The sequence below is a fragment of the Gordionus sp. m RMFG-2023 genome, chromosome 1, assembly GCF_954871325.1.
Source record: "Gordionus sp. m RMFG-2023 chromosome 1, tfGorSpeb1-WG-v2, whole genome shotgun sequence".
NCBI classification, from domain to species: Eukaryota; Metazoa; Nematomorpha; class Gordioida; order Chordodea; family Parachordodidae; genus Gordionus; species Gordionus sp. m RMFG-2023.
Window position 1 is genome coordinate 84,476,690 of NC_088775.1, and position 62,105 is coordinate 84,538,794.

Below are 62,105 nucleotides of genomic sequence, written 5' to 3' on the forward strand. Positions count from 1 at the left end.
TAAATTTAAATATATTTAAAAAAAAATTTCTAAGGCCCGACCCGGTGTAACGTGTGAAAGTGATCTGTGAGATTTCGAAATCTCACGCAATCACTTTCACACGGATGGGTTGTGAGATTTTGATGATAATGGCCCCCAATGTTTTTGAAGCGATAAATGCAAAAATTTTCATGACATGAATTTAAATGATAATATACTATAGAGACAATAATGGTATAAAACCTAACTGTTAAATTATAATCTATGTTTTAGAATAATATTTTAATAATGCTTTGCAAGATATATATATCGTTTCATTTTAAGAACTCATCTTTATTTTTTTAAGATCATTAAGTCGAATAATGAGAGCTGTAAAATCAAGGAACATCATTAAAGTTAAGGATATAAAATATAATATAGAGACAATAATGGTATCACACCTAAATATTTAATTATAATCTATGTTTTAAAATAATATTTTAGTAATGCTTTGTAAAATATATTGTTTCATTTCAAGAGCTCATCTTTATTTTAACATCATTAAAGTTAACAATATAATAAAATTTCTCTTTTTGATATATATAAATTTAATTTAAAAGTAGATTATATATAACAAATAAAATTAAGTATTACAAGGTGTGGTGGGTAGTCTAGTTAGTAAGACTTACATTACCTATCCTCAAAATGCGTGTTCAAATCCATGTAGAGTACATTTTTTATTTAAATTGTTTTTTTTTATCTATCTTATCTAAATAGTCGCCGCCTCTCTATAGTTTTAAATTTATATTTTTAGTCTGCATATCATACCAAATAGTGTGTGATAAGATATGCAGATTAGAGGTCTGTAATGGGCGGGTTTTTAGCGAAAAGATTTATTTAACCTGCCCTCGCTCTCACTTATAATTTTTTTTATATATATTTTGTTTTAAAATTATTTTATGGCTGGTTTGGCTCTTTATTTATTTTAATGTATTTTTAATTAAACATATAATATGGAATATTATGAAAAACTATTTACTGTTCTGATCATTTTGCCTGAAAAATATCAAATTCTCCCAAATTTTTTAACCCTCTCGCCCAATGTTGAAAATATTTTTTTTAAAGTACGGGCGAAAAAACCACCCAATCCAGACCTCTAGTTCAATTATTGATAGGAGGCTCCAATCAATATCATAATTAAAGTTTAGCAATATTTAGGTAGGAAAGAGATCCTTACTAACATGCTAATTTACACAACATGAAATTTATAAAATAACCAAATACTCCGATCACATGATATTTCTTATACAAACATCTTCTCGATAGACATTAATTTAGACAAAGCTCATATATGACAGAAAATTTACTAGAGGCAAACCGCCTTTTCTACCCAACCCTCTAAAAATCACAGCAAAGAAACAGTAAGATAAATTCTTAGCTTAAATGGCTTAATCGTAATGCTTATTTTGTTTACCTAATATAATGTTATAAAGATAATCCATCTCTATATTATTTTGTACTGAATTGGGTCACAAATATTAGATAAAACTTTATTTAGCATAAGAAAATAGACGAAGAACTTTATTGATATAAATATTTATACATAATTTTAAATTTAATAAAAACATCATGGAAATATATATAATTATTATCATATATTGCATATCAGAATGTAATTGAATATTATTTATAAACTACAACTTTCATAAAAAATATATATATAAGGCAATAAATTATAATATGAATGAAATATAATTATATATATTTATATAAAAATTTTTTTTTAATAAAAATAATAAATAGTGATTAGATGGAAGATAAATCGCAATCTAAAACATTTTCAAAATGACTCCCCCCATTTTTTATATAAATAAAATTATTATTAAATATTTTTATATTGTCGCGAATATAAAATGGGTCATATCGGGCCCATACAAAATTATCATTATATTTTATATAAGTAAAAATAGCCATATTTAACATTGTGGCCATCGCCCTGACTTCTGTGTCAGAAGCCCATATCTTCTGTGTCATTACATTATTTGAGACATAAGTTTTTATCTCTATTTTTTTGCCTACATTTGCAAATCTCTAATTGTCATCTTCCTTTTTCGATAATCAATTTCACCATATAAAAGCTAAAGAATATTTTTTAAAACATTTCAATTCATTTTAAAAAATAAACGGAGATTTCATTAAAAAAATTACTAAAAAAAATGTTAAAAAAATTAATACAAATCTATCGTTATTTTCTACTTTTGAAAAAATAAACTATTTAACATTTAGTATCCCAAAGTTTATTTGTATAAGGTAGAAAAAAAAATTACACTAAAAATATTTATCGTTTCATATTGACATAATTCTTCATTTTCTTTCTTCAAATTTCTGAATCTCTATATTTTTTTAACGTAGTAAAAGTGGATGATTTTTAATGTAGTAAACGATGATGTCATTGATTGGTAGCAAATAATTTATTTTAATTCGAATCAAAACAAATAATAATAAAATAAAAACAAAATAAATTTTAGTACAATAATTATAAACAAAACAATAATATGTGTAGAGGATTTTTAAAAAAAGTTAGACTGCTTGGGAATGGCCTCCAATACAACTGATCTGATTAATGAATAGCTATGGAAAGTCCTGACTAAGGTAAAAAAAACCTTCACTGGGTCCATCAGTGATTTTACGAATGGGAACTGAGTTCTTTGGCTAATGTAGAGATTATAGGTATAAAAATGTGTTCATTGGATTTGCGAATATTTATTTATTTTTGATAACTCTTATGTCAAAGATATGTGTGCTAAGATATGCAGGGGCTAGGGGATCTAAACAGGAATAGTTCCAAAAGAAATTTGGATATTGCCGTAAAGATAGTATTATAATTCAATGCACTAAAATAAAGTATTAATTTTACTAGACAATTTTTACTGGGAAAAATTTGAGGGAAATTGTAGATAGCAGTTAATTTGAATAATATTTATAAATAAAAATAATATCAAGTAATTATCTGATGGTTGGAAGAGTATGGCAGCCTATGTTTAAAAATATCTAAATAATTATTTTCCACATTGATTTACTAGTGTAATGAGTAATATCATGGCCAAAGTACTGATATCGGTCGGTAGTGTTGTTAAACGGCTCGTTTTGAGCCGATTTTTCAAAACGGCTAACTCAATATTTTAACCAGAAAAATATTGCTTAAGCCTCGATATATGTCTAAACCTTTGTTCCTTCTAAATTTTTCAGGGTTGCGTAATATTTTTCTGGATTAAATATTGAGTTAACCGTTTTTAAAAATCGGCTCAAAACGAGCCGTTTAACAAGACTAGATATGGGATTGAGGGCTCCTATATCAATTCTGTCATGTTAGACCCTGGAGAGCATAATTTACCCTATTTAGTTATCCGATGCATCACCATAACTGGTCGATTAATAACTTTAAAGATTGTACTTAATAAAAGCGATGATATACTATACAAACAAATACATTATTTAAGATAAACCTAATCCCACTACAACAGGTAATTCAATTAAAATTTTTAAACTGATATGAAATATATAAACTACACAATAACAATATACCATATTCATGGTTCGGTCTAACCGAAAAATCTGCCTGAAATTTTTTTGTTACGAGTAAATTTTTTTTTTTTATAAAAATTATGCATACATATTTTATGCTTAAATATATTGGCGTTCTTATCAAAATTGATAGTAATAAATTGACTTGATTCATTCTTTCTTTAATGTAAAATTTGTTGGGTGATTCTTAAAAATTTAATAGTTAGGGTTTAGCAAGCTCATACAAAAATTTTAACTAGCTTATGATATCTAACTGGAATTTCGATAATTTTATTTAAAACTTTCTTATGTTACTAGTCAATCAGCCCATTAAGATATTTTCGCGTAAAAAATTTATTTTCGAATAAATGACTTGTTACAAATTCGGTTTGAATCTATATTTTATGATATAAAAAAATCTGACATCCTATTAATAACAAAGGTAAAATGCCCATCTTGCCTTATACCTTAAATAAAAGACGCGATACCACACACACTTCATAAAAACATTATATATTGGATTGGAATAAAAAGTATATCTATACATATCTAAACTCCTTATATAATTATTAGCCGAACTGTATAATAAAAAATATCCTTCCCCTATTATTTGTCTCATAAATAATTTTATTTTTTAACAAGATAAATCTATACCTTTTTGATTCACCATAAAATTCTTAGTTAAACGATATATATATCTTTCCAATTTCTCAAAACAGTTTTTTTTTGCGATTTCAATATTTATCGATAATTTAAAAAACAAAACCTAAAGACAAGTTTTATAGTACTGTCCTCAGATTTAAATCAGATCAAAAAAATCAAAGGATTTATAATATTTTACAGTATAATTTATATTATGATGTGTAAAGAGACAATATTTCTTATTCATTCATTCATTAATATTATATTTATTATTATATATATATATATACATATATTATTTATTATAACTTTTCTAAAGGTTTCTAAATGTGTCTTAAATATATTTATACAATTAATAACGAAATTTTTTTTTAAAATATAATATATTAATCTTAAATTAGCAGTATTTTTTATGTTCTTTACAGAGCTATTCCCCTTTTTCCAAAAATGATAAGATCGGCAGAATCAATTATTCTGTAAAATAGTATCAAGGAAATACATAATACAAGGGAAAACATATATCTGACACGATATAATATTGGCGCGATTTTGTGTTTTAACTAGGTTATAGCGAACAAATTGACAATCGTGGGGGAAAAGGAAGGGGACGAGGTAGAAGATTTAGCCATTAAATCCTCTGGACGTGTGGCAGAATTTTCGCTTTCCATGGGGTCCATGTTATTTTGAAATTTTTTGAGGTTCACAATGTTTTGCTGTTGGACGTTAAACCCGTTATCGAGGGGCAACGTGGGGATAGCGGTATTGAATGAAGCTGCGAGATTGTTCTTCACGTGGTAACCAGGATGGTTCGTAAAGTTGGAGGGCGGTAGTAATGTGTTGAAAGCTAAGCTAAATTGTGATTTAGGGTTTAACGAAACGAATTTACGGTTTGGAGGGACCGGGTCTGGGGTAAGCAAGAAATTTATATTAAAATATATTTAAAAAAGCATTTCAAAATTAAGGTACCTTTTGCACCGACCAATACAGTTTATTAAAACAAAACATAACATCTATCTACCAGGTTTATTTCATTTGCACGTTCATGAGCCAGATTTCCAAAAACAATTTTAGGGATTTAAGGCCATGTCGATTTAAAAGACTCCGGCTAAAAACTGGTTTCGACTATAAATCGATATTGAGTTCGAAATTTATATACAAACTTTTTCTGATTTACTTTATTAAAGATAAGGTAATTCAAAATTTCTGTAATTATAAGAAACTTTATTATTTTTTGGACATTACCCAGTTTAAAATAAAGTGAGATAAGGATGGGTAAAAATTAGACAAAAATCAATTCAAAAGTTGATATCAGATGGGTTTAAACCATAATCGGAAATTTGTGCTCCAACCCAATATTGGATTTGAGCCCTGTCCATTGGATCGAAGCCGAAATCGAGCCTAAAATTTTAAGGCAGGGCTGTTAAAAAAATTCTAAATAATAAAATAAAATATGCCAATTTATCTTAGTATTTAAATTAAAATAACGTGAAAATTATAATCTTTTTGTGGTAAGGACAAATAAACTATGAAACGCATTTAAATAAAATATTAAATTAAAAATTACGGGCGGGGCATGTCTGGCTCTTAAAATAAAAATTTTTGGGCGTGGTCTAATCATAAAATTTTTGCCATGTTTTTTGAGAAAATTATCATTTTTGTAACGAACTGAATTTATTTTCTTAAAAATAGGGGATTGTAAATCTCCAATATATAGCTAGTAGTGATTTACCGATCCAATTTTTGGGGAGCGATCCGAATACATTTAAAATAACTCTGTCAAATTTTAATTAAACTATTATTTTTAGGCTTATTTATTGCAATTATAATCGATGAAAAAAAGTCAAATATTGATAAATCATTTATTTTATAAGGTAAAATCGTTATAATCATATTTTGTTTCAGAAGTATATCTTGTAGAATCCCATCTAGTAATTTATGATCAACGTAAATTATTACTTATTTTTTAGTTTTATTATCCTTATAAAAATAAATTATGTATTATATTATTTTTTAAAAATTTAATTATATAAAAATGTTATTAGCCTAACAAATATATTTTCTGAAAATACAAATGTTGTAATGACTCCATTTTACAGGATCTAATTTTATTAAATAATATAGGTTGATAACCGATTGATGGGCTTGATCCGATAAAAATATCAGTAAATCCCTATGAGCAACCATGTTTTTTTGCTGTTATGTGAATAAGATAGAATTAATCTTTTTTTCAAATTATTATTCATATGTCGAATAAACCGAGTTTATTTGAGTATATTAGATTATTCGAATAAATGAAATATTCGAATCGATTTGTAAAAAATAATAAATGGGGATATCACATTTCCCATATTTTTTTTAAAAGATTTTGTATGTATTTGCTACCACAATTTAGTTGTTATTCAAATTAAATACATCGATTATAAATAAATAATTTACATACTGGTGGTTTGTTCGAGCAAGCCATTGAGGATAGAAGAGGTAGTATTCGTGGTTGTCAAGGATGTGGGGTACAATAAACTATTGTAATTTTGGAGATTTAAATTATTTGTATTACTAATATTATATTTGAGGGTGGCGTTAGAGTGATTCTCGATCGAGTTGTTTTGTTGAATCAACGAACCAGCGGGCAATAATAAAGAAAGTGTTTTGTAGCGTTGATTTTGTGAGAGCTGGATACCGTTTATATTATTAGGACCAACTAAACTGCTGTGGGAGATGGCGGTGTTGGCGAAAGAGGAAAGATTGAGGGATTTGGGTTGAATAAAATTTTCAAGGCTAGAGGCAACGGACAACGGTTTTTTAGGTTGCTGAGGTGACGTGTTAAGTAACAAGACGGTCGAGGTGTTGAAGTTGGTAGAGTCTATCGAGCTGTTTAGCAGATCGTCCCTTTTAAAGGAGTTAGGATTGGTGGATCCTGGGTACAAATTGCCGAACTTGGCTAGGTTACTATTGTTTATGAGGATGAGGTTGTTTAAGTTATTCTTGAAATCGGAGGAGTTAACGAGAGTGCTGCTACTCTTGGAGACTCGAGAATTTTTGGTGCTGAGCAGAACGGGGTTAGTGTTTAGGGACCCGCTGGCGTTGAAGGAGACTAACTTAAAAAGGTTATTTGTTGCCAAGTTGTTTAACAAATTTGAGGTGACAGACGTGAAGGTCATGTGGGTAGTAGTGGTAGATAGTTGTGGTAGATAAACGTCGTTATTTGCAGGGTGAGAGGAGGAAGCATTCAACATAAATCTGTTGAGATTGGAGGAATTTACGGGTGTAAATTTATTGGTAACAGCTGTGCAGTTGTTGATAAGGGATGATAGGGAAAGCATTTTGGAGGCTGGGTTAAATGATATAGGGGGGTAATGACTGTTGAAATTAGTTGAGGCCCTTGCAGCTGGGATAGCCAGCTGCTCACTGTTAAGGAGAGAGGTTGCAGTGAAGGAGGAAGGTATGAGTACCAGATCACCCCCGGCACCATCCTTGATGAGGATGGATCGGTGGTTGTTGAGGGCTATGCTTGGATTAGCGGCCAAATCGTTCATGCTGAAAACCATTATACCCTGTTTTCCCGAATTGATGTTAGCGTTTTCTTGTGCTAGGCTATTAATAAAGTAGGCCAAATTCGAAGATGATTGATTGGTGGAAGAAAAATCGGTAATGCTGGATAGCCTTTGCTGATGGAGGGAGTCTTTCAAGCTGGTTGGGTTCAAATTCAAATTTTGGCTATTGTTGTTCAAAAACAGTATGTTGTTGTTAGGGTTATTCAAAACATTTTGGAGCAGTAAGTTTTTGTCGGTGAGTGAATTGGTTATGTGGTGGTTGTAAGGAAGATTATTAGAGTTACTAAAGTTACTCTGGTTAGTAGCCAGAAAGTTAGCTTGGTTAAGATGCAGCGAGTTACTACCGTTTCCCAGTCTTAGAAGGGAGTATGAAGAATTGTTGGTATTAACGATGTGGTTATTGTGCTGAAGTGTTGGCGGATTGGAAGTTAGTTCCAAAGACGACGATGATTGAGGAGTGTAAAAGGATAAAGAATTTTTGCAAGTATTTGTGGTGGCAGAGGAGGTCAAAATGGAAAGGGATTTATTGGGGCCGAGTATTATGTGATGATTGGCATTGAAAGCGCGAGTGTTTTGATTGAAAGAGGAATTGGTTAAGATATTGGTATTAACGTTATTAATATTATTGAAGAATCGTATTCCACTGCTAATACTACTGCCAGTGAAATTCAAATTATTTGGGTTAGAAGGATTAAGGCCAATGGGGTCAAAGGGGACTGATTGTTGGACCTTGGGCTGCTTCAAAATCAAGAAGTGGTGCAGGGAAGAAGATGTTTTTGAAGATGAGGGATTGTTTGGGTTATTGGATGGCAAAGGTTGGTTGATATTTGAAACCAAGCCATTATTTCCGAGAAGAGGAATGAGATTAGAAGGGAGATAGCTTTGACAAGAGGTATTGAGAAAAGGGGACCCCTGAAGGTTATTGTTAGAAAGAACAAGTGGCTGTAGTGTGTAAGAGGATAGACCACCACCCTTTTTTGGGCCATTGTTGACGAATGATGATTTAAAACTGGAACCGCCATTTGATGAAAGGTTGTTGAGATACAATTGATTGGTCAATTTTTGATTTAAATTTGGAGCAACCCCAGAATTTAGCATATTTATATTATTGTAAGCGAGAGAAGTAGAGGGTGTCATAAACATATTTTTCAGCACATAATTACTGTGATCTGTGCCTTCCGATAATGCTTCAGCATTTAACGGGGGCAACTTGTTAAATCGGGTGGGGAAGGAAGAGACTGAAGAGCTCATAATATTTGTGATGGGCAGTGAGGAATGACTGGCAGCAATAAAGTTAAGAGGTGTTTTGAAAGCAGAAAGGTCGCCCAAATTATTCAGGTTACCAAGGTTCACGTTCAAGAAATTGACGTTTGAGGTGTTAATACCATTGTACAAATTGGTAGTTGAATAGGAGCCAAAGGCAGATGAGAGTGATGCGGTTTTGTTACCGTAATTAGGCTTAATCGACACAGCCATGTTAGGTGTAGCGTAATTATGATTGATGTGCGTATAGTGATGGTTTGAATTAGAATCCAAGTTGAAGAATGGTGGCCCAAAGTTGTTGAATTGTTTGATGGAATTAGAAATGGGTGATTGTACAATATTATAAAGAGAAGATCTTTCCAATCCTAGAGGAGGTTTAAGGTGGAGAGATGTGTCATCTTTCAGTATGGTGAGTGGCAAGTTGGTGTTTTTTGGTAAGCTTTTTTTAAAAAAAATGTGAAAAATATTTGTAGTGAATATTTATAAGGTCCAGATATAGTTGAATAATCGGCTTAGCCTAGCCGATTTTTTTGGCTAGGGCTAAGCCATTGACTAAAGCTAAACCTAGGCTAATTTTTTTTTGGCTAAACCGGTGCCTGTTTTTTTTAATGAAATTAAATAAAAATAAATATTAAAAATTTGTTTTAGTGGAAATTTAATATAATTTTCGTATTCATCATAAAACTTTTACAATGTTTTTTAATAAAAATAGGTAATAATTAATATTTTAAATCTATTTTAGTGATAAATAATAATGTAATTTAGAAGGGTGACAACTGACAATCAACGACATTTTAAAATCGGCTCAGGCTTAGCCAGCCAAAAAAATCGGCCATTACCCAAATATAGTCCAGAAGTTGAAACAATTGTAATAATTTTATCATAGTCCACCTTTTAACCGATTAATGGGTGTTTTTCTAAATAGATTTTATAAATAACCATAATTATTACCCTTTCCTTATGTTGTGCATGAGGGATGAAAGTGTAGAATGCCGTTTAAAGTGAGAATAGGCCATAAATTTCTTGGCCGATTTTATTGCCCCAGGGGTGAATGATAGTGAATGGCTCGGAGAAGTTTTCATAGCGAATTCGATATCGTTTGTCAAGGCATTATTTTGATGGGATATAGGTGGTAGAACAAGTTCCCTCACGACATTTTCCTCAACTTTTTCAAGGCTTAGCCTTAGGCGTCGATCAAATACTAACCTAAAAGGGAGATAAATAAATGATTAAATAAATCGATAAACTTAATTATTTACACTTTATTCCTAAAAATAAAGAGGCTAAACAAATTTAACATGGTTTGGCGATTATGAAAAAAAATGTTTTCAATGAAAAGCAGTATGAGTGGGATGACCACTACGAGAAATAATCCCGTACACAAATATTTGGCGAAAAATATTAAAATCACCTTCCATGCCTAGCCCTTCTTGCCACTGGCAAGATCGACAATTTATAGGTTCTATTGGAGTCGTGATCGCATTTTAGAGCGAAATCCGTTTGTAATGATGGCTCTTTTTTGTCACGGAGTATTGACATATTAAGTGGTAATAAGGATAGATTTTCGGGTTTAACGTTCGCGGAAATGTCCGAGAAACAGGATATTTCAGAGCTTTCCGTCGCGTACCCGTAAGGATGAAGTTCCGAGTTTAATGGCTATCAAAAAAAATATATAGCTAAAAATAGAACATATTAAAGCAGTGGCAACAATAAATGGTATACCCAGTTTCAAAAATTGGCTTATTCTATTTTATCCAGAAATCTAATATCAGAGCAAATGCTATAAAATGATATTTTTCAAATCAAATAATGGTGTAAAATATAAAATCATAGGTAAAATTGAAGCAGGAATGAGCAAAAACATTCATTAAAATCAACTCTTAATGTTTAAAAAAGTTCTTAGGAGGGAGTAATTACCCAAGAAATGAATAAATACTTAAAAAATTGGATTGACAGATTATAAAGGATATATTCTTTCAAAAATAGAATCCTCATGTTGGGATCACCAGTGAAGTCCTTTCTTAATTAACTAACTATCTATTTCCATAGATAATACAGGTTCCTTGCGACATATCCTTATTATTAAAAGCAGTTGGGAGTTAATACATATTTTGGAATGTACTACATTATTTTATGTAAAGGGCTTAGAGAGAGAAATCTTGAAGGCATATATTTAGGTTTGAAGTGAAGGGATAACCAAAAATATGATAAATAGATTAAACCCTTAAGTACTATCAAATTCTAAATAAACGAAAATCAGATTTGCATTTGGAATAATTTTAGTACCCTTTTGCACAGTTCAATTAAAAAAAATAAATAATATCGTAAAATCTATAAATTTTTGCTTACCATGTAATAACGATATCCCTTTTTCGGGAGGAACGAATATGTATGCTCTGAAAATTTATCGACCTATTTTTTTCCATGACAAAATAATTTGTTTTTAAAACATTTTATTTCAAATATCAATACAATTATGGATCATAAATTTTTTTTTTCTCTTGTACTTTACTCAAAAGTGCCAGTATTTTATTAATTTTACTGGTATATTCAGTATTTTAAATTATTTATCACAATCTTAATTAGATTATGAGTAAATTTCAGATAAATTTAATAGTTAAAAAAATATAAGATATTTAAAAAAAAATAACTATTTGTTAAATTTTATCAACTCACAGGCAAATTTGTTTTAAAAATTGAAATGACTTTAGAGTCCAAACGCATCTCAGCGAATGAAATCTCGTCATATCTATACTAATTTTAATATTTTTCCGTTGAATAGATATAAGAAACACGGTAATTGAATGTTTTGACGTATGCATTATAAAGCATAAAAATTTTAAGCATCATAAACTTTGATTTGCACAAAGATCATTTGAATATTTTAAATTTATCTCTAGATTTTATGAAAGAATTGATTATAAGTTAAATTTCTTTGATGATATATAATTTTTTTTAATAATATGGGAAAATGCAGAGTTGTTAAAGTAGCTCGCTATCTTTTTTGGTAGCTATAGCTAATAGCCGCTACTTTTTTTAAAATTATTTAATTTTTTAGCGCGCTACTTTTGAAAAATATAATGAATGTAAGTATAAACATGAAAATTTAAATATAATATCATAATTAATTATAATTTATTATTTAATTTGGAAATTTAAATATATTTTCAATTTTTAATTTATATTTTCAATCTGTGTTAATAATCTAAAATGGCATAGCCCATGGATATCCAAATTCTTGAAAGTGATTCAGACATGGAAGATTCAATGGAAGAAAATGTACTTAATAACTCTAATAACCATTTCCCATTTCCTAGATTTGAAAATTTTTTTTAAATAAATATTAAAACAAAATCTGGATTCAAATTCCTGTGCTTAAAATGTAAAAAAAATATATCATCAAATCAATCGAGTAGCTACAACCTGAAGAAATACCTAAAGGTAAATTGTTATTTTTACATTATAATATTATTTATTTTATTAGACTATTCACGCCAATTGCTATAAGGAAATAGAGAAACATATAAAAAATTTTGGTATAGGAGAATCTTCATTCAAAAAGACAAATACTATCCAAACCAAATCAACTGATAATAAACATGCCAATATTTCACAAAATTTGGCTGATAAAGTAATTGTTGATTTTATTATTGACACAGTTCAGCCATTGTCCTTGGTTGATAATCATCATTTACTATGATGATTAAAACTTTATCCCTTGGCACAACAGTTTTATGTCGCCAGACACTTATGGATAAAATAGACGACAACTTCAAAGTGATGAAAGATGCTCTAATAGTAGAGTTATCAGATATATCTTATGTATGTAGCACGGCAGATAGTTGGACACATAACAGAAGGTAAAAACTATAGTTTATATTTATAAATTGATCTAATTAAATATTTTTAGAGCTTCCTTGCCCTCAAGTGCTAGTGTCGAGAGATTATTTAGTAAAGCAAAGCTTATACTTTCTGATCGTCGCTCTTGACTTGGGGATGATAATATTGAAATAATATTATTATTAAAATGCAACAAATTAAAATAAATATTTATTTATATTGCTTATTTTTTTATAATCTAAACTAACTATATTTTTATATTTATAAATGTTGATTTTTATATATTATTTATTATACATTTACATTATAAGCAAAAAAAAATTTGTTTCAAAATTTTTTTTTATAAAAAGTAGCTAATAGCGCGCTACTTTTTTTGACAAATAGCGAAAGCGGTAGCGCGCTACTTTTTTTGGAAAATAGCTATAGCGGTAGCGCGCTACTTTTAAAAATAGCGTTTAACAACTCTGGAAAAATGACCCTTATAATTAATTATAAGAAAGTAATTTTTTAAATTATTTATATAGATTACTGATAAAAATTATGAATGTTTTATTATTTCCACCATAATATTTTTTAAAAATAAAATCGTAACTATCATTACAATTCATTTTTAAAAAATTTTCACTCTTCTAACTTAAATAAAAAGGGTAATTTTTAAATGGAGACATTAAAATAAATGGGTTATAGAGCAAGAAATGGTATTATAATTCAAACCGTTTTTTTGTGGTCGGCATCGACCCTAAGCATTCTATTTGTTGGTAGCAGGAATTTCAAAAATTTCTCAAGTTTATCCAATTTAACAACTCTGGCTCTCTTGTCGTCCTCCAACCTCAAAGCCCTTTCTAGCCGTTTTACGGCTAGCCAGCGGCTGTAGTTAGCTACTTTGAAATTATTATTAATCGGTAACTTGCTCTCACTAATTTGACCCACGACTTTTGTGAACGAAACCCTTTCGGAGCCCGAAACGTCAGTCAAAGTAGATTTTGAATCGGGTAAGGTTTGATGTTTGTCGTACTTCACGTGCTTGATGTTTTCTAGGGCTTTGGGATTTGGGGGCTGGGTCTTTTTGAAGCGTTTTCGCCCTTTATTGCTGTTAAATTAAATAATGCATACAAATTATTTACTCAAATAAAAGGAGAAAATATTAGTTTCCAACAATGATTGACATGGGCATACATATATACCTGCTAGTGGTGAACTCGTTTTTCTCCCCACCACCACCTCCTTCGTCCAGATAGTAATAATAGTCTGAATCTGCCTTCACCCTATTGACATTATTATGTGAGGATGGAAGGAGGAGAGACGTAAGAAGATGTGGATGAGTGTTGGTCCTTTTGGCGGCCAAGGAACGTTTGATACGGGTGGCAGAAGCATTAGTTGCCAAATGGTAATCGTGGGGGGCTAAGGCGGCTGATTCAGTCTTGGGACGAGCTTCGCGTTTGGGAGACGATAGTCTTTTCTGATAAAAATAAAAATCAATGGAAAGGCAAAAAAACATACAAAATGATTTTGAAAAATATCGGAAATACAATAACATAAAATACTAAGGCACTTTAAAATCGGTCCCCCATTCGTATTGGTCTTTAAATGGCGACGAACGTTGACTTCCACCATTCATGTAGGAACTTTTCAATGGGGATATAGCGGAAAGGTGGGATTTGCTGATTCCTTTTTTGGCTTCTTTGAATATTTCGCCAGTAAAATCTTGCATCTGGTATCTGATATGTTATTTTTATAAATAAGTCAATAATAATTATGACCCCCCTCTAACGAGAAAAAATATTAAATAATATTGGAAGGAAAACTTTTTTGTAAATTTTAATTTTGATAGGGGAGGGGGGTGGAAGTTTCTGGATAATTATATCGTCATTAGCTTAGGGGAGGGGATATAGAAGACTCTGGAAATCAGAAGATAAAATTGGTGAAAGAATCAAATAAATTGTGAATGATATATAATGATGGTAAATTATTAAAATAGCTAGTTGATAAAATGATACAACTTTGCTTGGAGGATTTAGCTGTAATAAAATTCAGGCTGGCTTACCTCGAATACTGAATGTGAATGAATTTGATCATTTAAGTCGATATAGGTTTTTATGACTAAATTTTCTAAATGAGCGAAACTTTAGTGCAAATGTTAAAATATGACAATTTATTCCAATGATGATTGTACCTCGATTTAAACGTTTGCGATACGATTTGTATGAGCTGGCATTTCAGTGCTTCACGTTTTTTCACCAAGTCGAAAAGTTTTCTTGATAAAAATTTATTTCATAAAATAAATAGAAAAATGTATGGGATTAAGATTATCATCAAAGTATAATTAGTTTAACTGATTTTAAATTATATATAAATAGTGATAAGTTGCAGATTATCTTACTGACTTTATATTTTTTACAAACAAGTTATAAATGGCGTCAATTGTAATTTATTTACATTGCCCTAAGCAGATCTCGTTTGAGTTTTAACATCTTTTCGTAGGAGTATTCGTCATTTTTACGGTTCTGAAAGAAGAAAAATTTTTATGGTAAAATAATTTAAAAACAATGTTAAGTTTTAATTTAAAGTCAATGACTATTATAGAATTATTTTAAAATAAATCAAAAATTGATTTAAACACCCCCCCCCCCTCCCAATATCTTTAGACCGATCATCTAACTTTGTGACATAGATGGTGTTAGGATTGTTAGATATTTATAAAAAATACATCAACTAAATAAAATAAAAGAGAGAAATTAATTTTAACAAACTTTTCGAGTTTGCATTCTTTCGGCCCTCCGTCGGAACGCTATGTAAGGATTGGAGATAGAGCTGTCAACCGAATTATTGTTTCCCAAACTATGCAAGCTAACAAAACTATTGACGTTTGTGTTAAGGGCGGATGTCATATTCAGCTTATCCTTCGAAGCGAATTCTTTGTAAGAGCTGGCCGAAAAATGACAGGTGTTGAAGGAGTTTATGAGTCCCTTTTTGTCCGTCAATACTCGGGGAGTTAAGTGAGATCCCTAATATTAGGTATATAATTTTTTGGCTTATGATTATATATAATATAATATTTCGCGAATGTTAAATATATGGATTATGACAAATTTTTGACTATTATAATCATTTTACAAATCTCGCTTATTTTAAAATGTCTTTATTCAAATAAACTAACTATTTTTGAATTTTATTATTTCGTTAAAATATTTTAAGAGCCTGTTATTTTTTTTATACTTTTTACATCCTTTAGTTAAATCTATATAAATAATCCTCAAAACGTCAATCAAATTCAGCCAATAGTATTCTTTTTAAAAATATTCATCCATCATCGAATAAAGGAGAAAATACTGATTCCCCTTTAATCTTGACGGGCAATGGGCTGGTATATTTATAGAAGACGAAAAAAAATCATATGTAGGTGTTTGTTTAATTAAGAATGAACTTTTATTTTTTTTTAAACGGAAAAAGATATAATAATTTGGGAAGTTTAATTCAGTAAATATTTAATTAAATCAAAAATTTGGCGTTTCTATTATTAATAAAATATGTATTACGTGGGACCAATTTATTTATAATTTGAATTTTAATGTTTTTCCCTCTTTTAAATATTTTTAAGAGTAAATTTAATAAAAAAATTATATATTCAACAAGTAGAGGATACATTGAAGCTGATACTAAACCCAATATTTTAAATCTAATTATCTCTACCCAAAAATCTTTTGACTCTTATTTTAATAATTAATTTTATTTATGTTTTGAATAAATTCCTTTCCACGAGATTATATCGTTCTAATAAGTTTGTTCAGTTCGAACATAAAATGTTCAAGACATTTTCTATGGTTCAAATGGTACACATTCGTTAATTATATATTTTGCCCATAAATATTGTTATATCCTCATGTTTTTTCATTATGAGAAAACATATAATAAATATAAATTTATTATTAATAAGATCGATTTGATTTATTAAATAATAATGAGATTAAATTTTAAGATTTTTTTTTTATTTAGCTGCATCCAAAATAAAAAATTTATGATGACAGGTATAAATTAATATAAATATTAATGGGCATGAATGACATATATGTAAGTTGATTATGAGCTTATATGATAGATTAAATATTTGATTTAAACATAAAAAGGGGATATTTGATTCAATGATCAATAATTATATTTGCGTGTTTTTTATTATTGGAATTTACATATACTTTAAGTATCCTCTTTTTGTGCCAATACTGGTATATGATCTGCAACACACTTTCGTCCTCTTTACATAACAATTTAGCCTCTTCGTAAGATATCATCTATGTAAAAATTAGAATTTTTTTAAAAATATAATTATCATTTTAAGACAAAGCTTTTGCAGGGGAAGGAGAGGGAAATTATTATTTTTTCCTACAATGATAGATACAATTTAATTAGCTAGGAAAAACTTGATTTGTATAGAGGTGTATTTAAGTCAAAAATATAAATAATAAGGACAGTTAAACCTATAGATGCTCATCATTTTGGTGATAATAGAATCGTTTATTCATACAGATTTTTTTTTATCGATTTAAAAGAATCCTTTTAAAAAAATCTAAACTCTAAAAACAAGAAATATAGACAACGCACAATAATTTGATTGATAAATTTTTATTTTTTACCATTGGAAGAAATAAAATCCACCCTTTTAAAATAATAATGAATATAAGGAAGGGTATCGATTTTTTTATTTAAATTAAAAAAGCGGGAGGGTAAGGCTTCACACCTGATGTCCGCTGGCCTTTTCGAAATTATCCATTAGCCGTTCAAGCACCATAGGTTCTATCTGGGTTTTGGACTTCAGGGTTGTCTCATTCACGTTTTCTAACCAGGTTTCATCCTCGTTATCAAGGTCATATTCGGGCAGAACGTCTTCAATGTCGAATGCTGTTTACGCACATTAATTCGATATATAATAAAAAAAATAGGTTAGAAATAATAAAAACTGGAGTAATTTTTTTTAACGACCTGATGTTAACACACGGGGATATATAAGGATACGTTGAAGAGAGGAGGCGGGTTGAAATGGGAAACACCTGCCAATTACATTGTAAGTTTAACATACAAAACCTCCTAACTCACATTATAAGAGACAAACTAAGGTTTGATAAATTAAGACTTACTAAAGATAATTAAATACAACTTTTATAAATAATTAACAAATATCATATAATGCTATGAATAAAATTAATAATCGAATCATTCTCATTTATTTTGGTAAACATGATATTTACACATAATCAGAGGTGTATCGACACTTAGTATCTGTATCGGTTGAGTGTCAATATATTTGAGATACTGATACCCAATTTTTAAAAAATATTTTGAGATATTTAGCCTCCCCTTCTTTTCATATTGGAATAACGGCTTACAATTTTATTGATTTTTTGGGGGTAAAAATAACTTCTCTTTAGCCTTTTAAATTAAAATGTACAAAACAAAAGTAAACCAAGTTATTTTTATAAAAAAACTCATTAAATTATATCTGAGTTTTTAATATAAATAAAAAACTTTAAAGTCTGCCATAAGAAATCTTATTGAAACTCCCAAAATTAAGGGGAGCGCATTTAAAGCCCCATCGCTGTTTGAAGCTAAAGGCGAATTTTTTTCTTAGTTATAATATGTGCAAACTCTAGTAGCAATTTTAAAAATATCTGAGGTGGTTGGAGTGCTTTTTGGTGATTTGTCAATAAATTTTACCATATCTATATATATAAAAGCAGTCACAGATATCCTTCATTTTGCCCGTCAAGATGATAGTGAAATCAGAATTTTCTCCTTTATTCATTTACGGATAGTTCAGAAATTTTCCCTTTATTTTTCTGATTTATCTATCATCAAAGAAAAAATTCCTATTCCCCTGTGATATTTATTTTAGATAGATATTTATGCAAAACAATCATTATTGGTATAAGAACATCATTGTGGCTTGCTTATAACTAACGATTCTCTAAATTTTTCTTTGGAAAAACCCTCAGTTGGTATAGCTGTCATAAGGGTAAAGTTAAGATACCATCAATCAGATATATTCATTTTTTTACAAGACCTTTTATTAAATCCTAACAATGAATTTCATTCAAACTTTATGAAACATATCCGTTCTTATAATAGTGCCCTTGCATTAGGTGCACAGAATTCTAATAGTTTGAACCTGGGCCCATATTGTTTAGAGTTCATGGGCAAATTTATCATAGGACATCTCATTTATATCCTTCCACAGGGAGGCATCCTAAGTTTGCACGACTATAGATCCTTGCAGGTTACATATGAATAGAAAATTCAGGTTAATGAGGATCTCAGATATTTTAATAAGACAGTATACCCATTTTCTATTAACTTTAAAACTTTGTGAGAAATTGAGAAAGAAGAAAAAAAAGAGCCATTCAAGAAAATCGTAAAAATCAATGTGATCTTTCGTGCAGATCGCACAAGTGATAAGCAAAGATACAACATCCCTAATATAGATGAAGTTGCTATGATTTTTACTAACGATGATGGTGAACCCCCATTTAAACAGGATATCAAAGTCTATTCTCGAGTTGATGGTAGTGATCTCATAAATATAAATATATTAAGTCCTGATCTTGATCCAATGGTATATCCTTTATTATTTCCTTTTGGTGACACTGGTTGGAAATCAGATTTAAAGAGTGAAGGTGTACAAGAAAAAATATCTCACTATTACAGTTTAAAATGTTTAGATTAGCAATTCGTGAAAATGAATTCAACCCAATCTTTTTTGCTGTGAAATTATCACGATATATTGTTGTTTCCTATTTATAGGTCGAGGCAAATAATTTAAATTTTATTAGACAAAATCAGCCAAAATTACGAATAGATGAATATTCTGGATTAATGGACTACTTGGAAACAAGGTCAAACAATATAATTCCTGGTAAAGCAGTAATAAAATATCATTTTTTCAAGGTTCTCAAAGAAATATGCGAGAACGCTATCATGATGCAATGGCCATTGTGCTCAAATTTGGCAAACGTGATTTGTTTTATTACTTTTACATGCAATCCTAATTGGCGTGAAATTAAGGAATTCCCGTCCTTCAGATAGACCTGATTTATTAGCCCGTACTTTTTAAATTTAAATTAAGTTAGATATAAATAAAAAATTTATTTGGAATATTCAATCAAATTCCAAAAAGGAGGTTTGCCTCATGCCCATATACTTATTATTTTAAACGATGATAGTAAAATTGAAACATTACAAGCTATAGATAAATTTGTTTGTAGCGAAATGCCAGATAAAATCCTCGAACTTAGACTTTTTCAGATTATTACCCATTTTATACATGGTCCTTGTGGGACAGTTAACCCCAAATCACCTTGCATAAAAAATGGCATATGTAACAAAAAATTTCCTAAGGATTTTCAAATGGAAACAAGGCGAAATATGATAAGTATCCATACTATAAAAGGCGAGATACTGGCATGACAATTTTTCTGACACGGCTTTTATATATAAATGATGGTAGTATTACAGCTTTACCAGGAATTATATTGTTTTTGCAAGTAGTCCATAAATCCAGAATATTTATCTACTCGTAATTTTGGCTAATTTAGTCTAATATTTAAATTATTTGCTTCGACCTGTAAATAGGAAACAAATATATTGTTGTGATAATTTCCCAGCAAAAAGGATTGGGTTGAATTCATTTTCACGAATTGCTAATATAAACATTTTAAACTGTTATAGTGAAATATTTGCTCTTCACCCTTTAAATCTGGTTTCTAACAAGGGTCACCTAACGGAAATAATAGAAGATATACCATTAGATCAAGATTAAGACTTAATATATTTATGAGATCACTACCATCAACTCGAGGATAGACTTTAAAATCCCGTTTAAACGGGGGTTCACCATAATCATTTGTAAAATTCATAGCAACTTCATCTAAAAGGGATGTTGTATCTTCGCTTGTAGATTATATTGATTTTTTAAATTGGACAATTTTCTTGAATGGTTCTATTTTTTCTTCTTTCTTAATTTCTCCCAAAGTTTTTAAGCTAATAGAAAATAGGTTATTCTGTCTTATTAAAATATCTAATCTTTTCAAGAGATTCTCATTGCAACCTGAATTTTCTTTCATAAGTAACCTGCCATTAAAAGCCTATGTAGTCTCAAGGACATATAGTTGTGCAAACTTGGGATTTGATAAAAGATCTTGTAAAAAAGTAATATATCTGATTGATGGTATCTTAACTTTACCCTTATGACAGCAATTCTTAAATCTGCCATCTGATTATTTTTCCAAAGTAAAATTTAGAGAATCACAATATTCACATTTCACACTTAGTGTTAAGCAAGCCATAATAATGTTCTTCTACTAATAATTGTTCTGCAGGAATATCTATCTTAAATATATAATATAAATTGTAATTACAATTTAGTACTTGTAAATAAAATAAATATGAGGCCTGCTAAAAATTATACATACAATTTAATATTTTTGTAATTAAAACAAATAAGAGACCTGCAGGCCCGGCTCTGTAATAAACATATGCCAGGCCTATAATAATTTTTTTTTAGATATTCGTGCTGGGATATTTCTGATAGCCATTATAAAATAAAGGTAAAATTTATTATTTATCAATCATCGAATGAAAATATTCTGAAAGCCTGTTATTCTTGACGGGCTCTCAGCTAGTACTATATATAATATAATCAAACCTTACAAAACTTTATATAATTTTTTTTTAAAATCATTATTATTGATTGCATTTGATCATTAATACTGAGTTAGAATTTTTATTATTACTGGTATCGGGTAGTATTGGTATGCAATAAAAAGAATAAACATTATGCCTGAGAATGGTGCACTCAATATTTGTAAATAAACATTGATAAACTTTCCAAATATTATAACATTATTTCCAATTTTAGCATGCCTCCCTATTAAGACATGTAATAATGAAAGAATTTCCTCAAATTTACGAAGGCTAAAAACATATTTGCGAAATATTACCTCGTAAAATAGATTAAAGCGCTCTTAATGATATAACATAAATTACTATCGCGTTTTTGTATTATGTAAATATATGGAATTTATTATATTTTATAAACTAATAAAAATATGTTTATTCCAGAGAAATTTATTAACCCCCCTCCCCCCCAAATAAACGAGAAAAAAAAGTCTACAAAGCATAATTAAATTAAAATTCGAAATATACATTTAAATTTCAAAATCACTCTGGAAATTGAGATTTTCCAAAGACCCCTTTAAATTTCGATAAAAAAAAATTGTAGGCTACATGTTCTGAAAGAAATTTTTAGCTCGTTTGAATTTAATGCGTATTTAGATCATTTATTTCAATAATTAGTTAATAAATTAAAAAAAATTAAATAAATTTTAAACGTACGTTGAACGTGTATAAACTGTTTGGGCAACGGGAAATTTCCCTTGTAAAACGTATCGTAGTCCTCTCCAATCTCCACCGATGGCGTAGGTATAACGACGCCTTTAACCGTAACCTTTTGGTTCTGAATGGCTTGCTGCAAATGATATTCCTAAATTAGGCGCACGTGCCAAAAATAAAATATTATACAATATACTTTAAAATCTAAATTGAATTCGTTTATTATTGAAAATATTCAAAATTTTATTTAAAACAAACAAAGAAATATTTAATCAAGAAATTGATCGTAACATATAAAATTTGAGGGTAAAAAATAAATTTAACAACTTGGGAAAAAATACGAGCAAGAAAGCAAAGCTTGCTACTCTATTGTACTTAATTAATCTACTATGTGTGATCACTAACTACTGGAGTTGCCAGGTGTATTGCAATGGGTACGCCTCCGCCTTACACGTTACATGCATAAGGTGTAGGGTGTGGGTTATAGATGGGTACATGGATAGTGGGAGAAATCAAGGTCATATTAGCATTTTTAAATCTGACATCGTACCCCCCCCCCCCCAACTCTAAATCTTAAGTAAAAAAGAAACTACTCATAAATTTAAATAGGTTTTTAATGATTTTCTTTACAAACTACATATTTTGTTTATTAATTAAAATATAATTATTTTAATGAGTCATCATGGCTAATAAACGTAAAAAAATTACGCATAATTTCTAATAAACTAATCTGCTGCGGGTCAAAAAATAAGTATATCACGTGATATGGTGCTGAACCTTCTTAAGTCGAATAATAATATGTTAGTTTTTAATACAATTTCAGGCTCAGATTTTAAATGTTGCCGAGAAATGTCGTAAAATCGAATATTTCTTCAATATTCTATTCGTTTTAGAATACGAAGAATGTTTCGTTTCGAATTATGTTTAAAAAAGAAAATATTTAAAAATTTGCCGAACAAACCCAATATAATAAATAAATATACTTTCTGAAAATCGTAGCTTATTTATTTGTATTCGATTTAAAGTGTTTGCCAATAATTATATAAACAATATTTCAAAAAATCACTCATTACAATAAAATAAGACTACGAGTTTATACAATTTTTTTCGGAAACTTGAAAATGGCCGATTTTATAAATCTAACGGGAAAACTGGTCAGAGTAAATAAAATTTTAAAATGGCTCCGCTATAAATTCAACCATTTTTACGATCATCTTAAAAGATTAACGACAAAGGTAATTAAATAAATATTCTTAGACAGGAATATGATGACTTAGAGTTTTTATTTTAAGTGGAAATGAGCCGATATCATTTAATCTTATAAGTATCGGGGGATATCCCCGATATACTTAAAAAAATTCATTTCGTGTTTTTTATTAACCAACAGAAACCTAAAATGGGAGAGATGGTTTTCACAAACAAAATGTATAGGTTCGAATCCCACCTGCTCAAAAATATTTTTTCTTCCCATTTTCAGACAATCGTCGTTTTATTTTATTAACATTATTTTAAATTTTCGAACGTTTTTGTGCGATAAAATTATTATGGTAAAATTTTTTTTTATATATTTTATTTTTATTTTAAAAATTTAATATTTTATAATGTAAATTATATCAAACTAAAAATGTTTGGTTCAATTCACAATGCGAGTTTTTTCATAATTTGGGCATTTTGCATGTACTTCATATAATTATAAAAAAATGCATCTTGTGAAGTTGTATATTATTAAGATACGATATATTTGAAAGAGCATCTTTTAACAAATCCAGTTACAATAGACATTTATTAGGTCGGAGAATTTATTCTGGTTTTCTGCGTGAACTCTAAAGTTAAGCTTATTCAAGAAATGGATGAGGGCTATCCCTGGGCTAGAGGGAGGCCATTAGACCGGAGATAAAGTAAGAAAAAATCTAGCCTAATCTAGCCTTCTGAAACACCGTTTCAAAATAATGCATAAAGCAATATATACTGATAGCTCTATAAAAGGGTGTTGACATCTGTGTGAATACTTTACTATCAATAATTAAGCAGCAGTAGATATAGCTGGTATTATTGCATTTGCAAACAGGATGGGGTGGAAATAAAAATTCAGAAATTTTGACAAGAACCCAAGGTTAAAGCTAGTGATAGTCTCACTGAGCCTTTCTCAGCCCGTTTTGGAATTTTGGATAAAATATATTATAATATTTTATTATCCAAGGTAGTGGTTGTTAGAATCGAAAAATAAAATTGAATATTTTATGGGGTCAATGAGCTAATTTTAAATTCTGCAAATGAGATAAGGTCACTCATGGATAATCCTAATATAAATTAATGGTTCTAGATGATCAATTCATCTATTCAAAGAAGAGTTTATTTCATTAAAATATTTTCTTTGAGATTATCTATTTACCAACTCGGTTTTTTAAAATTCCTATTCTTTTTTAAATTGAAATTAAAAAAATGTTTGAGATGTGGGGAGGGGGGAGGTGATAATTAAAACTATCGATTTTTATTTAATAATATAGTTAAATGGAACGTTGTTTATTTCGCATGGCATACCAACAATGTTTTAATGAGGAGAGGAACATATACTTATTTTTTTAAATTGATTATATTATAAATTAAGCTAAGGGAATATCTGTTAAATATCTTGTATGGGCCGATATTTTCCTATCTACCAATCCATAATATCTTATACAATGATTTTTATGGGTAGAGAAGGCTATAATTTTTTAAAAAATACGTTTCCCAAATTAGTAAGTGATTATGAAAAGATATCCGGTTATCGGCTGCTATTCGTCTATCTTTACGGATATATATAACTCTGGGCTCACCTTACCAACCAATATTATGAATTTCGATCAAATGAAGATTGGATAATCCTTCCTCCCTCCCCACCATCTCCCGACTCCCTAAAATATCGATTTCCATATCGCGAGATAAAATAGGAATTTTTATCGCGATCAAACTAACCTTGATTAAATTTAATTTCGGTAAAAATAACCCAGCAATTCCAAAAAAAAATGTTATGCACTGTACCGCAAGCCAAATCAATTTAATATATATTTGGGAAGCGTATCAAAAATTTTTTTTCAAATTAGTCTAAATTATTAATACAAGCGTTTAATTAATAAACAATAAAAAATTAAACGGCTCTTGACCGATTTTTAAAAACGATTTGATTTCATCGATTTTTAAAAACTGTTCGATTTAGCCGATTTTTAAAAAGAGGCGTTAATAGTAAATTAAACAAGCTTAGAGATTTTCCCCAAAATAGCAGATGTTGACATTTCTATTAAAGAAATTTCGAGGCTTCGGTAACAATATTTTAGCGAAAATTTTTATTTAGCACACTAAATCGAATCATTTTAACTCTAGTTTTCGATATAAAATCGATACACTTTAAGTCTAAAAAAATGATATCGTCAAAATAAGAATTCTCTTTTTAGGTATCTTTACCTGTTTATAGAAATATAAAGATTTAAAAAAATATGTATTGACCAAGTTCTTAATTTTTTTATATAACAAAAGACTTCGTGTTTTTTCGCCAACGTTTTTGAATTAAATATTTTTGGTGTTTTGGATGCAACCTAATAAAAAAAATATTTTTTTAAAAAAAATCTAAAAAAACCAATGTCCGCCGTTTTTGTTTTTTTATTACCAAATGATATTTAAAAAAAAACCATTAACAAACTAAAAAGGATGAAAAAATATATGTGCATGTGAATGACCTATTCAAAACCGAATGAGTTATGGGAATACGCGGATACAAAGATGAAATTGTCTACTTTGACGCGAATTCGCACTAACTGTGAACGCGGGTAAAAGTTCGATAACGTTATATTAAAAAAAAACCTTAGGAAATTTAAAAATACTTTGTTTTAAAGAACAAAACATGCGTCACATTAGCAGCTCCTTTTATCCATATTAGTCGTATAAATTTAAGTTTCGTAAATCAGAACAATAGTATAGGAAGGAAGAAAACATAATTGATTGTTTCATTCTGACCGTGATTTTAAAACTCCCCAATTTCGGGAGGGGGGGGGTGGGTGGGTGATGGTGGGTAATTATCTTTTATGATAAAAATAAAAAGCAAACCCAGTATAGCGATATGAAATTTCCCAAGTTGAATTCTCATTTTCTGTCAATCATGAGATCAACACAACCGTAGGGAGTTCGATTTAATCGTACATTATTTATAATATATAAAGCATACGCTTAATTTTTTCATTCAAGTTTCATGTGTATATATATATATAGGGATCTAAACCGAACCCTTAAATATAACTTGACCCGTTAGCTCGTTTTCATCGAAACCTAAACGGCTAAAAATGATTGTGAACCACTTTGAATCTAACGATGTTATCAGGGTTGCCATGCCTCCCCCCATCAGTGGGAGTCTCCCACAATTTTTTAGTTAACCCACATACATCTCACTCCCACAAAACTCCCACAATTCGAAATCTCCCACAATCTCCCACAAAAATCTCCCACAATTTTTTTTTTTAGCATTTTAATGTTTTTAATATATAAATAATAATTTTGAGAAACAGTATTTGATTATTTTTATATTTTTAAAATAAATTTTAAATATTTATTCGAAAAATATGTCTAGTTCTTTTATTTTATTTTTCCGCTAATTTTAAATTCTCCATCCAATCCAATCCATTCGACATTTTCAAAATTTGAAGTTAGAATAGTATGTATAATTATTATAAATATATTTTAAATTTCTAGATTCTATAATTGCAGTGCTCCACTCAACATTTTCATAGAAGAATAGAACTTTTAGAAGTGGATTACTTTGGCATTTCTGCAGAATAATTTAGTGAACCTTTATTAAATTATATTCTTCTGATTGCAACTGCATATTAACAGCATATAGTAGATTTCTTATATGTAAAATTCCTAAATATACTTCTGCCATTTATTTTTGAAAATTTTTTTTTAAAATATTAGGACAGCTTTTATAATCTATTTATTTTTTAAAGGTTTGTAAAATTTTAAAATTCTACGATGGCGCGTATTAGGAGGAACCTGTCAACCAACATTTTGCTGACTCAATTCTGTAAATACACTCTGGTTTTTGCCAAATTCACTGAGGAATTATCAGATCAGAAAGCTGTCATGCAATTCATTGGTAATGCCAAACATATTTACCATTATATATGGTTAGCTATGTCTTTGGATATTTCATATCTGGAGAAAATTTTTTTAATAGTTTTATTGAATCACATTAATTTTGTTGAAATAGGGGAGGATAAGGGAAATGTTTTGATATCTCCTTATTAGATGCATCTGTTAGAATTGCATATGTTTGCACATCTTTTAAATCGTCAAGAATTGACCTTCTGGATTTATATCCTAAAACATTGTTGATAGCCTTGCTCATTTTGTGTTCTTTTCATTTATATTAGTCGTTAAATATTATGGGGAAAGATTCTACCAACATTGAGATGTTGAGTAACTCTCTGAATGTTGTACTGCATGATAGGTATTTACCATTTCCGCAACTGTAGTTGCATCTATATTATTTCTAATTTTTGAAGAATATTTTTGTTTTGCAATAGATGTTGATAGAATGCCCTGTACTGATTTATGCTTTGAAGATTTTTGATACCTCAAAATATCATATTCCCTTCCCCCATTGTATTAACTAAATACTGTAGAACAACTTCCCCGCACTGATTATAAATATTTTTTACATTGTAAATTTAAAATTGTTTGTTTTTTTATAAAATCTTATTTATACATTTATTTTTTTACATTGTAAAATTACAATTTTTTTATAAAATTTTATCTTGTTTACATTCTTTTGTAATTAAAAAAGATCGTTGGTTATTATTTAAAAAAATTAATATATTATAATAAATAAATATGTTATTTTAATAATAAAGATAGTACTCTAAGAAATTTTGTGTCGTACAGTAATTACCTATTTTGAAAAATAGTTGCGTATTTTATTTTGGAAAATAGTTGGATATTTTATTTTGAAAAATAGTTGGCTATTTTATTTTGAAAAATAGTTGGCTATTTTATTCTAAAGAGTTACCTATTTTATTTTGAAAAAGAGTTGGAAATTTTATTTTGAAAAATAATTGGCTATTTTATTTTGAAAAATAGTTGGCTCTTTTATTTTGAAAAATAGTTGGCTCTTTTATTTTGAAAAATAGTTGGCTATTTTATTTTGAAAAATAGTTGGCTATTTTATTTTGAAAAATAGTTGGCTATTTTATTTTGAAAAATAGTTGGCTATTTTATTTTTGAAAAATAGTTGGCTATTTTATTTTGGAAAAAGTTAGCTATTTTATTTTAAATAGTTGGCTATTTTATTTTGAAAAATAATTACCTATTTTATTTTAGATTAGATTTTATATTTATAAAAAATAATAAGCGGATAACTAAGTCAATTCTAAATCCCGGCCGCAGGCCGAGCCTTTGCGGGCCGAAGGCCCGCAAAAAAATTTTTTTTAGCAATTTCTCCCACAATTTATATATTTCTCCCACAAAATACCTAATTTCTCCCACAATTTGAAAATTTTGACCTGGCAACCCTGGATGTTATGCTTATAAAATAATGTGAAAGTTATTAATAATGTATGCTAAAATTAACAAAATACAACAAAAAAAAATTAAGACATCAAGCCAACAGAATCCCGAAGAAGCTTTTAAAAAGCAAACATAGTCATAAAATATATTTGAAAGATTAGTAAATATTTTAAATATTTAGGTCAATTCTCCTAAAGAACCTCACCTAAATAAAGAAATGAATATCTTAAATTTTCGGCAAAATTAAAGCAATCGATACTCCGAATTATATAAATTAGAAACCTATAAGCCTAGCCTTAAGACGGGGTACACGCCCATATTTTTATTTTTTAAATATACCCGGGCCGAGGCTGGGCCAGTCTGTGCAAATGGTCCCTCTGGAGGTCTCTGATATAAATTATCTGTAATATTGGCAGTGCCTACTACTCAAGTTAGCGTAGAGAGAAGTTTTTCAACAATATTTATATATTTCTCAAAGATGTAATTTGACTAAGGTACAAAATATAATTGCCAATACTATTTTTTTTTATGTAAAAAGTGTTCAATATTAAAGTTAATAATTCATATTTATTTGTTGTAATTAATTTATATAATAAAATAAATGTTCTCTAAATATGTATTTTTTTTATGATGAAATTAAATTATTATAAACTTTTCTATACATATTCCTAATGTAAATTTGTGTCTTAAAGAGTTCAAACCGATTTTGAGAGGTTCAACCGAACCTATATTATTATTTTTAACTGAACCCGAAACTAAATCGATATTCGTTTCAGGTTAAATCACTGTGTACAAAGCCGTCACCCTTTACAATCTTGGGCTCAAAAATTTTTTAAAATGATTTTCAAAATTACCTTTATTTTAGCTAACATTTTCAAAATTACCTTCCTTTTTCAAGCTAAAATTATCAAAATTAAATTTGTTCAAAATTTTAATTTTTAGTGTAGTGATAGGTCATCGTTTATATATACTTTTAAAATATTTGTATTATACCAACTTTCTATCTATTGATCACGAAATATTAATAAAGAACTAATTATTCAATTTTTTTTTAAAAATAATAAATTGATGTTTCGAAATTTTGAATTTTCCGGTCATGGGACGTCTAATTCAAATGTGAAGAAAAATTGGCCTTTTTATCCTTTTTTACATCTCATTTTAGACGCGAACGTTGTGGCTTAAGTTTTTTTAAAAAAGACAGTGATTAATTAATCGTCCAAAAAAATTGTTAAAGGCTTGCCATTATTAACAAAATGCCAATTTTAATCTAAAATATTAGCTGTCAAATTTTTTAGTATTAACTTTTTATACATCATAAAAAAATAATTAATAAACCGTGTACTGGCTTTCATTTTTTTGAAACTTATTTCTATTTATCACAAACTGTCTAAAACAGATTTAGTGTATAAATTAAATAAATATTTGGTTTGGAAAGAGTCATAAAGATACGTTTATCTGGCGTAAATCTAAATAGGTTGGCGTCGTCTTAAGACTGTTTAAGAGGAGGCTATATAGGTGGCTAAACAGATTACCGTTTAGAAATAAGATGAACCAGAACACGGCCTAACCCTGAATTCCCAGATCATCGTCAAAAATACATTATTTATAATTAAAAATCAAAATGGTGTTATAATGTAGCAATTGAATATCCGTTAAATAAAACAAGAATATTGGAATTGGCTTTTGCTATTATCGTTTATTTAAAAAAAATATCATGTGATTTATACAGGAATCCATGACTATATGAACCAGCAGGCCCACTCATACTTAATAAGTGCTAAATTTCTATTTCGATTTAAAATCTAGTGATACTACATGAATATCGACAGACGCTTCAAAAAAAGGACAATATTAAGGAATGATTTCGCGATTTAACGCGATCGGGATATACCAAGAGGATACCACCGTTATTTATTTATTATTTTTTGTCTCTCGCTTTCGGTGATTTATGCGAAAGAAAATCGGTAAAGTCAACACATATTTTAACCTATATAAAAATAATATTAATATTTATTATCATTGTAAAATATAAAAGTATAATTTTTTTAAAAAATATAATTTAATAATATAATAAAGGTTATGAATTTACGATTAAATTTATTTTGTTATAAATAAAAATGAGCCCTTTTTGATTTAAAGCAACCACGGGTTATAGTCAGATCAGGGAAACTAAATCTTTAAGTATTTCAGATAGAATTCGGGCAGAAGGTTTGGGACCACCATGGTGCTCAAATTATGCAAGTTTAAAGGTAATGCAACTATGTATAATTATAGGAGGTGGTGGGAATGAGAGTTATCCGGAGCATGTAATGTGATAAACATAATATGACGTGGAGAATGAATAACTAATATTAAATTTTAATTTTGTTTAGGGGAATAAAAATTAGGTTAGTTGCAAAAAAACCTAATCGATTTTTTTGTCGTCTGGTTTAAATCGAAAAATAACGTCTTTTTTTAAAAACAATTTATCATCCATCCTTTATTTTATCTGATATTCTATAGAAACAAAATCTGGATCTAGGCGCGTAAATATATGTAATCCAAGGTGTTTTATATGCCTGGTGTTGCTAAAAAAGTGCTAGATTTTTATGACGCGCCGAACCTAAGTTGGAGTCGTGAAAATCGGCATTCCAAAAAAATCTAAAATTAGTATACCAATAGATCATAGTTAAAGAAAGCCTTTCCAATGTTAAAAACTTCTAACTCGTCTAAAACATATCAGTTAAAATTTTTAAATGTCAAACCATTGAGATATCAGTCATTCCAACCAAATTTATCAACCTGGGTCGGCTCATTTGGTCTGCTCGGATCTTTTTTCAGCTTCAGAGCAGGCCCAATTCGGGACTAAACTGAGTTGGCTGAGCAATTTAACAACAGTAATTACACCTATTCAAGCTATTTTTAATGCATTACAATTTAATAGGCGAAAGGGGAATAGTATTTAGAACAAAGTTAGGGGCACAATATCCCTAATTCTATTTGTGATCTGCATTGGGCCTAATTTTTCAAGCCTGGCCCAAAATTTGTTAAAAATGTTTTACTGGCCTGGCTCGAATTTATTTAAATATGCAAATTAATTTTTATAATTAATAAAAATAAAAGATATATTGGTGCAGCACTAATTGTTAGTTTTGGCCCATATAGGAATTTTATTAAAAATTCTAGACCAGGTTAAACTGTTGGTTCTGATCTCAAACTTGTTTGGGTTTATTTAGGTCAAGTCAAGCTTGGGGAACAAAAAATTTTCTTAAAATCTGGCCATGCAATAAAATATTCTTAAAAATAAAATATGAAATATTATTATTAAAATTAGGGATACGGACAAAACATATAAAAATGTGTTAAATAAGAATAATAGTATAGAGTGGACTGATCATGGGTTGGTCAGGCATTTACTCAGACTCAGTTGGATTCCAACCTTGATTTAAAAATGATATGGTCTGGACTTGTACTTGTCAAAATTTTAAACTATTTTTTTATTTTCTTGATATTTTACAATTATTCAGGAATTAACAATAAAATTGTCATCCAGCTTATAATTAGGGATGTACCAATATTTTATATCGGATCGGGCCGATATTTCGCATATTTTAAAATATCGGTTATCGGCAAATATAAAATTTTCCGATCCGATCCAATATAAAATAGCGCTTTTAACAAAATTTAAAAAAAGTTAAAACCATTTATTTTTATAAATAAAATCAAAATATATATTTATGTTTAATTTTTTTAATAGTAATAATTAGTTAATAAACATTCTGCAATATAATTATTTTTTCTCGCATTCTGTTTAAAAAAGTTTAATCTCTTCAGAATCTGTTTTTAGTGATGCTAGTGATATTAACAGTCCCCATCACCGCAGACCGATCTCTGATAAATTGGAAATTTTGGTATTTCTAAAAAGAAATCTTCGATATATTAATTTTAACTATTAATTTCAAATTTCATAATATATTTGTTTATTACTAATTATGTAAATAGATTAATGTTATTACTTGTTATATAAATAATAGCAATTGAATTGAATATAAACTATAACTGATCATTATAATATATTTAAAAGACATATGTTATGGTATAGTAAAATTATAGATGTTGTACTAATAAAAAGTATATTAAAAATTAAAACCAGTATCTTTACAGAATACAAAATTAGATATGATATCAGATCGGTTTTCGGCCGATATCAATTTAATATCTGGAATATTGGATTGGCCTCCAAAAAGTGGTATCGGTACACCCCTACTTAATATCATTCTGATTTTGCTGAAATATCACAATTTCTTAAGAGTACAGTGAAAAAAAATCAATAAAATCTATTTCTAAGATAAAATTTTTGATCAGAAACATTAATGATAAAAATCCTATAATTTTTTTTATCAGATCAAATTAGATTTGAAAAAATAGATCTGCAGAGATGTAATAATAATTCGGAAGAGGATTGGGCCTAAAAATTTTGAGCTGGATTCAAAAATTATTAAATATTTTGGTATAGGTCATATAAAAAGAATTTGCAGGGCTCTACTTCTTGCTTGTAAGTTTGTCAAATCCCCATTTTTAAAATAATTTAATTTTATCGGAACAGGATATATAAGCTGACATTGGGTTTCCAGGTCCGTCTGATTATTATTATGTAATTATATATTTTTAAGTTATTTGCCTATTTATCAAAAATAATTTGTCACTTCAAGTAAAAGCATAAATAATGACTTATTTGATAACAAGATGCGTATAGGTGTTAGCATACTCAGTTAGAAATCTGCAGATAACTAGTGCAAAATATTTTTTATGGGCCAAAACATTACTTTGCAAATCTTTTTAAAGCTTAGAAATAATTTAAAATATTCTGTCATAAATAATTTAATTTTGTCGCACAATAGAAAAAATTATTTTAGGTGCCAACACCAGTTTAGGATGGGTTGAAAAAACTTTACAAATTTTCATGGGTTGGTTAAGGACATACCATGCTGACCTCTACACACAAGATTAGTTACACCAATTTTATAACTGACATGAGTAGCTATCAGGTTTTGAAATTTGTTTAACCCACCTTAATGGCTAGTTTGACTCTTTATTTAAAACATATAATATGCAATATAAAGGGAAGTCTGTTCTCATTTTGCCTAATAAATATTAAAAATAAATTCACCTGCTCATTATTTTAAAAATCCATTTTTAACCTGTTCACCACCCGCCAACTGTTAAACATATTTTAGAAAACCTGACCATACCAACCCAATATATGTGTGGGCTAAACCCAGTCCATTGCATATATCTAGCAGCCATAACCCAAAATAATAATTAAACATAATTAAAAAATTGCCAATATTAAACCATGAAATTTTTTTTCTGATCCATATATTTCTAAACAGATAAGAAAAGAGAAAATGTTTTAATTCTTTCCTAGTTCTTATTAGTATTAAAATTTTGTTGCATATTAAATTTATTATGTTGAATAAACATATATAGTAAAGGCTTAAATTTATAAATAAAATATATTCATGTGGAAATGGAGATTTCATATAAAAATTGTAATCAGTGATATCAATTAGTGCAACTTTGATTTTAACCATTTTCCTTTGAATTTTTATGGCAAAAAGATGTCATAAAACTATATATAACAGTAAAACAAGAAATTAAATACTTTTTTCACAATCCCATTTGTCAAAACCTTCATCATTAAAAAACCTCATATAAATCAACTCACTAATCATCTCTAACAATTATATTTTTCTAAATAACATGATTGACCAACCCCCTTGCTATTTAATTAAACCCGGCCAGAAAACTAATTAAAGAATATATTCAGATATGATAATAAATATTAGTTTAAATGTCAAATTATTTAGAAACAAAAATGTCAATAAGGGGTTCACAAATAAACTGACCAAGTTTCATTTGTAACATTTTATTTATGAAAAGAGCAATCCTAATTGTGAGGTAACATTTCAATTAATAGATATTTTAAAATAATTATAGCAATATTAATAATTATTTTTTAATAATGAAATTTCCAAAAAAAAGTAGTAAATAAAATAAATAATAAAACATTAAATAGATGGCGCTATATCTAAAAAATGGCGGTAAAGCTCACGCAAATTTTAAACGTGAAATATTTCTACATATAGAAGAGTTTGGAATATATTAAACTTACACTTTCTTCCTCTTTTTCCATTCCTGATGGAATAGGAGCCACCGATCTGGGACCCTGAGAAAAATCAGAGATTTTTGAAAAGTCTTCATACCGGTATATACAGATTGCTTTATTAACGTCAAGTTGGCGGGCCCTAAATGATAATTTGCTCATAATCCTTTCCGCAAGATGCTAGAAAGATATTAGGAATTTAGGATTGTTGGATTATTTGGTTTTACATAATGTCAATTTTATATTGAATTTTTTTTTTGTTGATAAACGAAGTTATCATGCATGATAAGTACATATATTGTATGCTGAGGTACAGTGTCTATTCATTAATTTTAGCGAAATTTTAAACGTATGATCAATTTATTTTACGAATTTACAAAATTGTATTTTCCATTTTTTCAATATGGCTGTTTTCCCCTATTTAATCGTCTACCATTACAATAAACACTGAATAATTTCCAATGATATTATTTGTTTACCATTTATACAACAAAATAAACTTGATCGACGTGAAAATTTTAATTTCCAAATTAACTATTTTTATAGAATAAATAATAAATATATTAAATTATAAAATTTCATAATGTTTTGTATGAAATATCAACAAAATATAAAATATATATTTAATATATTGTTTAAATTAACATAACAATTTTAATATAATCTAATATTTTATTATGTTAGTTAAAGATAAATATTTATGATAGAAAAATACTTATTATTCATTATAACAAAATGAAAACCAGGATATTTAGGGAGGAAGCTCTAGGATTGTTTAAAATTTAAAATAATTTTATAAAGAAGTAAATATTTTTAAAACGAAATGTATAAGAATAAATTTGATAAGTTTTTTATCGTTTATTCTCATATTTTTTTTTCCAAACAAGTGGTATAGGAGGGGATTTAAGGACAAACACGCCCTCCATAGAAAATATGATTAGATAAAATTTTGACTTTCATAAAACTCTAATATTGATGGAAGAAAAGTAGTTTTCATATCTTTAAATTTCCTCCTAATTTTCTATTTCCACAAATGATCTAAAAAATTTATTGTTCTATTCAGGCGCGTACGCAGGAATTTGGTCTGGGGGGGGGGGGGGATTTTTTTAAGAAATATTATTGTTTTTTAAAAATATCAAGCATAAATTTATTAGGACTAATAACTATTCCTAATACACAATTTTAAATTAATGTGAATTATAAAAAAATTATATGTAAAGAATCACTTAAATGACCTAAAATAGAAATTTGAATTTTTTGAGCCTTTACACAAAAAGTTTCTTAGGAATAATTTTGTATGTTATATATTTACAATGTAAAATCCAATATTCGTTGGGATTGAGCTAATTTTTCAATTATCTCATCCTTACTTGTCGTCAAATGCCTATGAATATTCAAAAGATCCAAACCTTTCAATCTACTTTCACATGTTGTACTTCTTGGTATGTTTTTCATAGACCTGCAGACCCGGCCTCTGGGCCGGACAGTGACTAGAATTTTTAAAAAAACACCCAAGCCGGGCCTGAATTATTTTTTAAATAACACCCAGGCCGGGTTGTATTTTTTAAAACAGCCTATATTTGAAATCGTTATTATTAGCTATAAAAATCAAAAAATATAATTTATTAAAATCCGGGCCGGGCCTGAAAATTTTATTTTAAAAAAAGCCGGGCCGAGCCTGAAAATTTTATTTTAAAAAAAGCCGGGCCGAGCCTGAAAATTTTAAAAAAAGAAGCCGAGCCGGGCCTAAAAAAAGCCGGGCCGAGCCTGAAAATTTTTTGAAAAAACCCCAGGCCGGGCCGTAAAAAATCTTTAAAAAAAATCCGGGCCGTGCCCTGCAATTGGTACTTCTGCAAGCCTCTGTTATTCTTCTTAAAAAAGAGAGTATTCTCTCATTAGTTTACTAATGGGAAGCGTTTAAAACCCTTTTAATACATTGGAAATTTAATCTAAAATATGTTTGAAATAATGCAGAGCATCCATAGCAATTTTTGGGACTATTTCAACTATAGTTAATCTTATAAACATAGTTATTCAGCTAGTAAGGCATCATAAGATACTTTAACATCTTCATAATAAAAATCTAACAAATATTTTTTTTTCTATCACCATCTGAAATAAATTGAGAAGGCCTTTGTGGAAGTAATATTTGCAGATATAAGTAGTGCATGATGAATTAAAAATTCATTTATTTGGGTTATAAATGTATCTGCATCTAAGATATACTCTTCTACTGATCCTATATTAATGTTTTAACGATGAGCTTGCCTTGCTACAAGTCGAGGGAGACAAATATTAAACACGTATAGCTCTGCTTTTGACTCAACAGTAAAATATAAAATTCTTCATCAACATTAGCCCTAATTTTCTTGAGTTCTGATAAATGCTCTCAGCTATTCTGACCTTCTTAATCAAATCAATGTCATGTTTTTGAAAAGTAATATTTAAAATAGTTGTATAATTAAATAATACATTCTAATGAGAAATAAAATTTGGAATAAGCATTTTATCCAATAATTTTCTTGCTTCTGAGGAAATATTTCTTTTAGGTCATTGTGATATTTCAGTAATAGCAAATAATTGGCTCTTCTAACTCCTTAAGCTGTTACTGCTTGATGGAAGAGGCTCTATCTCGTTGGACAAGGTTGCAATTTCTTTTTCCCTTTTGGACCAGAAGTTTCAGAAATAATTATTATTTGACTAGAAATTTGAAAATGGTAGATAAATATTACGCCACTAAAATTTTTAAAATAATAACTAAATATTACGCCGGAAAACTTGAAATCGAAATTGATTGATAAAATAACTTATGAATGTGATAATAAATGTAATAAAATATATATTTAATATGAGATATGAATAAATATTAATAAATATAAATTAATATAAACAATAATATTTTTGAAAAATATATCCGGCATCTGCATTTTTTGGCTTTGGGGGAGGATTTGCCCCCCCCCCGCTGCGTACTCCAATGGTTCTATTAATAAAGTACTTTAAAAAATTAAAGGCACGAATAAGTAATATTATAGCCTCATTTTATAATTATAATAAATTTTTATCTTTAAAAGAAAAATTTATTATAAAATATAAAAAATATTTGAAAAATAGACATCTAACCATTTCTATTTCTAAGTCTAAAATGCACGTATTAATATTTAACAATCACTGAATCTTAGATAGTGCTTGAGTGCAGAACAAAACATTTACATTGTAATCGTTTTTAATTTCATCGTAACCAATCTATCTTATTATAATATAAGAGATAAGAGCTATCAGCTTTTTACAAAAGGAATGATATAAATTTCTTAGTATTTCGCTACCATACCTCCTCTAAATTTATATATTCTATGATAAGTCAATATAATATGCTTATATTCTCGAATAAACAGAATATTAAGCATAAATATAGTCAACTCAAATGCTTAACCCTTATACCCAATAAAAAATCCTAAAATTGTTCCAAATATTAAAAAAATTAGAAAGATATTTTTAAAATGTTCGTCCTTTGATTTTATATTTTCAGAATTAAGATGCCCAACTCAAATTGAATATTAAATTAATTGGAGAATAAGCTAAACTTTTTGCATCTCAAAAATTAGCGCAAAAATGAATATATATTGATTTTAAACAACCCACATTCCATGTATTGTATTAGGTTTTATTTTCTTTTCATGTGTAGAACCATCTAAGAAAATATTATTTATAAATTGATTATATACCCTTTTTCATATAATATAATATCATCCGATTTTGCACCATTTTGTTTTTGTTTAAGGCGAAATGAGAAAATTGTAATAATAAAATAAATATGACAGATGGAAAATAATATTTATTTACAATAAAATCTAAATATAGGAAAATAACTACAATTATTTAAAAATTAGATACTAATTTTTCAAAAAAAAGGGTGCATATCCCCTTTTCAAATTTTAATTTTGAAAAATGGGGTACATTCTACGTGGTTGGTTTGGTATTGAATCATTTTCCATTTAGTTTTTTCATAATTCTAAAATAAATGGAGGAAAATAAATGTTTCAAGTTTTTATATATACTCTCCCCTCATATATTAAAATTTATTTTTTAAATATTTATTAGAAAAATTATATGGCAGACAAAATATCATTTGGAAAATTAAATATTATTTATCAGAACATTATTTTTTTAGAGAAATAAATACAAGGAAATAAACATCACTATATACACCGCAATATATACAAGATTAACAATGAGGCACTTCAAATTTTTTGAGAACTAGAGCTTAAATCAGTTTAACGCCAGCGGATAACATTTTCAATTTATCAATATTCTAAACTCTTTGTGCAACATAATTTTTATGAGTAAGCCCAACTTTTTGGCAAACACCAATGTTATTGATATTATAGCTGATATTATCGAGACTCATTATCAATTTTGACCAGGGTTTAGTATAGTTGTAAATAATTTTGATTGGTAACACATTAAATATAATAAAAATTTTCTGATATGTGAAGGGTAAAATCACATGAAGATATTATATAACCAATTATTATTTATATCATGATAAAATAATATACTAGTTTGATCTCTATTTATACGTCAATAATAAGCAACGATGTAAAATTCCAGGAAATTTTGAACTACATTTAAGTATTGATTATATTAGGGATTTCCCGGAAATTTTATAGAATTTTGGGAACTTGTTAATCCCAAATTAGCTAATGATAAAAAATAGGAAATATTTTCTAAAACCCTTAAATAATCTTATAAAATGTATATTATAATAAGCTTAAAAAAACTCGAAAAGGAACCCATGACAAAGGCTAAATTTAATTTTTGATTCACTTTAAATACTTAAATGACAATTATTCTACTATTATGTAATTGTGCTATATATTGAGCCCTACAGATTAAATTAGGCTAAATCTGAGCTCGGGTCAAAAATTTTTAAATGAATTTGGCCAGGTAGAAATTTTAATTTGATTTACTATTTGTTATAAAAAATATTTATTTCCTCCTTTTTCTTATATTATATTGCCTATATAAAATCTTCACATATCGAAAAATAAAATAAATTTATTCGTAAGGTTACGAATAATGTTATTCGAATAAATAATATATTATATTATACTATGATCTCGTGCATCATTAATTTTAAAATTAAAAAATATATGAAGGAATTAATATTTTAAAATAAGTTTGGTACAATCGTTTTGTTAGGAAGAAAGGAAGGAAGGAAAGAAGGAAGGAAGGTAGGAAGGTAGGAAGGAAGGAAGGAAGGAAGGAAGGTAAGGAAGGAAGGAAGGAAGGAAGGAAGGAAGGAAGGAAGGAAGGAAGGAAGGAAGGAAGGAAGGAAGGAAGGAAGGAAGGAAGGAAGGAAGGAAGGAAGGAAGGAAGGAAGGAAGGAAGGAAGGAAGGAAGGAAGGAAGGAAGGAAGGTAGGGGGAGGAACCCATAATGATCTCCCTCCCCACTTGGATAAATCCTGGCTACGCCACTGCTATATAAAAGATATTTTCTTGGTTTATAGTAATAATAATTTTTTTCTACATAAAACAAAAAAAGATATTAAATGGATTTGCCTCTAGCTATTTAAATTGTTCTATTAATAATTTTGCATAATGTATGTTACAGAGTTTATCTCAGGCTTGTAAAATAAAATAATTAAATGAACCAAATAATAAAATTATTTTAATGTCTATTCCTAATGATTCTATTATTATATATGTAGTGTTGTATCAGATTTTCTAAAGTAATAAGTCAATTTGACTGCTCTTATGCTACAGCTACTAAATTATGAAATACAAAGCTGCAGTCAAAGATATCGAGTCTCATATTTTAAAATATGATAAAAAGTTGATTTTATTTCCATTTATTTTACTTTTTTTATATCTTGAATATTGATACGAATTTTATTTTCTCATTTGCTAATAACTTCCGATTAAAGCATTAAACAAAATTAAAATATATACTAGTTAGCATTATATATTTGCCTAAACTTTATGCCTTCAAAGTTTAACAAACATTATGCTTAGGGCTGGGTCTTATTATGAGTTTCAGATTCACATTAAATTTTTCAAAATATAATTCAATTCAAAATATAATGACATTCTAATTTTTTACACTATATCTATTAAATAAACCAAAAAAGGAACAAATAATATCTACGAAGATCGTAAAATCATGAAACTCAAAGGCGCTAAATATTGGCTCAAGCCAGATATTTAATTCTTAAATTTAATTTTTTCTTACTTTTCTAATAGATTTTTTCCTCTTTTTATCTATTAATCGGGTTAAAATACTATTTAATTTAGCACAAAACATTTGGTTAAATTATCATAATGAATGCTTTCATTTCCTTTTTAATAGTAAGGTTTACCAAAATTCTGTTGCTAATAATTTTTTTCTTTACACTGGCCACTATACTTAAAGCACTCATTGGCACTAATAAATGGCGAAACATTGGCATTGTTTTTTGAATAGGTATTTCTAAACACAACAGTAGACAGAATTCTCTAACAATATATTTCGATCATTATTAAAACTGACATTACTTATAAATGAACGAGTGTTCTTAAACAAATGTATAATTCATTATAGAGTAAATTATTCAATTATTTATTTTAAAATATGTGATTTTAGACGTTAAATAGAAAAGGAAAAGCAGGCGTGGATTAGAGCTGTTGGGCTCATAGATGATATGTCTAATTAGAATGAATATTGTTTAATAGTTACTTTAATGTAGATGGATAATAAATTATAATGAAAATTTTGTGTTCATTCATATTGCTTGTGTGTACAATAGATAGAAATTATACGCAACTTAGTTAAATTGAGTGTTAAATAATATGTTGGTTGTTTTAATATATAGTATAAAATTTAGTTCAATATTTCTCATTTCCAATGGTTTAGGGTAGAGGACACGTAGGGATACACCGTGATGTGATCTTGAAATATCTTCCTTATGATAATCACTTTAAAATGAGCTGCTTTACAATGAATACCTCTTTATAGTAAGCATACACTTCCTCCAAATGAGGCATTGAACTTAATTTTTATTAAAATTATTTCTTTGTTTGGCAAAATTCCATTATCAATTTTTTTAAAAAAAATGGTAAATAGTAGACCCTAAAAAAAGCTTATAAATGGCCATAAAATAATTGGCGTAGCATCATGATAAGACCAATCGATTAAGATGACTGGCATATTAAAGACACCCTAAACTCCACTTTTCAGAGTCTGCGCAATCGTGTTCAATGAAGTGAACACCCAATTTTAGGTGATGTTATAATACGGTCGAGCAATTGAAAAGGAGATTATACTTTATATCAATTGAGTTTTTTTTTTCTAAAAATGGCTAAAAATAATAATGTTAATTTGGAAGTATATTTTGGTGATATTGAAGATATTTTCACCATTTTTAGAGATTACAAGTGTTGGCTTCCATATTAAATATTAATATTATTCTCAATGCTTTAAATTTTTTTTAGGATAAATAAACAATATTCCCAATTAACGGTTTTTTTAGAAATTTGGAACCTATCCCTATTTTATTATATATATATATAGTAAGTTCTGAAATATCAGGCATCCTCATGGATGGATTCGGAATTCATCATTTTTAAAACATCTACGAGGACGTTTTTCAAATATATGTGATTTTACCGGAAGTTTATCAGCGTGTCTAGAGTATACCCCTATCCTATTGATTTAAAAACAATTTTACGCTATGAATTTTTCTGTATTTTATTTATAGTTTTTTTGTTTTATTCAAACTGCATTTTAAATAAGGTTTTCATTTTTAATACTAATTAGTTTAAAAAGGCGTGAGATTATATTATATACACTTTTTTTTAAAAATAAGTAGCCATATCATTAAAAAAGGGCTTTACCCTGCATTCATAGTTAGCGCGAATTCGCGGCGAAGTAATACAAAAATTAACGTAAAGTGATTATATTTACATCACATGTTGTATACATCACCGCGAATTCGTGCTAACTGTGAATACAAAGTTATATGATTTTTTTTGAAACCATGATTAAAAAAAAATGTATACAATAAAAACTTATTCATCTAAATTTAGAGTATTTCAATAATTCACGGTAAAATATTTTCTGGGTATAGTGACTCTAAGTTATCTATGCTGGATTACACTTAGCTTAAAAAAATGATTTATCAAATATAAAAATGGCTTTCGTTAAATAAAATTTGAGAGATTATAAATCTATACAGGTGAGGTTTCCGGATTAAGAGTCGTTACTCCAGAGAGACTATCACATATAAATTATATATACTTCTTGTGGTATAACCTAATCAAAAATAAATCGAATATTTAATATTTTTTAAAAAAAGAAAGTTATTTATCGGTTTTTTAAAAAAATTATCTATAATAATTAAACTTAAATTAATAATCAATAATATGTAAAAAAAAGATTTAATATGCGAGATTGATATAAGTTCCTCCTTATTATTTAAAATAAATTAAATGAATTGCATTCAAAAGGTATAATGTTTTACGTATAAGCAATAGGTAAATCATATTCATAATTGATCAAAATATCTTCATTTTTGTTTTATACGCATATATTTACGTATTAGTGATTTGACTGATAACCGATTTGAAACCGACCCAATGAATAAATATTTCATTTTTTATCGATCACATCTTAAAAATGATTGAATGGACTAGTTTTTCTCATCGAGAATTAATCCCCAACACAAAACAAACTACTAAATAATTGGCGCAATAGAAAAGTAGATTAAAATTTCATTTATGGACGATATTTTGACTCACTTTTTAAATTGAATCATTAAAATAATTAATTTATTTTCTTCATTTTTAAAGGCCGTGCCCAAAATCTAGTCTAAAATTCTCATAAATTTTCAAAAATTCTCATAAATTTTCTAAAATTATGTTTAGGACATGTTTTCTTTTTATATTTATTTCTTCTTTTTTTTCGTTAAAGTTACAAAGTTCCTGAATTTAATTTTTTATATGTATATAGGCCACAGCCTAAATATAAGAAAATATTTTAATCATTTTCGCAGTATAAAATAAGATGTACTTATTGATATAATAGCAAGCAAGGTTATATACACACAAAAACAATATACAATAGCAGACGATAGTTATTTATTTTACAATGTAAAAAAATAGGCTCGTAAATTATTCTGACAAACGATATTATTAAATTATTGTTGATTATAAAAAAATAAATGTTGACGGCGGCTAGAACAAATAATATCAAAATGTTGAATTCATTGTAATGAATATTGCTGCCTATTGTTCCTGTAGAGAATGTCTATTTTAGTAAGTAATGACAGAATTTTAGATAGAACGAAGGAAGGATGAAAGAAAATATTTTAATGTTCTATATATAGTTTCTATATAATAAAACTTATTAGATTACTACGAATATAGATTAACAATAAAGAGATAAGACTGATTTAAAATGGCAGATATTGTAAAGATCGTATCTATTGCGAATGATCTTTTTATTTCTTCTTAAATTTTGGGGGGCTTCGAGAAAGTTTTTCATCATCCACTATTCAGTTTTAAAACCATTTTTATTTTTTGAAGTAGCACAATTTATTGGCTTTATTTTATGGCCATTTGGATTCAATGGGAAAAAGGTTTGATTCAAATGAAGCGATGATAATCAACTTATTATCCATTATAATGGAAATATATTGTGAACATCATAAGGGCTCAATATGGATATAGAAAATGTAGGATACCATAGTAAATTATTTGATAAAGTGTTATAATAGATTGAATAAATGTTTAATTTTATTGGTTAATTTACATAATCTAAATTATATACACTACACAACATTGTATATATATTATTATTATTATTATAATTATTTGCTATTATTATTGTTGTGATTAGTTGTAAAAAAAGGTATATTATATACATGTACATAAAATAAAATAAAATACTCAAAATAACAAATAGATCAGTGTTCTGATCTGACATTGATAAAGTTGAAGCATTTAAAAAAAGTAATATTCTCCTGATTATTAACAATATATCAAAAATTTGTATAACTATAATCACAATAAGTATAATACTCAATAGAGAACTGTTCGGGCTGTCCGTAGCCTGACCCGATTCGAGTTTCGGGTTCGGATTAACAAAAATATTTTTCGGGCTCGGGTTGGGTTGTAAGAGCTGTCCGACCCGAAACCCAACCTGACCTGAAAAAAATATTTATATAAATATCCTAAATTATCATTATAATTCATAATGTCAATTATAAAACAAACCATATCATATTTTATTTATTACATTTTATTCTTAAAATATCAATCAGAATATCATGCCATTTTCAATTATTATTTTATAATTTACATAACAACCATATACCAAACTATTTTATGTGATTATATTTTAGTACATTGCATTGTATAGTTAGCGATATTATTATATAGTTTACTTTCATCATTATCAAGTTAAATAAAAATATTAATATCTATTTAATTAAACAGTCTCATATTTTCATATTAAAAAAATTATTTCAATAGATGCCAAATTAAAAAAAATTAGTGAAAAGATTAAGAGCAATGAAAATGAAGTAAGGGAAAATGTCAATGGAAAATCTGCGGTCAGGAAGACGTTTTCATTTATATATAATGAAAACAAAGAAAAACTTAATCATGTAAGTTGCAATTTTGCAAATATATGCTTATAATTCTATATTAACATACATAAAAAATATGAAATTATTTTAGGCATAAATCAACTAAAAAGGCATAAATGCGTATTTAGAGAGTAAAAAGATTCAATTAACAATCGATAGCCTTTTTGGTAATGATCCCAAAAAACTCAAAATTTGTGCCAAATTAAAAAAAAGAGTGTACAGAAGGGCTCACCATGTTTTGTGGACGTGATTTGAGATCATTTGATGCAATTCATGGGGAAGGCTTTGTTGATTTTTGCCAATATTTTGCCAAAATTGGCTAAATGTATGGAAATATTGATGTTAAAAGCGTCATTCTAAATCTCATAACTATTTCTAGAAATTTAATAGATATTGCTGATGGTATACGAAATAAATTTTTTCCGAAATTAAACGCATATATGTCGATGTGTTGATAACAAATATATGAATATGGTTAAATTATTTATAATTTTTAGAATCGATTGTATTTTAACTTTTTTATTATATTTTTTACAAATTAAATAAAATGCAACTTAATATATATCATGATTAGATTATGGTCGTCAAATAATTTTTTATTTAGTGGCGATGAATAAATACACATAATTTATTTTTGGTTATTATAATATTCAAACTCAAATTGTAAAATTTTATTCAAGCTCGGATTGGAGATTAATAAATGTGTGCTCGGGCTTGGGTCGGGCTCAGACAAAAAAGTTTCTTTTCGGGGCTCGGGCTGCGAAAAAATTACTTTGCAGATTTCTAATGCCCAATATCTCCAACTTTATTATGTACAATATATAGAAAAAAGAAATAATTTAATGAAAATAAATATAACAAATTCTGTAGTATGTTAAAATAAACTTGATAACTTTCTATCCTTTGAATATATATTAAAAAAAAATTTGGCAAGATACAAGCTAGCCCACATGCGTCTTCTACAGACCGGGTAGTAGACCAACCTGCCAAATCAATCAATGAATGAATGAATTAAATTCGATTTCCCTTCTATTTTTGTTTATTTTAAATTTCCTTATTAAATCTTTTTGATAGTTTGGATTTGTATTTATACCTTTTTTTTCTCTCTCCACCTACTCTACTTTTGATTTTTCTGGACTAACGTAAATTTGGTTTTATTTTAACGAATCGAGAATTTATTTTTCGTCATTTATGAGAGATTAGCTTAATTTAGTGCATAACGAAGTACACCATACCCATATGAGATTTAGGAATGGAAACAAAAGGGTCTAGTGAGGAGGGAGAGATGTTTAAATATTGTGAAAAAACTATATACCATCTTCATTTTCTTAAGAAGGATTTCAAACTTTTATAATTTACAATAAGAATGTAGGTAAAGAATCAATAGTGATGTTAAGAATTTTAGGATAATGGGTTAGGAGTGATAAGGTGGATACAAATATTAAATATAAATAGAGTAGAATAGAGAGTGATGATCTAGACACGTGATAAGGTTGCAACCCGTTCACATCTTATGGGTTCTGGTATGGTTTGGGTTAAGACAGATGTGAAAATATTGTGACAAGTTCCTATGATATCAAAATTATAATCATGCACCAGGAAGAGTTATAGTTTCCGATTCTGAGAAATATTTAAAATAAAAAATAAAAATTATTTTTCTCGGAAAAATATCAAAGAATATTTACACAATTTTAAATATGAATATTTACTAAAATATTTATTCTCAAGTATTTGATTGTTAAAGAAAAGAAATATAATAGTGGATCATTAACGTAAATAGCATAATGAATCGAATATTAGAAAATAAAACAATAATGATTTGAGTTTTATAAACCTTTTTTTTCAATATAACATAAAAAAAGATAATACTGCATACCTCTGTTATTTCCAATGGTATTCGATCTTACTCGTCAAAATGGATAATTTAAAATTGGCCAAGGCATCCAGTTACGTTTGTTATAACCCAAAAGACCCAGTTATATTGAGGCTTGACCAGACCGGTGATGGTTCACTTGAACCTATAACTGTTCCAGAACGTTTTCATCAGGTTCAACTATCGTTTCCCGAAATGATAGCATTTAAATACAAAACTCGCGGGGAAGAATCCAGAGACGAGAACGCCATTTATGAAGAGCCCTTAAATAAGCCATGGATATCCGTAACATACAAAGAATACTATCAAATGTGTAGACGCACGGCTCGGGCTTTTATATTCCTAGGGTTGGAATCTACACATGCTGTCGGAATAATAGGATTTAATTCACCGGAATGGTTTTACTCTAATTTTGGGGCGATATTCGCAGGAGGCATATCCACCGGTATCTATACGACTAACGATCCCGATTCCTGTCTTCATATTTTAAATGATTGTGTAGTTGATATAATAGTCGTCGAAAATCGGCTGCAGCTGTTAAAAATTTTAAAGATTCAGGATGAATTGCCTTCCTTGAAAGCTATTATCCAATATAAAGGATCTCTGAAGCAAGAAGCAGGGGAATACAGATTCAAAATATATTCTTGGTACGATTTCATTAAGTTATCATCTAAAGTCAACGACGATGAGTTAGATAAAATAATAAACACCTTACGTGCTAACATGTGCTGCACGTTGCTTTACACTTCGGGAACAACCGGTACCCCTAAAGGGGTTATGATAAGTCATGACAATATAACTTGGACAGCTAGACAGGTTGCTAAAATGATAAAATACAGAGTTTGTGAAGAAATATTACTAAGTTATTTACCATTAGGCCATGTAGCAGCTCAGATTGTGGATATATACTTGTTGATGGACACTGCAAATACCTTGTATTTTGCCCATCCTGATGTTTACAAAGGCACCATAGTTAAATACCTTCAGCAAGTAAGGCCAACATTATTTGTCGGGGTACCGAGAGTTTACGAAAAAATTGCAGAGAAAATGCAAGAAATACATCACAGGATGACCGGGGCAAAAAAAGTAATAACTGATTGGGCTAGGATTATTGGATCTGATGGATCAATAGCATTAATGAAGGGCAAGCCTTTACCCTGTTTTTCTTGTTTAGCAAAAGTTTTAGTATTCAATAAAGTAAGAAAGGCTTTAGGTTTGGACCGTTGCACCTATTTTGTTAGCACCGGGGCAGCTTTATCACATCAAACACTCACATATTTAAATTCATTCAATATTCCTGTCATGGAAGTTTATGGGCTTAATGAATGCAGCGGCCCATGTACGATTAACCATCCAGGACCGGGGCATAATTGGGCCGGAAGTGCGGGATTGCCTTTAATCGGTACTCACGTGAGGATAAGTTCTCACTATGACGAATTTCCCGGTGAACTCTGCATGAGCGGTAGAAATGTCTTTATGGGATACATTAACAAAGAAAAAGAAACTAATGAAGCCTTTAACAAAGATGGCTGGTTCAAGACGGGAGATTATGGCAAATTAGAAAGAACCGAAACTGGAGGGCCGTTTGTCTTTATCAAAGGAAGGATTAGAGAATTGATAATTCTCTCTGGAGGGGAATCGGTAGTGCCAGATGATATAGAAAACGCTATAAAAGAGGAATTGAAAGATTTTATCAGCAACGTGATGATTGTAGGCAATAAAAAAAGGTTCTTAGCCGTTCTTTTGGCCATTAAGACGGAAATGGATGAAGCTAATAAGCCGACGGACATTTTTACACCTTTGGCCAAGGCCTGGCTTGACTCAGTTTTAAGCCCGAATAATAATATAACCACATTAAATGTACTACTAAAATCGAAACCTGTTGAACTTGATAACGCAATTCAAAACGCTATAAACAAGGTTAACGAAAAGCACTGTGAAAAATCTGTCTACATACAAAAATGGGTATTTGTGCCTAGGGATTTTAGTTTAGCCGGGGGAGAATTAGGTCCTACTTTAAAGCTTAGAAGACCTGTTGTGTTAAAGCGATACAGTCAAATAATTGACTTTATCTATCAAGATGGTAACACAACAAGGAGTAGTAAGAGTATATCTAAAAGATCGTCATGAGAAATTTAATAGATATTATGAATCTTTTTAAATATCATTTTGGAATGATTTAAAATATATAAATACTACATAAAAATACGGATTTGATTTTATTACCCTTTCTAATAATATATAAAATTTATTATATTTATTTTTATTAGAATTTATAATGTTGGTTTATTATAAAAATAATTTTAATCAAAGTGAATTTTTGTTATCTTTTAAATTTATTGTTAAAGTCAGCCAGTGGTGTAGCGAGGTCTTGCTATTTTTCGACCTAATAAATGCTTTAACTATTAAAGAATATTTTAAACATACTCAAATTATGTTTCAAGGTATTGATAATAAAGCTTCAGCCGCCTTTAACGACCAGCGGCTAAAGAGGGAGAACGGGAGAGGGGAGGGGATGTGATATCAATTTTCCTCTATATATTTTAAAAGGACAGTTTTTTAAGGGAACAGGGGAGTAATCTTCTTTAGGAGATAGAAAGGGGGGTAGGTAAATTGCGATGTATTCCCTTGAAATGATTTCTCTCATAAATTAGCAAAAGAGAAGAAACTTTTATTATAATTACCGCACATTTCCTAATAAAATAAAACGCTCTTATTTTAAAAATTGGTTCATTAAAATTACGATAACTGATGAGATATCCTCAAATGTCCATACCCATCTTTAGGACGGAACACATCAAGGATACAGAATTTTTGGCCACCCACAAAGTCACTATAAATTGGTCACGTTCACGCCTACCCAAATCTAACCTTTTTCATCTCAGTTTAACATTTTGTAATAATATTGCGAACCTTCCATATTCGTTTTTTTTGAATTGATAATTAATATAAATCATTTAAACGTTATAAAAAATTAATTAAAATTTTGCCCTATAATTAGAAATGAGATGCTTGAAATTTATTAAAGAACAATATTAAAATATATATAACTTAAGAAATTTGACTCTTAATTGAAAAAATTTTCTAACGTCGAAAATTTTTGAAAAATTATTTCAATTCTGAGATCTCAGATAATATATCACTGATGTCTGGACTGAATATAAAGGCTCAAGATACAAAAATTTAAAGGTTGATTGTAAATGTTATAAGTTGAAGTGATATATATATTACCACTTTGGGTGATTATACTAATCTTCATAAAGAGGTCAAATAATTTAGCTAAAATAAAGTAAACCTATCTGAAATATCATATATTTTTCATCATTTTCAAATATCTCACTTCCTCTTTATAAAACAGTGAATGTTTATACTTCTAGATATGTGCCAGATAATTTTTAACCGTTCGCGATTAAGTATCACTTAGTTATTTTATGTTTAATTTTACCCGTCAAGAATGATGGGAAATCAGAATCTTCTCCTTTATTTGATGATGTATAAAATGATAAATTTCCCCTTTATTTGATGATGTATAAATTATAAATTTCCCCTATATTTGATGATGTATATATTATAAATTTCCCCTTTATTTTTCTTATTTGGCTGATTTATCTATCATCAAATAAAGGGGAAATTTGGTTTCACAAATCATCAATATAACCAAAATGGCTAATACCCATCATTAATGACAAGAGCTATGACTCAGAATTTACTTTATTTTCCTGATTTATGGATCATCAAATCTAATAAAGTAGAAATTTCTGATTCATCCATCATCAAATTAAGGGGAATATTATGATTCCCCGTCATTCTTGATGGACTTTCTGCTGGTAATTTATAAATATGGAGCGTTATGTTATGATGATAACGCTATGATATTATTTGAATAACATATGTTGCAAACGTATATTTTAAAAACTATATTAAGGTTATTAAGAATCAGATGTTATATCCACAGCGTTAAATAACGTAACACTTAAATTTAACACGATCATTATAAATGAGACCTAACGCTAAGCGATATATTCTATTTATTCAAGTCAAATTAATTTTTGCTTTCATAAATAAATAAATTAAAATAAAATTATAAATTAATATAGAAATGAAATCATAAAATATTTTAGGTTTCGACTCAGCTCTCCAAATTCTCATTACAGGATGACTCACTATAGAACGTATATGTATTTGAATTTCAAATTAGGCTTCCAAAAAGGACCATCGAATTAGAAGATATTTGTATTCTAGTCAAGTGTCATGAAGAACGGACCACTTTTAAACTGATTTATTAGGATGGATGGGACGTAGGACATGACGCATTCTAACTGAAATTATTTTTCTTCTTCAAAAGATAAATGAAACTAAAACATTACTATATTTTTATTATCTATTGAAAAATATAAAAATTAATTATTTAAAATAAATAATTATATTAATGACGTTAAAAGAAATCTAAGCACCTCCGTTATAAATGATTGGCTTAAGAAACGCTAAAAAAATTTATTAATTAATATACACTAGGTAAATATTATATTTTATTATTTATTTAAAAAAATATAACCTAATTATAAATATAAATTCAATTGTAATTTTAGAGTTATGTAAAAGTAGTGTTGTTAAACGGCTCGTTTTGAGCCGATTTTTTAAAACGGTTAACTCAATATTTTAGCCAGAAAAATATGCCTAAGCCTCTAGATTTCGTTAATATATGTCTAGACCTTTGTTTCTTCTATGAGCAAAATCTTCGGTCTTGCGTAATAATCTTCATGGATGAAAATTTAAATTGAACATAATAATGATCTTTTTGAATTCAAATCTACCTATCGATCATGTGTAGACAGGAAAGGGAGAGGGGGGACTACCATAAGGTGGGGTTTTCCCCCGATAAGTTTTATTGATTGTCCTTAGGTGCACATATAATGTGCCTTTGGATATGTTTTTTTAAGAAATTTTTGAAAACTAATTAACTTCTACTGATTGAAAAAAAATTTTTTTTTGGGGGGGGGGGTGGGGAGGTTGTTATTAGCTTAAGATGATATTTACAAGAACAGACCAATTTCCGAAGTGGAGGACAATTTTTTTTTTGCTAGCATAAAAATATGCGGAAATTCCTTATTTTTCCCAAAAATTTATAATATATTTTGCGGATTACGATTTCCAATAAGAATATGGCATTCTTGTTCCAATTCATTCATAGTATAATCATAATTTGTGTTTGTCATTTGTCACCGAAATGCTTACTTACTAACTTTGTTAGTAAATTTTTATTTGATATATCTTCCATAATTTAAGGATGAGTAATGGTTAAATGCTTTCAAGAATAATTTTTTATAAAAAAATTGTAGGCATGATAGATTAAAATTACAACGACAAATTAACAAAATTGATAGGAAATTGTAAATTAAAGATAAAGGACCAACCGAGCGCAAATTAGCATAATACATTAATACCGCCAAGTTGAGTACCTAACTCGAAGGATGATAAAAATCTAACGCTGAATTTATAGTAAACGCATGATGTTCAAGTTTCATTATTTAACGCTATCGAAACCACGCCTGATTCTTCATAGCATTGGCAATGACCAATTGAGCATTAATATTTTTGGGAATAATGCAAAAAAATGGAGCCTTATTGTCATAACGCTCCTTATTAATAAACCTATTTGTTGGCTTGATTTTGTAAAAAACGTAGCACTGAATACCGGACGGTTTGAATATACCGCCTTTTACCATAAAATAGACCTAAGACTCTGCCTAGACTTCAGAGATATTAGTGTACAATTTTGTTCTGGGTACGATATTTTAATTTTTCAAATTGGGGGTCTAATAAAGAAACCAACACTTAGATAATATATGAAATAATATGGAAAATTAAATGGAGCTATAATTATCACTAACTATTAAATGGGTTTGTCTTACTTCTAAAAAAATAATCATCACATATTCGAGGTACAGAATAGAGGTCTACCATGGGCTAACCAACCCTACTACCCTTCAAAAAATTGTGCTTAAAATATTAAATATTATCATTATCTTAATCGTTGGTTTGCTTCTTCATTTATTTTATTTTAATGTATTTTTTACCTAAATTTATTAAATATGTGATATTATAAAATAAATAAGGTTTTTTAATAAATACAATGTTTGTACTGCTTTTCATTAAATGGGGGTAATCCCTTGTTCTATATTCTTGAATGCGGCTCGTCCTGGAAATAGAACGTCTCTAAATCTCTCATTATTGTATCTTCATTAGGGATGTACCGATATTTATCGGATCGGGCAGATATTTTACCCATTTTCCGAGCCGATAATAAATGGCGTTTTTTACAAAAATAAAATGTTAAAAATTTTTAAAAAAATTATATCTAAAATCATTTATTTTAATAAATAAAATCGAAATCCATTTTTATGTTTATTTAGTTCATTAATAAACATTCTGCCATATTGTTATTTTTTTGCTCATTCTGTTTATAAAAGTGTGCGATAATCTCTTCCGAATCAGTTTTTCTTTTTAGTGAAGCTGGTGATATTGACAGTTGCAATCGTCGCAGGCTGGCCCCTGATAACTTGGAAATTTTGGTATTTCTAAAAAGAAATCTTCGATAAATTAATGTTAAATATTATTTTATATATTTATTTCAAATTTCATATATATTTGTTTATTACTTATTATGTATATAGATTAATGTATTACTTATTATATAAAAGTGATTTAACAATAAAAATATTTTATTGAATTAAATATAAACTATAACTGATCATTATAATATATTTAAATGACATAAGTTTTGGTAGTTAGATTATAGATGTTATACTAATAAAAAGTATATTAAAAATTAAAACCATTCATAACTTTACAGAATACAAAATTAGATATGATATCGGATCGGTAATCGGCCGATATCAATTTAATATCTGGACAAAAAGGGATATCGGTACACCCCTCATCTTAGTACTCGTATTTTGTAAGGTGGAAATGTTCCCCTATGGGGAAGATGCGGGAAATGTAATAAGAATAAGTGACTCCTTGTTCTGATTTAATTTGTGAGAGGAAATCATTTCCAAAATGCTTTAGCCCTTTAAGACATATTGAAAAAATTATCCTTTCATTTCCCCTCTCTTTTTGTTAATATAGTCAAAGGTTGCTAAAGAAGGTTAAATGTTTTCTAAACACCTCGGAAACTAATTTGAACACATTCTCTAATTGTCAAAATGTTCCATTTTTAGGACCTAAAATTAGCAAGGGCTAGCTACACTACAGCTGGGTTGTACAATAATCTAAGTTTAACACAAAACAAAATCCCTTTGTTGTTATTATCATAAGTTCTTTCTAAATAAATTATAACAAATTTTTATGTATCCTTAGAAAAGCTAATAAAATTATTGTTGATTAATAATTTATGCAGTAACATATATATAAATCATCCACATCAAAAAGATTTTTTTAAAAATTCCTTTAAATTTTTAATCATAATGAATTTTTATTTAAGTATTTATCACTGCTCCTTGGTGTACCTAGATACATATAATCAATTATTTCACTGTATCGCTCTAATACAAGGGGTCTTTTTATCTTTAAGGTAGGACCCAATTCTCCTCCAATCACACTGAAATCCCTAGGAAGAAGTGCCCATTTTCGTATGTGTCTAAATTTATCAGGATTCCTTTCGTTAACTTTATTTATAGCGATTTGAATTGCTTTATCAAGTTTGACAGATTTTGATTTTAATAATTCATTTAATTTGGTTATATTATTATTCAGGCCTAAAATTGAGTTCAGCCAAGCTTGGGCCAAAGGTGTCAATTTGTCTATGGGCATTAAAGTTTCATCCTCTTCCGTTTTAACGGTCAAAAGGGCGGCTAGATACTTTCGTTGATCGCCCAAAACCATCACGTTGCTGATGAAATCTTTTAATTCATCTTTTATAGCCTCTTCTATTTCATTTGGGGAAACGGATTCCCCTGTAGAGAGAATCATAATTTCCCTAATCCTTCCTTTAATAAAAACAAATGGTCCACCCGTTTCGGTTAATTCTAATTTGCCATAATCTCCCGCCCTGAACCAGCCATCTTGGGTAAATGCTTCATTTGTTTCTCTTTCTTTGTTAATGTATCCCATAAATATATTTCTACCGCTTACGCAGAGTTCACCGGGAAAATCATCATATTGAGAACTTATCCTTACCTGAGTACCGATTAATGGAATTCCCGCACTGCCGGCCCAATTATTTCCCGGTCCTGGATAGTTAATCGTACATGGACCACTGCATTCATTAAGCCCGTAAACTTCCATAACAGGAATATTGAATGAATTTAAATATGAGAGAGTTTGCTGGGATAAAGCTGCCCCTGTGCTAACAAAATAGGTACAACGATCCAAACCTAAGGCCTTTCTTACTTTATTGAAAACTAATACTTTTGCTAAACAATAAAAGCTAGGTAAAGGCTTGCCCTTCATTTCAGCAATTGATCCCTCCCATCCAATATCATTAGCCCAGTCAGTTATTGCCTTTTTTGCCCCTGACATTTTGTCACATAGTTCTTGCATTTTCTCTGCAATTTTTTCGTACACTTTCGGAACACCCACAAATAATGTTGGCCGGATCTGTTGAAGGTATTTAACAATCGTGCCTTTGTAAACATCGGGATGAGCGAAATACAAGGTATTCGCAGTATCCATAAATAGGTATATATCAACCATTTGAGCTGCTACATGGCCCAAGGGCAAATAACTTAGCATTATTTCTTCACAAGCTTTGTACTTTGTCATTTTAGCAACCTGCCTAGCTGTCCAAGTAATATTATCGTGACTTATCATTACTCCTTTAGGGTTACCTGTTGTACCCGTAGTGTAGAGCAACGTGCAACACATATTAGCACGTAATGTATTTATTATCTTATCTAGATCATCGTCGTTTACTTTAGATGATAAATTAATAAAATCGTACCAAGAATAAATTTTAAATTTGTATTCTATTGTATCCGGCTTCAAATTTCCTTTATATTGAATGACAGCTTTCAAGAACGGCAATTGATCCTGAATCGCAAAAATTTTTAACAGCTGAACCCGATTTTCGACGACTATTATATCTACTTTGCAATCACTTAAAATATAAAGACAGGAATCGGGATCGTTAGTCGTATAGATACCGGTGGATATGCCTCCTGCGAATATAGCCCCGAAATTAGAGTAAAACCATTCAGGCGAATTAAATCCGATTATTGCGACGGCATGTGTAGATTCCAATCCTAGGGATAAAAAGGCCCGAGCCACACGTCTACACATTTGATAATATTCCTTGTAAGTTACGGATATCCATGGCTTATTTAAGGGCTCTTCGGAAATGGCGTTCTCATCTTTGGGTTCATCCCCGCTATTTTTGTATTTAAAAGCTATTATATCGGAAAACGAGTTTTGAACTTGAAAAAACCGTTCTGGAATAGTAACAGGCTTTAGTGAACCATCTCCGGTAGCGTCAAGCCTCAATATAACTGGGTCCTTTGGGTTATAACAGACGTAGCTAGATGCGTCGGCCACATTATAACTATTCATTTCAACGAATACCACTCTTGGAATAAGAATATTTTTTTTTATTGATATTAAATCAAAAAGGTAAGGGATTCAAATCATTATAGTTTTTTTAAAAATATATATAATAAGATTTATTCGATTCAATGCGTTTATAATCCATTATTATTTTTATCCTCTAACAATCAGATTCGAAAACTAAATATTTTGATTAAATCTCATTCATATTTAAAACATTCTTTTAATTTTCTAAAGGAAATTATTTTGTAATTTTAATGCTCAATATGACAAAATCCATAACGAAAGTTACTTTTTATTTTAATTTTTAAATATATTTTCTCACAATCGAAAACTATACTCTCCTAATATGTTTATTTTGGACTTTTCTCAATTTTTTTTTAAAAAAAAAATTGCTCTAATAAGATTATAAGAAATATATTTTCGTTTTCTTAGGTTTATAATTATATAAGTAATAATAAGATAATGATCAATAAATGGCGATCACCATCTTATCTTGGGATAAGTCGCTCTCTCTTGTATTTAATGCTTGCAAAACTTCTTAGAAATTGAGGATATCTTTATTTTTACCAAAATGTAACCCTACTTTTAATAAGTCACTTTATGGATAGTTCACTGTATATTTTATTTCACTGATTATTTTTACAATTTATATGTTTTATTGTCTTCAAAATTTCCTTTAAGTTCGAGAGATAACGGAATGGTCACCTGGCCGTCCTTTATAGATTTTATTAATTGGAAAGCGTGTACATGAAAGGAGTAACTAGCACAGCTGATTGAAAAAGCGGGAATACCTTTTAGAATATATATAAACAGCTGTCACGATATCATTATTCCGCTATATTTAAAAACCTATTGGCCTGATTTTGTAAATTATGCTGCACGCTTCTTTCTAGCGAATCGCGCTTCCCAAAAAATGCCGCATATGGGACAACTTATTTGATGTTCTCCTACTTATCCGGTAGTTCTTCCAATAAACAACAGGCCTACGCTTTACTGGGAACATGGCCTTCAGTCATAGTAAGCAATAACTCTATATTGTAAACCTCTCCTTTTACTATAACTATTATATCTTTAAGGATTTTCTCCTATAATAAATATTCCCTCAAAATCTATTATCCTTTTAAGTTGATGTTACAGGTGGATATTCGAATTGTTCACTTTTGAATAAAATATTATAGCGATTCGCATGAGAATTAGGTTATATTTTATCAACTTTTGTCAAAAATGACTTCTTTTTTTTTACATAATTCAATATTTTATAATTATATTATATCATTTATATTAAAAAATCCGAAATATTTATGAAATAACTCAAATTAGAAAGTAGGTTAACAATCCTATTGAAAACATTAGAAATTTGATTTTTAAAATTTCTCTCCTTGTAAAATTATAAAAAGTGGAGATAGATTATTCTAATTCTCAGGCAAAGAATTATCTTATTTTCCAAGTATAAGAGAGATAAGTTAGTTTTATAAAAAATTATTTTGTATAGGCTCCAGAATAGGTAGGGTACTGGTACAACAATTTGGGATTGAAAAAAATATAAAGTATTATTGATGTTTATAACGATTTTATAGTTTTTTGATTATCTGCTAAAATTAATCAGATATTCAAAAATAAAAACTGATTCGTTACACCGGATTTTCTTGTTATTTTCATAATCAGAGGAGTTAAGAAAATTTTCTCCGAATCAACAAGAATGGTTTAGAACCGGGGTCATCTTAGCCTATTGAAAATTAATTAGTTCGTTATTTTATCTTTCTTTTTTACTCGAATAAGAATTGCCAAAAAAATAATAGATAATAAATTTAATTTTGAATTTTACGAATTATTCGTAATTACTTGTTAATTTTTTTTTAAATCGTAAACTTTATTAAATATAATAATTATATACATATATTGGTAATTGACCCTTTTTAAAAAAAAAAACTAAAGCCAGTTCTAAATTAAATATTTTCCTCTCTGTATAAAATTTATTAAAACTACCAAATGAAAACAATTGTAAATTGTAAGATTATGTTATGAAAAGGAAATTAAAGCGTCACTCTTTTACAATTTTGTGAGGTTTCAATTTTTTATAAACACCGATTACCAAAAATAGCTTATCTCTAAAAGAAATAAAATAATTAAGAAGACCTTAGGATGTATCATAGGTTTATTTATTACTAAAGCCTCTGGGGTGTCACTAGTCTTTACAATCTCAGAGGGCTCAAAAAAATTTGAAATTATTTTCAAAATAACCATTTTTTCAAAATTTCCTTATTTTTTGGCTAACATTTTCAAAATTATATTTGGTATAAAAAAAATTCAAAATTTAGAAGGTGGCTCTTCAAAATTTTCAGGGGGCTCGAGCCCCTGCTCCCTCTTCCCTGCCTAGTGATGCTACTGAATAACCTGCTACTTAGTATCTGCTAAATAGTCTAAAAAGCAAAAATATTAAAAAAGGAAGAAAAAAAACAAATACTTTAAAAAATAACATCTAAATCTAAGGGTGTCCTAATCAAATTTTTTTTAGCCTATATTAAAAAGCAAATAAGTATCAAAAATTAAGTCGGCAAACAAAAAATTGTGTACCAAAATATAAAAGTATTAGTTTTTTTAGAGAAAAATAATCAAATTATTCGGTATTCATAATACGAATAACAAATTATTCGATTCTTACGATTATTTGGTACAAAAACAAATAATGAATTTTTTTAAATTATTTGATTTGAATATTTCAACTGTTTTATATAAATTTAATTATTAGATATTATGATTGAAGGTGCTAGCCACCCAAGTTATGCTTATGTTCTCAGCTATAAAATTTTATTCTTTCTCTTTATAGATAAAAATTTGCCAGACTCTTTCTTTCTAAACTATATTTAAGATAAATAAAAAATGGTGAAACCCTCTTGAGTGTAAAGAACGATAACTCACAAGAAGCCATTGATGCCCCCATGGATAATAACTGTTAACATATATGTAATTCTTTATAATGCAATATATACTTTTTAATACATAATAATTTAAAAATCATATGTTTCTGCTAAATCAGTCGCTAATATTTCCTTTGTGATTTTTATTTCATGATGCTATATTTGAATATTAAGGTTTAATAAGAAATGATTGGAGCCATTTTATCTACAATTAAATAATCTGGGTCCAGGGGGGACAATGTATTAAAACAAAATATAAGGTTATGAAATAATCATCGTCAGCAAATATTTTTAAAAAAGTACAACAAAATAATCATTCCATAGTAATTTCCTTTTAAAAAACTTTAAATGGAGTCCTTTTCACAATCAAATTTTAATTTGGGAGCAACCATACATAAAAATTCGGGGATCAGATCGAATTTTGATATAAAGATATTCAGCCTCAATCTTTATCAGGTAGAATGAATTTTCACCTCTTTTAATGATTAATTTGAAGATGCTTATTTAATGAATCATTTGTTAATAATATTTCATAAATTACAACAGCCAATATAATTTATATTTATGCACCGAGAAAAAAGAACAGTGGCTACGCCTAAATAATGAGTGAAAACTTTGTAGTTAAGAGTTCTATTAGAAAAGTAAAATATTCACAAATAGTATAAAAATTTTATAAATGATATGAGATGTTGCCAAATGACCAGTCCATCTACCCCTTGTCTAAAAGTTTTTTAAGAGCATGGCTTGTATATTTACAAGATACTTTTAAACGCCTAAAGAAAATATACAATTCGTTTGCTAAATTGTAAAAATAACAGAAATTATGTTATACCTATTATTAACAAAATGCAATTGTAATTGAACAATATACACCTTTTTATTAATTTTTTGCTGAATCATACGCCTGGCTTATTATATTAGATGAATTAGTCTTTAAATCAATATTGTTTTAAAATACAATTTGTAATGCTTATAGACTTTCTAAATCAATCATTACTATTAAATTCTCTTGGATATTTTCACAATTATATACCGGATAATCAAACTGAAATTTTCACAACCTGCTGGATCTTTTGCCTCATTAGCCAAGACGAAAAACGGCATCTCACTTTTTATAATTTGATATAGATTCCAGCTTCATTTTGAATTTGAGGTGATGTGTATTGAATATTTTTTGGTATCGATTTTATAATTTTTTATCTTTTTTGGCAGGTATATATGAAAATATTGCAATAAAAAGTCCTGAAGAATAATTATTTAATCTTCATCATCTGTTATTATAGTGGAACCACGAAAAAAGAAAAATCAAATATCGATTATGGTCACTTGATGGTTCATCAAAAGTGTACATATTTCTGTATCATTTTTTATAACACTATTTTTAACTTTGAAATGTTTTATCAGCCATATCTTTCTAACAATCATTATTTTTTATTTAGATTTAATGGTTTAGGGATTGAATATTTAATAATTAAATTTTGTTTTAATTTTGAGGCCGGAAGTATTTTTGTAGTTCATTTGTTCTGGGGTCCTAAAAAATTTGGAGGCAATGCTTGGAAGCCTAAAAAATTTGTTTTGAGAGGGGGGATTTTTGCACATATCATTTCAAATCGGTTTTTAGAGATTCATACGGATATTATTTTTTTAAAAAACCCCTCTGTTCGTTTCGTATCCTTGATTGTGGTTCTCTAGCAGTGAACATCATCTATCATCATAACTGTAAGGGATTTATGGTTCAACTTAAGTAAATTGTCGTCACAACAGCTGCATTATTTAAATTTATAATTACATGGCCTGCCAGATTTTAGGTTATTAATATAAAATCATTTGATATTTTTTATTAAAAACAAGGGGTGTACCGAATCACTTTTTGGAGGCCAATTCTATATTAAATAGACATCGACCGATTACCGATCCAATATCATATCTGATTTTTTTATTTTACAAATATACTACTCGTATTAATTTTTAATGCATACATCTAATGTTGCAAAATAGCTCCATTTGAGTTTTTAAAAAGGGTTAACTCAGTATTTTATCCATAAAAATATTACGCAAGCCTGAAGATTTTGCTCATAAGTGAAACAAAGGTTTCATTTCTGGCTAAATATTGATTAAGCCGGGTTTAAAAGGCTCAAATGGAATGATTTTGCATCACTACATAATCTACTCATCACATATACTCTTTAATAGTATAACATCTATAATTTAACTATACCATAACATAAATTATTTAAATATATTATAATATCGGTTATAGTTTATATTCATGAATATAA

General features: G+C 28.5%; 3 protein-coding genes across 3 annotated transcripts; 1 reads left to right on the forward strand and 2 right to left on the reverse strand.

Moving 5' to 3' along the window:
• Positions 1-4,485: 4,485 nt before the first annotated feature.
• Positions 4,486-35,266, reverse strand: LOC135922252 (protein PF3D7_1417600-like). The gene is made up of 15 exons (XM_065456667.1): positions 34,879-35,266; positions 22,197-22,344; positions 17,551-17,711; positions 17,009-17,104; positions 15,569-15,823; positions 15,255-15,322; positions 14,992-15,072; positions 14,371-14,536; positions 14,003-14,277; positions 13,533-13,908; positions 11,328-11,390; positions 10,390-10,634; positions 9,930-10,184; positions 6,605-9,417; positions 4,486-5,068 (listed from the first exon to the last, which is right to left on the reverse strand). The coding sequence occupies exons 1-15, from the start codon at positions 35,029-35,031 to the stop codon at positions 4,725-4,727; spliced, it is 5,499 nt and encodes a 1,832-aa protein (XP_065312739.1). The 5' UTR covers positions 35,032-35,266; the 3' UTR covers positions 4,486-4,724.
• A 12,141-nt stretch (positions 35,267-47,407) lies between these two features.
• Positions 47,408-49,495, forward strand: LOC135930849 (long-chain-fatty-acid--CoA ligase ACSBG2-like). The gene has a single exon (XM_065467643.1). The coding sequence runs from the start codon at positions 47,408-47,410 to the stop codon at positions 49,493-49,495; it is 2,088 nt and encodes a 695-aa protein (XP_065323715.1).
• A 5,331-nt stretch (positions 49,496-54,826) lies between these two features.
• LOC135930851 (long-chain-fatty-acid--CoA ligase ACSBG2-like) lies at positions 54,827-56,911 on the reverse strand. Its single transcript, XM_065467644.1, has one exon. It carries the CDS (start codon positions 56,909-56,911, stop codon positions 54,827-54,829), a length of 2,085 nt encoding a protein of 694 aa, XP_065323716.1.
• Between the last annotated feature and the right edge of the window lie 5,194 nt (positions 56,912-62,105).

What these genes read in the sequence shown, in the direction of transcription:
- LOC135930851 (XM_065467644.1), bottom strand. Translation starts at nt 56,911, where the DNA reads ATGAATAGTTATAATGTGGCCGACGCATCTAGCTACGTCTGTTATAAC.
- LOC135922252 (XM_065456667.1), bottom strand. Translation starts at nt 35,031, where the DNA reads ATGAGCAAATTATCATTTAGGGCCCGCCAACTTGACGTTAATAAAGCA. An exon ending in TGGAAAAAGAGGAAGAAAGT is followed by an intron (nt 22,345 to 34,878) that starts GTAAGTTTAATA and finishes CGCCTAATTTAG; the next exon opens with GAATATCATTTGCAGCAAGC. An exon ending in AAAGAATGCAAACTCGAAAA is followed by an intron (nt 15,323 to 15,568) that starts GTTTGTTAAAAT and finishes TTCTTCTTTCAG; the next exon opens with AACCGTAAAAATGACGAATA.
- LOC135930849 (XM_065467643.1), top strand. Translation starts at nt 47,408, where the DNA reads ATGGATAATTTAAAATTGGCCAAGGCATCCAGTTACGTTTGTTATAAC.